The sequence below is a fragment of the Anastrepha obliqua genome, chromosome 1 (genome assembly GCF_027943255.1).
Source record: "Anastrepha obliqua isolate idAnaObli1 chromosome 1, idAnaObli1_1.0, whole genome shotgun sequence".
Lineage (NCBI taxonomy): Eukaryota > Metazoa > Arthropoda > Insecta > Diptera > Tephritidae > Anastrepha > Anastrepha obliqua.
In genome coordinates this window covers 131,423,246-131,474,002 of record NC_072892.1, presented here as the reverse complement: position 1 = coordinate 131,474,002, position 50,757 = coordinate 131,423,246, and the positions used below count along the sequence as shown (strand labels likewise).

The 50,757-nt window shown below is 36.1% G+C and overlaps 1 protein-coding gene and 1 non-coding gene across 2 annotated transcripts; one reads left to right on the top strand and one right to left on the bottom strand.

Annotated features, from left to right (window-relative positions):
• Positions 1 to 14,204: 14,204 nt before the first annotated feature.
• Positions 14,205 to 14,276, bottom strand: Trnac-gca (transfer RNA cysteine (anticodon GCA)). The gene has a single exon. It is a non-coding gene; the product is annotated as a tRNA-Cys (tRNA).
• Positions 14,277 to 24,707: 10,431 nt separating this feature from the next.
• LOC129236138 (carbonic anhydrase 2) lies at positions 24,708 to 50,484 on the top strand. The gene is made up of 7 exons (XM_054870358.1): positions 24,708 to 24,883; positions 24,973 to 25,085; positions 32,932 to 33,022; positions 34,345 to 34,616; positions 34,816 to 34,966; positions 49,634 to 49,713; positions 49,795 to 50,484. Exons 1-7 carry the CDS (start codon positions 24,802 to 24,804, stop codon positions 49,969 to 49,971), a joined length of 966 nt encoding a protein of 321 aa, XP_054726333.1. The 5' UTR covers positions 24,708 to 24,801; the 3' UTR covers positions 49,972 to 50,484.
• The last annotated feature ends 273 nt before the right edge of the window (positions 50,485 to 50,757 follow it).

The window sequence follows — 50,757 nt, the reverse complement described above, 5'->3', positions numbered from 1 at the left end:
AAAAACTGCAATTTTCAAATTGTTTTGTTAAGTAAAAGGAAAAACAGCAGAAAATGTGTTACGTAAAAATTTTGTTTTTTTTCATTAAATTTAAAGCCTTCTAACAAGAAGTGATTTTAGTTTTTTAGTTTGCATTTTATATAAAAATTTGTATTGTATAAACTCATTTTTTATATTACTTAAGTAATTTCGACAATTTTTTCATTTTAAAAGGAACGCAAAATAATCATAAAGCCTTAAAATCTTAAAATTTGAAAAGTGATCAAAAATACTTTAAGTAGAAAAACAAAGAAATTGAGTAGATGCGATTCCCTCGGAACAAAAAATATTTTTAATATTTCTGGAATAGTTACAATAACAAACTTAAAATTTAAATTTGAATTTTTTAAACTCCTCTAATATGAAGTAATTTTATTTTTTAAGTTTGCATTTTGAATAAAAAGCTTTTAACAGCTCATCTCTTATTTTGTTTATGTAATTTCGACACTTCTTCTTCATTTCAAAAGGAACGGAAAATAATCATTAAGCTTTAAAATTGAAAAAATAAATATAAAATTAAAAAAAAATTAGTCAATGAAATTCCTTGAGAACATAAAATATTTTAATATATCTGGATTAAAAAAATACAATTACCATTAAAACTTAAAATTTTAAATAGATTTTTTTTTTCATTAAGTTGTTATATACAGTTAGAAGGCCGTAAAAAAAGAATTATTTCTGAAAAAACTTTTAAATTTATTGATCTAAAAATTTGTACACATATTATGTTACCTTTTAACTGCATTTTTGGAGACTTTGTATTAGTAAAAATTTGTATTTGGAAAGGGGCTACAGCTGATCTCCGGGAGCTCCTCTCAGAAAAGACGTTTTGCGGTAACCACTATATTTCTGAACTGGATCCTCTGAAATTAAAAACCAAACAGATTTCGTTCAAGTAATGTTAAATCTACTAATTAATCGAAGGAATAAGGAAAATACATTTTTTTGACAAAATGGCAGTTTCTCGAAAAACAAATCGATTTTTGACCAAAATTTCCCCTTAAATTGTTTATAAAAAATATATATATGGGTGAGAAAAAATCTTCAATTAATTACTAAAAAATATATTTAAGAAGCTCGTGTTAAAATTTGGGACTAATCGGTTTAGCCGTTTTCGAGTAATGTTGGTCACCGACTTTGATAACACCAAATTTAAACTTAAATTACAAATTTTTTTCTACGTCCAAAACAAAACAAAAAACGGGAAAACAAAGAAAAGTACTTTTGAAAAAAGTTCCTTTTAAATAAAAGCAATTGAAAATTTTTTATAAATTCGTATAATGTTTCTGGACTTCCTAAAAAAAAAATGCCGAAAAAAATACTTTATTTTGAATTCGTATGGAGTAACAGATACTTTAATGTTTCTGAATTTTAAAACTAAAAATTTAAATTTTGAATACTTAAAATTTAACACTAAAAAATTGTTTTCAAAAATTCCTTCATCTTCGTACGTTTTAATGTTTCTGGATTTTGGAAATCAAAGTTTAAATTTAGAATGCCAAAATTTAAAATTTGAAAGCTTAAAATTTAAAACTATAAATTTTTCTTCAAAAATCCTTCATCTTCATGCAAAATAGCAGATATTTTAATGTATTTGGATTTTGAAAATAAAAATTTTAATTTTGAAAGCTTAAAATTTCAAAGTAAAAAATGTTCCTTCTTCGTACGAAATACTTTAACGTTTCTGAATTAAAAAAAAAGTAATAATTTTGAAAGCTTAAAATTAAGTATTTAAATTTGATTATTATTTTTATTTTTAATCAAAAATTCCTTTATCTTGAAAAAGTATTTTTTGACTCTAAAAATAAAAATCTAAAATAACTTTTACCATAAAAACAACTTTTGAGTCAGTAAAAATGTATTGTTTTCGAAATTCGTTGGGATGAGCAATGTATTTATATGTATTTATATGTATTTAAAAAAGTAAAAAAATTAATAAAAAAAACCTACTTTATAATGAAACTCATTAATACTTTAATTACAAAATGTAATTTTCTTGTAAAAAAACGCAATCATTTCTTATTAAAAATTTGATAAAAACATCGAAAAAATCGAAATGATCTCTGTAACATCGCTCATTAAGGGGTTACATGGGTTTCGTCGGGTAAAAAAGGCCTATTTTTTATATATTTTTTTCTATATAAAAAATTATTTATTTAACTCAAACTTTTTTCTGTCTTATAGATTATATTTAAGGAATAACTTCTAAAGTATTAAAAAAAAAAAAATTTAAATTCCTCCATTGTGAAGTAATTTCCGGTGACCCCTCGAAAAAAGGTGCGTCCGCGTTGTCAGCATAACTCCTGACAGGATCATCAAAAATGAAAAAAAAAACAAAAATAAGTGTTAAGTGTTAAGTTAGTTAAGACCATAAACTCGTGCTTGAACGAAGGAAAGAAAAAAAGTAAAAATTGGAATTTTGGCAGACATTTTTCCAAAAAAATGAAAATTTCGGTCAAATTTGCTTGAGTTATAATTGAAAAAAAAAAAAAATCCTTCGTCCAAGCAAGAGTAAATTATATCTCGAACACCTGTGCAAAATTTCATCAAGATCGGTTGAGTAGTTTTCGAGAACATTTGACAACCGACTTTTAAAACACGGTTCCGAGAAAAACGCGTTTAAAGTTTTGAGTAACAATAAAAGTGGCTTGGAGAGCACACATTGCAAAGGCTGTATCTCCGAAACTATTATTCGGATCGACTTGAAAATTTAGGATAATATTTTTGAGATGTTGTAGAAATTAATAAGCCTTAAAGTTTTATAATGAAGAATACAAAGAAAGCAAAACAAAAAAAAAAAAAGAATAAAAATAAATAAGAAATAATAAATAGTAAAATCCTGGATGGAAAACCATAAACCCACCTATTGTGGGTTTTAGGTAAAAATAAATACCAGAAATGAGTTCTTCGACCCTAAAAAACAGTTAGGTACTCAAAGTTAGTTAATTTTGCTCAAAGTTTCCTACATACAGGGTAATTCGACATCAGCAAAAGTAAATAAATATAATATTAGCTTGGGAAAAAAGAAATCAATTATTTTTGGTTAGCCGCAATGCATTTTTTTTGCTCCTTGTTCACTCCTCTCAGGAGCATAGGGCCTCGACAAGACTTGTCTTGCCTTGGTTTCGTTAATTTATTTGATTTCTGTCAGGGTAGGTGATTAGCCTGCCGCAAGGTATACCTAAATATAAAAAAATGTCATGCATTCTTAATATGCAGAAAAGCAAGATAAGAAAAAAATTATAAAAATTAATGGGGTATATCAACAACTTCAATCTTGCACTAAAATAAATAGTTTTATTTAAATTCCAAAAATGTAAAATAGAATAAAAAATGTCGAAAATTGTAAAAAAAAAATCAAAAATAAAAAAAGCTCAAATTCTTTTTTCGAATTTTTTTATAAGACAAGAAATATTTTCACAAAAAAAAATAAAGCTTTGAATCCCTATAACTCGTTAACTACTCAATATTTCCATTTTCAGCCGGTACAATAGTCCTATTTTGCGCTTAGGAACTTGGTTTATGACTTTTTTATGTATACCAGGGAGTTAGAATTTTTATCCGAATAAAAATTATTACCCATTATGGGGTTAAAGAATTTATGTGCGGTATCATTACCTTATTTAACGGCAAACTAAAACAGTTGTTTGACATTAAATGTATGCATGCAGGAAAATATTTGTACGTGCACGTGTAGGAGTATGTGCATATATCACATGGGCTGAAAAGTCCCAGGCCTAATAAAGAAAATATGTTTTTTTTTGTTCAAAATTAACTTTATTCATGAACGTAATTTCCATCAAGTACGACGTAAGCATTCCAGCGCCGCTCTAACATTCCAGTGTCACTTTTGTAGAACAATTTATCTTTTGCCTCAAAATATGCCTCAGTTTCAGCAAGCGAGCTCTACATTCGAACGAAATTTCTTAACGGCGAGCATTTTTTAAGGTCTGCGAACAGCCAGTCGTCGCTGGCAGCCAAATCTGGCGAATACGTTAGATGTGGGAGCTATTCGAAGTTTAATTCATGTAGTTTTGGCATTGTTTTGATTGACTTCACAGTAAGCAAACACGGCACCCACTTTGAACAGAACTTTCTCATACTCAAATGCTAATGCAATATAAAGCCAATAAGTTCTTTTGATACCTTTACGATGTCAGCTAACTCACGCAACTTCACTTTTCATTAATTCAAAACAATTTTTTGAATTTTGTGAATTTTTTTCATGTTTTCTGGTGTTACCACTTCATTTGGACGTCCACTGCCCATGGACGCTGTGCTTCATCGGTGTCTCTACGACCTGTGTTTGAAGTCAGCAAACCATCGTTTTATTGTTGTTTCTGATGAAGGGGAGTCTCCATAACGGTTTTCAAGCTATTGCTTCGCTTGAAAGGTATTTTTTCCCATCAAGAAGCAGTGTAAAATTAAAACATGAAATTCTTTCTGATCCATTGCTTTGAAAATTACAAAAGTAGCGTCATTCTTAGCACAATAACTCACCAACTAATGCGTAGACTATTATGAAATTTTAACAGCTGTCGTTTAAAGGTTAGTACTAACTGAAAAAAGGTGAGTGCAATAAAACTAGTGCCATCTATGTGTTGGGCCCGGGACTTTTCAGCCCATGTGCTATGTAAATTCTGCCTGCAAGTTATTTATTTACTTTTAAATAGCAAAGCAGTAAGGCTGAAAATTGTATTGGTTTGAAATGCATTAAAACATTTTTTTATAATCTTTTTATTATTAAAATTCTTTATTGATAGTTCAAACTGTGTAAACAAAGTAAGTACATTTTTCCGAAGTCAATAGCGACGTTTCAGAAATGTCTCATTTGACCGACATCTGTTGATTGAAGAAATCGACGCGAGCATTTTAATTAAGTTATTACGGTTTAAAAAGAAAGTCGATGCAACAAATATTTATAATAATTCTAATATTTTATTCAAAATATATTCGCTTTAATGATTTAAGATTTAAAAATAACTTGACAACTACATGCAACTATTGGCTTGAAAATAAGCTAATTAAAACAAGCATTTTGTAAAAATACCTGGGGTTTGGGCGGTGAGCTTATTTACTGTGGGTTTAAATAACCGATATTTATCTGACAATGAGCCACGAAATAATGCCCAACCTCACTATGGTATGAAGACTTCAACTCCTTTTATGTTTGCTTAATTCTAATTCTGGCGGCCGCCGTAGCCGAATGGGTTGGTGCGTGATTACCATTCGGAATTCACAGAGAGAACGTTGATTCGAATCTCAGTGAAACCAAAATTAATAAAAACATTTTTCTAATAGCGGTCGCCCCTCGGCAGGCAATGGCAAACCTCCGAGTGTATTTCTGCCATGAAAAAGCTCCTCATAAAAATATCTGCCGTTCGGAGTCGGCTTGAAACTGTAGGTCCCTCCATTTGTCGAACAACATCAAGACACACACCACAAATAGGAGGAGGAGCTCGGCCAAACACCCAATTATATATATATATAATTCTAATTACAATGTTGCTTACTAACTAAGTAGATTTGAGTAAGGGGGAGTTTTGTACTGATGATCGAAGGCATATAGAATTCTACTTTATTATAAGTTATAAAAAATCAACGGAATTTTTCTGAAAATTCGAACCTACACTTTGTTATAAATACTAAAATTTAATGAGCTATAAAACTGCATAGCAGGAATTCTTCTAGAAATTCAAATTAAAACACGTGGAGTTTTAATGAAAAAATAGTAGTAGCATCTTCACCAATTTCATCAATCAATTTTTTTAATGATACTAACGAGCAATTTTTATCAACATATATCTTAAAAGAAGGAAAAACTGAGGTTCCTCAATATTCATAAATTCATTATGAATGAATAGATATATAAGCACAGCTGTACAGCTGCTACTGGATGCCCTTCAGGTCTAAAACTGTTTTACGCTTGAGCCACCGACGATGAGTATTTGGTTGGAGCAAAGCCAATACTTCAGCGTTGACATGTGTACTTATATATTACGTTGTCTGTGAGCCATGGCATACTTTTCGACACGTCAGTGACGAGCAGCATACCAAGATCACGATGGAGGTCGAGATTTCTCATATAGTATGGAGCATTGACGATGTTGGCAACACTTTATTTGGGAATCGTTGGATAATAGTCATGCAAAATTCGTTTGAGCATCCCCATAGCTGAATGTCATAAGTCCAGACCGGATTAAGAATTTGGTTTTATGGTAGTAGTTTGTTGTTAGTTGACAGAATAGAGTGTTTACCAATAAGATAAAGAAGGTATTTCGTTTTTAATTCTAGCTCTTTACGCTTTTTCTTGACATGCATCTTCCAACGCAGCTTAGCATCAGGGGTTATTCCAAGATATTTTGCCTCGTTGACGTACGGTATATTTACGCTGCTTATATACATATACTGCCGTATACAATCTGCACTGATTTGAATTATTTAGTTTGATACGCCATTTTTGGGCCCATGTTGCAATAGAATTCACTGCTGATTGCAATTTCGTCGTTGTAGTCGCGATTAATCTCCAACTGCTAGGATAGCCGTGTCATCTGCAAAGGTTGCGGTAACGTGTTGCTTGTGGATCGGTAAGTCATGCGTATACAAGAGATATAGTAGAGGGCCAGGGATGCTTCCTTGGGCGGGGGTACCCGTGCTTTATGAATGAAGAATAGGCACTGTCAAGCCTGACACAAAAGTATGTGCCATCAAGGTAGGAAGAAAGGATTTCGCAATAATTCCTGGCCAAAATCAATTTTATTATAGTTTGTGGAGTAAGCCCGTATGCCAAACTTAGTCAAACGCCTGCGAGACGTCAAGGAACACCGCTGCGCAAACTTTATTTTCCTCTATTGTACAATCTCTGGTTCTAACAACCTCTTTTGTTTTCTATAATCGGCAACATTCGAGTCAGTAACAGTTTATTAAAACAATATTGTATTAAAAAAATTAAATTTACAAATTGGATTTATTTGGTTAAAACAAAAACAAAAAACAACTTATTAAAAAATATATTAGGTGCGCAAATAAGTTCTCGCTGTTTTTTTTTTGATGAAAATACAACTTTCTTCTGAAAAAATGGTTACAAGTCAATCATTGAAAGTACTGCGCATCGCTGGTTACTATTGCACTTTTCCCATTTTTCTGGTACCGTCGCGGTAAAACTGTTCATCTTTTGAGGCTATCCACGGATCAAGCCATTTTTTGATGTCTTCATATGAATGGAACTGCTGGTCAGCTAGACCATGTGCCATCGATCGGAACAGGTGATAATCGGACGGCGGAATATTTGGAGAATATAGCGGGTGGGGTAGGATTTCCAATTTCAGTGTTTCCAGGTAGGTTTTAACGGGTTTGGAAATGTGAGGCCGAGTGTTGTCATGCTGTAGAATTACTTTTTCATGCCTCTCCGCGAATTGCGACCGCTTCTCGCGCTGTGCTCAGCTCAATCGCATCGCTTGGCTTTAACAGTTCATAATAAATAACACCAACTTGGTTCCACCAAATTCATAGCATAACCTTCGTGGCGTAAGTATTCGGCCGAGGCGAAGACGCAGAAGCATGACCGGGCAGTCCTCATGACTTTCTTTTTCACAAGCGTTCACAAGCGAAAAAACAATCGTTCAACATCCCTTGGTTTTAACTCATAAAGAACCCAAGTCCTCTGTTTCTGAATCACTCCCAAAGCATTCAATCGCTTGGCAATGGATTGGCGGGTAACTCCTAATACTGAAGCAAGCTCTTCTTGCGTTTGACACGGATCCTCATCGAGCAATGCCTCCAATTCAGCGTCTTCGAAGGTTTTTGGCCTTCCTTCACGCGGACGGTCGTCAACATTAAAATCACCGTCTTTGAAGCGACGGAACCAATCTCGGCACGTTGTTTCACTTAAACTTTTTGTAGCTCTCGATGCGCTTTAGCCGGCGTTTTTTTTCGAAAGAAAGAGGAAAATCAACACTTCCCGCTAATGACGATTACTATAGTTTTCATCTTAAGTTTTCTCATACATTTTGGTTATAAAAATATGGTTCATTGTACAAACCTTATCAATAAAAGTTCTAAATTTGTACAAAATTCACAAAAATTTAACAAATTTCCAAAAATTGCTAGCAAAATGTTCAACTTTTTAATCAGAATCCTGGGTATGCAATTCAATTTTAGTACGAGTATAATAAGTTTGAAGTCGCTCAAAAATCGGTTTGGTTTTTGATAATTGTTTTTGTATCCAATGCTGAGAATTTTCTTCCATATAAAAGACTTTCTCCGCTTCCTTGTGCTTGATTAAATATTTTCTTACGATGTACGTTGGCTTTTATTTGAGTGGGTTCCCCACCGTTGGGTTACCGCTATTATAGGAACATTTTTCTGTCAATTCATGTGTCATTTTTACTTTGTCAACCGTACCCGGTTTCAGTCGCATGTTAATCACGCGCAAATTCACTTGGCTAGAATAATATTTTTTGATTAAAAAAAGGGCTAATTTTTCTGTTGCTGTATTTTTATCTTGACTTTTATTTGGACGTGTGTTAATTGGCCAGAGCTAATAATATACATCTACAAATACATCACAAATAAATAAATATTTACAAAATGTTTACTCTCTTAAATCACCGCAAACCTTTCAAAAATGCTAAAGATAGTATTTATGAGGGCATAAAGATGTCATAACATTGCAAAGTTTACAATTCATGCAGTTATCTTCGTTTGTGGCACAAACCCTGCTTATCAGTCAGGTGCTTTGCTGCTGCCGGGCATACAGTTGTGTATGAAAAAGTGGCAGTGTAGTAGAAGAAGTGGGAATATAAAAATAAATGGTTATTCATAACAACTACCCGTTGTTTATTCATTATATAAGTAAATTTAAAAACTAATTTTTATGAAAATAAGATAAGAAATTCAAAGAAAATCGCAATCGTATAAGAAGTCCTTGACAGGCACGACACGCGTATAATAAATCGTTTATCACTATTAGCAGTTCAATACGTCAGTTCTAGTTGTTCACAGTGAATTCGCACTTTGCTACTTCATTTAGGGAATCTTGAAGTTAAATCTTCGCACTCATTTAGTAATTGATATTTAATTAACAGCTCAGCACTGACTAAAAGCGTGACAATCCATTGACGGTTGGTGGTGCTATCTACTTATACATATATATATATATATATGTAATGGTGCTTTGTTGTTGATTTTTTGTTGTATTGCTGAAAATCGTGAATGGATTGTTACACTAAATATAATAATTTTTAGATTTAGCTTGGTGCCCTTTTTATAGCATTATGGGCATTAGGGCGGGACAATTTGTTTTTAAAAAATATAATCGACTTTCGGCGGCCGACGTATTCTACTGGCAATTTTGAACAAAAAAGTACAAGGAAGTATAGGTCTAAAATAGATTTCGAGCCCCCTTACTTTTAATTTTAGTTATTAATCCCCAAATTAGTATTTTTTGTTTTTTTCTTATTAAATTATTTTAGAAAAAAATGTTTGTATATGGTTTTTGGGTACGCGACATAACATTTTTGATGCTTATTTTGCTCAAAACCCTCCCCTGGGGAGCCTAAAATGGCAAAGTTTATTCAATTTGGCCACTTTTAAAGGAAAAAACCCTCTTTCGCCGGCTCTTAAATAAAAAGAAAACTATTTTTAGCAATTATTTTAAATTTTTTTAAACTGTAAATAAAATATAAACAAAAAATATAAAAGTATGATAATTGAAAGGGTTTTCCAATAAGAGGTGTTATTGGAGATCTTTTCCCGTGAAAGATCAATGGTTTCGTTGCTTGTGTGGCACGTAGCGCCGTCTTTTTGAAAATAAACGTTGTCCAGATCAATACCATCCAATTCCGGCCATAAAAAATTGTTAATCATCTCCCGATAGCGTAATCCATTCACCGTAACTGTTGCTCTAGATTCATTTTCGAAAAAGTAAGGCCCAATGACTCCGCCGGACCATAAACCGCAGCAAACAGTCACTCGTTGAGAATAGAGAGGCTTTTCAACAATAACTCATGGATTTTCTGAGCCCCAGATCCGACAATTTTTCTTGTTGACGAAGCCACCGAGGTGGAAATGGGCCTAATCACTCAAGATGATTTTCCGATGGAATTGCGGATCATTTTCACACATTTCAACGACCCAATCAGCAAAGACACGACGTTGTTCTTTGTTAACTGGACTTTATAAGCCTTAAGACCCAAATCTTTATGCAAAATACGGTGTAATGACGTTTATGGAATGCCTAATTCCAAAGAACGACGAGGAATGGACAAACCTGGGTTTTCTTCAACACTTTCGGCTGCAACAAGAATATTTTCGGCTGTTCTTGAGCGACGTACACGGGTTTTATACTTCATATCATTAACTTGTCTCAACAGCTCGAATTTTTTCACCAATTTCTGTATTGCGGTCCGACAAGGTGGTTCACGATGAACCTAAAATGTTTGAGTTTTACGAACCGTCTCTGCCAAACTTTCACCATTTTTATAGTAAATTTTAATAATTTCAGTGCGTTGTTTAAGCGTGTATCGTTCCATTTTTATTAATGGCGTAGTTTCTACTTGTCAAATATCAAAAAATGAGCGGTTCAAAAGTGACATCTACCGAAATAGCGGGCTATTCAAAATAACACTTGTTATTGGTAAACCTTAATAATAAAAAAGCTGTGGCATAAATAATTTTATTATCCGTAATTCATTGTATTTTTTTTTTAAATATAGAACAGGGTAGATTAGGTGAAGTGGCTCTCTTTCGACGCCTCTAGGCCAGTTAGATGCCCCTTGTGGTACTACCGCTACTATACTTTCCTTACTTGGTCCTCTCTAAACCATTGCGTGACCTATAAAAGCTAGATAGTTTGAGATTCGTAGTATCCGAACATCCGCAATCTTGTCCAGAAAAGCGAGACCTAGCAATCTCAACCGTCTTCTGCACAGAGTCATGCATCCGCAAAGACGGTGTACGACTGTCTCTTTCTCTTCTGCAGCCTGACAGCTTCTGCAATAGTCATTGGATGGTGGCCCTAATCTACTGGCATGCCTTTCTATTTGGGAGTGCCCAGATAAGACACTATTACGTTTCTTATATCATCGTCATCATCATCATCAGTTCCCGTCTCAGACTCTTCGACTTCCCTCTGAACTGTTCTCCTCCATAACATTTATGGGCGACCAACCTTGGGAGTGCCTTGTGGGCTCTAGTCCAGGGCTTGGCGACACATTTCACTTGTGTCTTTGCGAAGCGTTTGGACAATTTATTCCCCACTTTCTTAGCTTTATCAAGTCAGCTATCGGTTCAATTTTGCAGCTCTCGTACAGCTCGTCATTGCTTGTGGCATTGGGCCACCACATTTTCAATATCCTGCGCAGACATCCGTTTACGCAGCTTTGAATTTTGTTCACATTCCAGATGTTTGTCAGCCAGGTTTCTGAGTCATACAAATATTTTACTTGAAAATTTGTTTTTGTGCACAATGAAGATCTTAGATTTTTCCTACTTAATTTAAGTAGACACATAGTGCGACCCTAAAAGTGCAGGTATTTACATGCTAATGTCAGAAAGTGAAGGTAAATACATATGCAAAAATAAAATAAATATATGCAAAAAGAAAACAATAGAAGAACAATAAAAACCATGTACCCACATTTTCTTCCAAAGAAATTTGACAAAGCAATAAATTTTTTTTTTGGATATTAATATAATAACTAAAATTTAAAGTAATAAGCCCCGAAATCTATTTTACAGCTATGCTTCCATGAAACTTTTTGTTCAGAATTGCCGGTAGAATTCTTTAATCGCAGAAAAAACTATTGAAATAATTTCACCCGCCTTAATATACATTAAGGTTAGCCAATAATTTGTATGGAACGATTTTTCTTGACTTTGCACTTAGCAGACTCGGATTCTTCATTAAATGCTAAGAAAAAAAAATGTTAAAGAAGCTTATTTGATTAATTAGAAAATTGAGTTATGGCAATGTTGAAATCTCTAAGGAAGCCGTAGGCGACCAACCAACACTTGGAGACGTCAGGTGGAAGCAGAAGCTCAGAAGGCAGGCCATTCCTGGAGACAAATGAAATTTGCAACCTTAAAGAAATCAAATTATATGGTATGGTACTTGTTGAGGCGCTATGCTCCATCTAGGAACCACGAGAAAATGCTTGTGCTTATTGATAGAAATTAAAAAAAAAAATTCACCTCCTACAGTTTCCAGCCTACTCCGAGCGGCAGATATTTTTTATGAGAAGCTTTTTCATTGAAGAAATACACGCGGAGCTACCGCTAAGGGCGACCGCTATTAGAAACAACTTTTTCATTTTGCTGTTTCATGCACGGTGGTTCGAACCTACGCACTCTCTAATGGTAGCCACGCACCAACAATAGGGCTACGGCGACCGTCAAATTAAAAATAGCTTCTTTTAAAACTTGAAGGTTTCGAGATTGACATTAGAGCTATACTCCGGTCGACGTTTTTCTTAGAATCTAATGTAGAATTCGAATCTGTTAGAAATGATGTCGAAAAAAAAATGGGGCAATCCTAATGTACATATATACATATTACTGTCGCATACATACATTATTCATTTCCTCGAATAAGAAAGAAGTACGATTTACATTTATAATTTCTGTCCACTGACGTCTATTTATTTGCAAACTAATTTGAAGTAAGCCGATAATTGATTCAGAATAATTTTTACTATTCACATTTCGCTAGTCGGGAATGAGTTTTACTTACAAATTTATTTAATGACTTATTTGTAAATGAGGTAACCCCAGTGAGTGAATTGGTGTAAATTTGAGTGTCTTAAGGCACGTTCACATATGCAGTGATTAGCAAAAAATCCACAAAAATTAATCTACGCGTTCACATATGGCGGATTAGCTGCAAAAGTGTCAAGACTGCTTTGAAAGGTTTTCCTTCATAGAAATTGGCTTGAGGGAATATTTTAGTGTTAATTGTCATTAACGGTGTGAAGAAACAGCAAAGAGAAGTACAGAGACCGGCACACGAAGTGTAACCAATTAAAAATTTCATAAATTTCTGATAGTTTGGAAAATTACTTTTATTCAATTCACAGTAAAAAATGTGTGAAAATACTACAAAATTAAGAATCAATTTACTTTTGCTCGATATGACCTCCTTTTACCTTGACTATGGCCTTGAGACGGCCCAGAAACGATTCCCAAGTTGCCCGAATGTGACTCGCAGGCCCACCCGCGGACAATGGCTTTTCTCAGCGTCTTGAGTTGGTGAATCTTTCAATTCAGACCTTACTCTCCAAAAATTGCCCAAAGCGAATAATCCATCGGATTTGCGTCCGGTGAATTTGAGAGTCAGTGTTTGGACGTTATGAAGTTCGAAACTTTTTTTAGCCATTCTTGGTTCACTCGAGCTTTGCGAGACGGTGCCGAGTCCATTGTCTGCCACCGAAATGTTCGTCTGTACACGGCTTCAAAGCAACCTACAAAATACTTTCCCGATAATATTTCGCATTTAACTTGATGCAATGTTCGATAAAAACGATTGAAGAGCGCCCATCTGCGGTTACAGCGGCCCAAACCCAAACCGACCTCTTGCGGGTGCTGCCTCCTGGTGGCCAATTGATCTCAACTCAAATTCTCGTATGTACGGTCGGTCAAATAAATTCTATCGTTTTGGGAGTTAATTGCTCAATTTGAAAAAGTTTCTCGTCCAAAAACACAATGCTGGGAGAGCGAAGCAACTTCTTCGCTATCTTTGGTGTGAGATCACGCGCCTTTTGAATCTTGTAAGGCTTGACTTTGAGATCATTTTTCAGTAGGCGGTGGATGCTATGGACAGATATTTTCAGTTCTTTTGCCATTTGATTGGCACTTCGTCGAGGATTTCGCTCAAGTCGCTTCTTCACTTCTTGAACTATTTGACGTGCAGTTTTTTGATGACTACCACCAACGTGTTAAAGTAAAAATGCTTTTCTAAACTTGTAGATCATTTTCATATTTTTTTTTATTAAATAAGCTCTTACATTTTTCATTTAACACAATTGTTTCGTTAAAGTTCAATAGTTCCATTTTTACGCCTTGTCGCTGACTACTATTTTCCGAGAACATCTTAAAGCTTTCCTTTCTTTAATTTTAATATTTCGAATAAGTTTTAAAAACGTTTAAAAATCATCACCCACAAAAAGAGAAGGGGACACCCGGGTTTGAACCGGGGACCTCTCGATCTGCAGTCGAATGCTCTACCACTGAGCTATATCCCCAGTTGTTGTGTAACTACGCAAAAATACATATTTACTCGGCCAACGCGTGACGAACAGCAAACAACAACATAATCAATATTGCCAGCAACAAAACGCAGAGCAACAGAACGCGGGAGACGGCTGGCATTCATGAGTGAAAAAACAAGCAAAATAAGAAAACAAAAAAAACACAACACAGAAATGCTGGCAGTCTATAAAGAAGATATGAGCGAATAATGGTCGAGAACGCTGTTGTTGTTTTTACGCTTATTGCATTAAAAGTTGTTGGCAAATTAAGCATGGTGATGTACGCTTGTTGTTATTGTTGTGCGTAGGGCCATGATGCAAGCACTTCGATAGCCAGTGGTAGACGGTTCTTTAAGTCAAATCACGCGAACTTCTAGCCTTTAATACAGATATGAGCTCTCATGTGTATTTAAAGTTAAAAGAAAATCCCAAACGCCTTTGCTAATTTAATCGCCCACAGAGTTTCGCTTGCTGTCAGCTGTTAAAAATCAACAAATAAATAATTAAAAAAAAACTAAAAAAAAAATTATAAAAAAACTGAAAACTTCTAAAACATTGAACACTGAGCTAAAATAAGACAAAACGTTAAGCAAACATCAGCCGCGTAAGTAAATAACGCTTCATATCAATTGTCATTTGTATGGCTTACAAAGCATTGCCAGCTGATAAGACTTTGCCGATAGAATACTGAAAAAAGCAACAACTACCATTGTATTGTATTGTATTGTATAATACATAGAAACGCTTTAAAGTAAATACAAATTTTAGTTCAAGTAACTCCATTTGTACTGGGCAAATAAAATAAATATACACACACATGCACATATGTACATGTGGCGAAGTACTTACGTATATTAATGAGTAAGCGGTGATCGATGGTTGTAATCAATTTGCTTTAAATACATTGATAACTTATTATTTGTTGTATAAGCCCAGTGTGTATCTGTGGACAATATTGGTGTATTAATGGCCTAACACATCTTTTTTCGGCGGCTATAGATTATTTTATGTACATATAAAGCGTGATTGGATGTAACGGTTGTAATTGGGAACGCCAAAATGTAAATTCTATATGTACAGTGAAACCTTCCACAACAGTACACTCATGATTTTTACCCACGATTTCGATTTTTGACCGTTTATCAGGATTTGACCGCTATCCGGGTATGGAGTTGATGAAATGCACACTTTTTCTTTAAAGGGTTACATACGGCCAGCAGCGCCAAAAATACGCTAAAGGAAAACTGGTTTTAGAAGGGATAGCAATAGGAAAAAATATAAAAAAATGTATAAATTGTTTATTAGTACTTAAACTTTATAAAAAAATTTATTTTAATTTTTCTTTTCTTTCAAAAATTAGTATATAAAAAATCACGAGACCCAAAGTACAATGAAAAAACAATTGCTCCATGGTTTACTTCATTTCTCCTCGAAATGTTGATGGATCTGTAAAAAGTAAAAAGTTGTAGTTATAGTCTGTCGAGCCGGATTTTTGAATTTTGAAAAATTTTGCAATTTAAGTCATTTAAAAAAAGTTTGCGTTTTATGTCATAAATGTCACGCTTTAATTATGTTTATAAAATTTTTTAATAAAAATATCAAAACTCAAATCTATAAAAAAACACTTTCGAATATTAAAAAACGCATCAAAAAATATTAAAAGCTGTTTGAGTTATCATGCAGACCGTGTGTGAAAAAGTCGTTTCGAGATAAATGAGTTCAAAGTTTGAGGTACAGGAGCGTGCGGACCGCTCTCTACCCAGTTTATGGGCTGTAGAAGCTATAATATTGGGAATTTCCGCTGAAAATTTCACAGTATTTTCTTAAGATGGCACTTCGATAGCCACTTCGATAGCCAGTGGTAGACGGTTCTTTAAGTCAAATCACGCGAACTTCTAGCCTTTAATACAGATATGAGCTCTCATGTGTATTTAAAGTTAAAAGAAAATCCCAAACGCCTTTGCTAATTTAATCGCCCACAGAGTTTCGCTTGCTGTCAGCTGTTAAAAATCAACAAATAAATAATTAAAAAAAAACTAAAAAAAAAATTATAAAAAAACTGAAAACTTCTAAAACATTGAACACTGAGCTAAAATAAGACAAAACGTTAAGCAAACATCAGCCGCGTAAGTAAATAACGCTTCATATCAATTGTCATTTGTATGGCTTACAAAGCATTGCCAGCTGATAAGACTTTGCCGATAGAATACTGAAAAAAGCAACAACTACCATTGTATTGTATTGTATTGTATAATACATAGAAACGCTTTAAAGTAAATACAAATTTTAGTTCAAGTAACTCCATTTGTACTGGGCAAATAAAATAAATATACACACACATGCACATATGTACATGTGGCGAAGTACTTACGTATATTAATGAGTAAGCGGTGATCGATGGTTGTAATCAATTTGCTTTAAATACATTGATAACTTATTATTTGTTGTATAAGCCCAGTGTGTATCTGTGGACAATATTGGTGTATTAATGGCCTAACACATCTTTTTTCGGCGGCTATAGATTATTTTATGTACATATAAAGCGTGATTGGATGTAACGGTTGTAATTGGGAACGCCAAAATGTAAATTCTATATGTACAGTGAAACCTTCCACAACAGTACACTCATGATTTTTACCCACGATTTCGATTTTTGACCGTTTATCAGGATTTGACCGCTATCCGGGTATGGAGTTGATGAAATGCACACTTTTTCTTTAAAGGGTTACATACGGCCAGCAGCGCCAAAAATACGCTAAAGGAAAACTGGTTTTAGAAGGGATAGCAATAGGAAAAAATATAAAAAAATGTATAAATTGTTTATTAGTACTTAAACTTTATAAAAAAATTTATTTTAATTTTTCTTTTCTTTCAAAAATTAGTATATAAAAAATCACGAGACCCAAAGTACAATGAAAAAACAATTGCTCCATGGTTTACTTCATTTCTCCTCGAAATGTTGATGGATCTGTAAAAAGTAAAAAGTTGTAGTTATAGTCTGTCGAGCCGGATTTTTGAATTTTGAAAAATTTTGCAATTTAAGTCATTTAAAAAAAGTTTGCGTTTTATGTCATAAATGTCACGCTTTAATTATGTTTATAAAATTTTTTAATAAAAATATCAAAACTCAAATCTATAAAAAAACACTTTCGAATATTAAAAAACGCATCAAAAAATATTAAAAGCTGTTTGAGTTATCATGCAGACCGTGTGTGAAAAAGTCGTTTCGAGATAAATGAGTTCAAAGTTTGAGGTACAGGAGCGTGCGGACCGCTCTCTACCCAGTTTATGGGCTGTAGAAGCTATAATATTGGGAATTTCCGCTGAAAATTTCACAGTATTTTCTTAAGATGCCATATTTTCGAATTATCGATTTTTGAAAATTTTGGACGTATGTCATCCCTATTTTTTTATTGATTTTTTAAGGCACATTCTTTCAATTTATTCCAAGGCGAATCTATTAAATACTAGTAGATCAGCTGATTTGTTGTTATTTATTTATTTGCATTAGGATGTATGTATGTAAGTAGAAAATTAAATAACTGGCCCAATGCAGGCTGGGTGTGCTTGTTGTACTTGTTTTGCTTGGCTTTGAAAATTTGTATAGCCAAATGGGCGCTTTGAAAGCTGTCATAACAATCAGCTGATTCGTAAAGGGAAACAATTAATTAAACATAATACATTTTTGAATCATATAGTTAACTAGAAGCTGTGAAAAATACTACGAATTTTTCTCTTAATAGTAAAAGTTTATAAGTACATGATAAGACGTTAATCACGCCAACAAAAAAAGTTTTGGGTGCGTAAATTACATATGTTTGTATGTAGGTATTATATTTGTTTAGATCGACAAAAGCATGGCTACTTTCAGTTTTACGCGAGCTTGCAAGAGACGAGGAACAATTCAAGAATGACATACCCTATGATCAAAAAGTACCCGGAGTGTTTACTTTAAACGAACCGCGCACGTGAAAACCGGTCCATATTTTTTTCTTATGTTGGTAGGATTGTAAGACACACATCTGTCACTTTTTAGCGCCATCGGATCGTTTGAGAGATGGTGTACGTCGAAAACGGCCGGAAATGTGGGCAAACAATTCTTGGATTTTGCATGATGATAACGCGCTATCGCACCTAGCCCAAATTGTGCTAGATTATTTGGCCAAATACCGAGTAAATACCATCGTGCAAGCACAGGAGAATACCTGATATGGACCCGTGTGACTTCTTTTTTTTCCCCAAGTTGAAGTTACCACTTCGTGGAATTAGATTTCAGTCGATAGAGGAGATCAAAGAGAATGCGACGAAGGCGCTGAAGGTCATCCCTTCGTCGGCCTACCAGGGATGCATGGAGGACTGGGTTAAACGTTGGCACATGATTGTTGCTTCAGACGGGTCATATTTTGAAGGAGATAAAATAAATTTGCCTGAAATTTAACTCTTTTTTATTTTATTTAAACATTCCCAGTACTTTCTGGTCATAGGGTATACATCTGAAGTGGCTCAATAAAGAACTCGGGCACCCTAGTTATATTTTTTATTTTTTCGCACAGCATTCAGTCTTCTTGACATGGATTCGACCAGCTTATTTTATGTTAATCTATTTTCTCCCACTCTTCTTTAACAGCATCTTTTAGGTCTTTCTTGTTTCCAATAACAAAGTTTTTCAGTTAGTTTTCCAAATGAGCCCACAGATGTTCAATTAAATTGATGTCTGGAGATTGTGGAGGTGTTTCAGGTACATATATACTTTAGCGTAGTTGTACATAGACGGGCATCAATGCCTTATGCTTGGGAACGTTGCCTTGATAGTATTGCAAATTGTCCATAATCCCCATCTTTTCAGCACTTTGGAACAAATTTTCATTCATAATTGTTAGGTATAGTTTGTGGTCCATATGCCATTAATGAAGCACAAATTTCCAGTACCAGCAGCGGACGTACAACCCCAAACCATTACCGATCCACCACCATGTTTAACTGTCGGACGTAAGTTTTTTTCCACCAACTCTGTATTAGGTCTTCGCCACACATATGATTGCCCATCTGACCTAAATATGTTAACCTTGCTTGCATCTGTAAATAAAACGTGCTTTCAGAACTCGAAATCCTTATCTCCATGACGATTTGTGAATTTTATTCTCTTGTGTTGGTTATTCTCGTTGATGAAAGGTTTTTTTCGTGCAACTCTTCCATTGTAATTATTCTTTCGCCACACTTTACGTGTACTTTCGGAGTCGTTGTTAATATTAAGGTGTTGGGCGACTTCTATTGCGAGCTTAGAAGTGCTCAAATTTGGATTTTTCTTAATTTGTTTCCCTATCCACCGTTCATCTGAAAACAGTTTTCGTCGCCCCGATTTCTTCTTATTTTCCATGGATTTTGTTTCTTTGAAACGTTTTATCTCGTCGTATATAATCGAACGGGATCTTTCCACTATTTCTGCGATTTTCCGAATGGTTTTACGTTTTTCATGATGATTTATAATTAAATTCTGACTTCATTCTGAGCTTTGTCCACGCTGTCTACCCACGCTTATAATTTGGACTTTTATTCAACAAAACACGGCTGAAATTTTAATTTATTACATTTGGTTCTTTCTTTGCACTGTTCTAGCGCGAGCAAATTAATTGTGGGATTCCCCGTTTTAAAGTGCTAAACAATCGCAATAATGCCAGATGTCCGTCTTCGTTTTTTACACCAATTTTGCGAATGTTGCATGATAAATTTTGTATAACAAGGAGGTAATAGATTTGAAAATAATTACTTCTATTTTTAAAATCCTATTTGAATACCCCATAGAAAAATATAAAAATAAAAATATTTAACTTGTATTTCTTACAAAAAATTTGAATTTGAAGCTCCATGCTATCTACATAAATAAAAATCTCTAACAATCTGTCTAAAATTTTTAAAAGAAGGTAAGCCAAATGAAATTAAATGAAAGTCAGGAGGGTACAATTTCTAAAGTCAAAAGCGCTGCTAATAGATTATTGAGCTATTTGAAACTGCGCCGTACTTCAAGCGTTTCAGCCAAAGCTGGTCTCTTTACATACATTTTAGTATTGTTCTAGTCACTTTTGACAGTTATCGAAGCCAAGCAATCACAGTTAGCCTGCATTGGGCCTGCACCTTAACTCCAACTGCATATCGGCTGTTCAGTGTAGCTCGTCCTTTTCTTTTTATTTTCTACTTTATTTTGTCTTGACATTGCAAGAATGATAGAATACAAGCCAGGCGAATCTATTAAAGGTGGTATCAATGCGAATTGAGTACTGAAGGTGGCGCCATTAAAAAGCTGTTACTTTACTCTGACGTCAGCACGCTTCGCAATGCAAAACAAATGAACACATAAAAAAAGGTAGGAGAAATTGCATGTTTGTGAAAATTCAGCGCATGGCTTGGTAATACTGAGATTTATGAGATTAAAACTAAGCAAAGCGAATTCATTCTTTGTTTTCTACTTTGCCGTGAAAATCAAACGTGCAAAACGTTGTTGTTGGTCTAGCGTCACCACTTTTAATGAATTCGCCTTGATTTATTCCCTGCTCATTTTAAAAGGTATGATGGTACATATGTATGTATATATGTATTTATTTATGTGGTTTTTATGTACAACAATTCATATATGGCGGCCTGTCGCATTTTACCTCGATTTTAATAAAAAAAGTTCTAGAAGACACTCAACATTTTTGTCATATTAGAGTACAATAACGTCGTCGCTGGCACAAGTTTTACTGCAGCAAAGATCTAGTGATGTATCAGGATATGACTTAATTGTCCAATTATCGTGGCAGAAGCTTCGTTCAAGTATTCGGTTTCTGCATCAGATACTTCCTCATTAATCATTTCGTCAATGCCAAGATCAACGTCTTCAGTGTTAAGGACTTCATAAATTACTAAAAAGCGTCAGAATGCGAGCCTTGCTGATTTTCGTTCAATGTTTTCATTCTATATCGAAATTAGAGGTTTCGATCGGCGTTCATTTGAGCTAAAAGCCAGAAGTTTTTACAAATGCTTATGCATGTCCTCACATGTTTTTTATCAAACCCTGTTAGCGGAAGTATGTATGCACGGATGTACATGTGTATACTCTTAAGTATGTAGATTTCGGCTATTCGATTCAGTTATTCTACTCTCTTTTCACTCACTGCTCTACGCATCCGCTTATCAGAGTTTTTTTATTGTTCTTGTCCAGCAATATATGAATTTATGTTTGCTTGTTATCGATAGTTCCGCGTCGGCTTACGAAAAGCAATTAAAATACAATAAAAAAAGGCACTTGGCCCGCGACCATTAGATTTTCCAGTTATTGCAGTGAGATTTGTTCTAAAAATACAGCGTAAATCTAGTCTTTGACTTTTTTCCGATTATGGGAGGTGCCTGTTTGTGGAGTTGTCCACAAGTTGAGGTTTCACTGTATGATCATTTTGTACGAACCGGTATTTGCTTATAGATTTTCATTTTCATACGAAATGTTAAGCGTGGGAATTGATTTTTTTTTCGTCAAGCGTTTAAGTAGCGGTAGCCCTTTATAGTTTTCTTTAAAGGTCGGTAAGTTGTTTTTGCTTTCTTGTTGCCGCCTTGTGTAAAAAACAAGTAATTTTAGGACGCTTAAGTTATTATCAATACTTCACAGACTACCGGATTGAAACACAGTAAATTTTGGGGTTTCGAGATATGATTATTATAATTTCGGGATCCCGAGATTGATAATAATAAAACTAACTTAATACTTTTTAGGCTACCGGATTGATTTACAGAAATTTTTGGGGTTTCGAGATATGATTATTATATTTCGGGAGCCCGACATGCATTAATATAAATAAAGACCATTTACAGTATTTAATAAAAATGACATAGTTTGACCATATCGATCAAGTCCTTTTAGTTGAATAGTCTCATTCACACGGTGAAGCTGGGCCATATAGAGCTTTTTATTGACCGTGGCGTTCCCAGTCCCACCCAACCCATGTCATTATCTTCTTTGGATGAAGATCCGGCTTGACTCTCGGCTTTGGCGTATCTCCTGGGGCCACCCACTCCGGTAACCGCGTGTTGCTCGATGGCGGGAGACATGCTCAGAAGCAATTTTAGGGCGACTTTCTTTGTTTTTTTTTTCGTTGAGCTCGCGAGGTACCCAGGCTCCCAATTTTTCGGTAAATCGCATTGAATGAAGCTGCTAGAGAATTGTTTTATAATCGCAGTTCACTTTTTTTGCGACTAGTTTGGCGACCGTTCTCCTTCAAACGTGATTTGAGACGTCCTTCATCGAATTCAGTAGGCCTTCCGCTGTGGTACGTGTTATCTGCGTCTTAGTTGCCATTTTTGAACTTTGCATACCATTTTCGTGCTGTAGACTCGCCTATGACACCGTCTCCATACACGTCGTAAATGTCGATAAGCGCTGCTTCGGCAGCTTTCTGACCTCGATGAAAATCAAAGAAGTGCAGGTGTCGAAATGTGATTCTTGTCTGCGGGGTATTCCATTTCTAAACCTCACAACTAATAATAAATGAAATAACTCAAAAATACAATTAACATAGTTTTGTAGAGCAGAAAGAGTTCGATCGAATGAATACTTACCCTTTGCCAAACAGCCAACAAAGCGTTGTAAAAGAAAAGAAAATATAAAAACGATATGAACTTATTCCCCAACACAATACTTACCGAAAATGCGGTAGGTCTGCAAGCATACAAAAATTACAACGTTTGGTGTTGTTTTAGCTTGGAATACGCGAAATTTCGTATTAGAGATGTTGCAAAATAAGTACTTGACGAAAATGACTTTGAAAGATTTTGGATATTTCTTGTAAAATTAGAAAATCTGTTGTTTTCTTTGATCGCGCCCATGAATGAAACAAGGCTAATTCATTCTTTGTCATCAACTTTTCCAATACTTTGCAGTGATAATCAGACGTACAAAACATTGTTGTTGGTCTAGTGCCACCACCTTTAATGACTGCGCCTTGGTTTTGTTCTTTTATTAGTTGTGTGTTTTTTGTCTGAATACTTTAGTGCAGAAAAATGCTTCTTACGAAAATATTGAGCGTGATTTTGAAATTACTGTCGAAGCTATGTTGCTTAGATATCTAAAAATACGTGAAAAAGATTCAACCTATTTGCCTAAAACAAAAAAAAAAAAACAAAAAAGAACGAGGTGCGTTCAAAAAGTATCGCGAATTTTGAATTTTCGCAGAATTTTCGCAGAAAACGTATATTCGAATTTCGATTTTCCTGTATCAAATTTTGGGTAAAAACGAAATTAAGTGCGCGGATGCATTCCGAATATTGACTGTGTCATACGGAGAAGCTAATTTGGACCAAAGCAACGTTCATCGGTGGCACAAAATGTTCTCAGAAGGCCGAGAAGATGTGAACGACGAAAAGCGTGCCGGACGCCCGAGCACTTCAACAACAGATGAAAAAATTGATGAAGTGAAGAAAGAGGTATTGGCCAATCGTCGAATTACCGTTAGAGAAGTTGCTGAGGACCTAGACATATCGATTGGCTCGTGTCATTTGATTTTTTTTTCAATGATTTGGGCATGAGACGGGTCGCCGCAAAATTCGTACCAAAACTGCTCAATTTCGACCAAAAGCAGCATCGCATGAACATTGTTAATGAGATGTTGGACTCTGTCCGCGACGACCCAAATTTGCTCCAGAGGGTCATAACTGGTGACGAATCGTGGGTTGATGGTCAATCATCTCAATGGAAGCTGCCGCACGAACCAAGACCGCGAAAAGCGCGCCAAGTTCGGTCGAATGTAAAAGTTTTGCCTACCGTTTTCTTCGATTGCAGGGGCGTTGTGCATCATGAGTTCTTGCCACAGGGTAAAACGGTCAATAAGAAATATTACCTGCAAGTTATGCGCAATTTGCACGATATCGCCCCTGCTCACACATCGACTTTTTGGCCAAAAACAACACACTAAGGATGCCACAGCCGCCGTATTCCTCAGATCTGGCCCCCTGTGACTTTTTCTTGTTCCCGAAACTGAAGAGGCCCATGAAAGGACGTCGCTAAGCTACAATTGACGAGATAAAGACGGCATCGAAGGAGAAGCTGAACAAGATAAAAAAAATGATTTTTTGAAGCTTCGAAGAATGGAAAAAACGTTGCATAATACCTCATGGGGATTACTTTGAAGGAGGCAAACTAGACATTAATGAATAAATGAAAAATTTTTGAAAAAAAACACAAAATTCGCGATACTCTTTGAACACACCTCGTATAATAATTAAAAAAAAGTATAAATGTATACGTTATCACCCTTTTGTAGCCACGCCCTATGCATGATATATCAAATTTTTAGAACTTATTCACTCCACTGAGGACAGTCTCTGCACGTACAACACTGTCGAAAAAACGCCCCATTGAGCAATGAATCAGTCACGTCATATAAAAACTCAAAACGAAGACAAAAACCCATAAATTCCATAAACATATCACAACTTTTTTGTTAGTCAAAATTTTCCGTCTTTCAAAATTAAGATTCAATAAAAACAATTTCAAATGATTATACCAGCTTGGAGGTGGTTGCACTTCATTGTGCCTGTTGGACTTTTCGGTACCGCCGTTTGGGAGGCAAAGCGCTGTAAAGTTTTTCCTTTTCTTATTTTTCTTATCTTCATTTATGTATTCAAACTATGATTTTTAACAATCTTGTTTTTATTTTTCTTGCAGCAACTGCTGGCTCTCGGTTTGGCTACTCGGAACCGAATCAACGTCGATGGGCTCGGCATCATGGACATTGCGCCGGCAAAACGCAGTCACCAATCGCTTTACACTCGTCTAAAGTAAATACACACAATCCCATTGATAAAAATTATTTTTCCATGAAAGCCTTGCAAAATTTAGAGTTTAGTTCAAATATTGTAAATCTGTATTCGTCATATGAGTAGATTGTTGTGCGGGTGATTGTTTTGAATAAAATAAAATGAAAGATGCTTAAATATCAAATTTCAAATCCGAAATTATGGTACGGAGTAAAAATTCCATTGCTTAAATATTTTTAAGGCTGGTCGGTGAGGGAAAACAGTTGTTGTGAGACAGATATTAGCAAGGCGAATCTATTAAAGGTGGTGTTGGTAAATCAGCTGATTTGTTTTTTTTTTGCCTTTCGCTGTGTCCATGTGGCTGTCAGCACTGAATAAAACAAGGCGAATTAATTTTTTTTCTACATCGCCAATCCCTTGCCGTGGCAATCAAACGTACAAAAAATTGTTGTTGGTCTAGTGCCACCGCCTTCAATAGATTTCGCCTTGGATATTAGGGAATCAAGTTGCTATACTCGGTAGGCTTCCTAGTTTTGTAAGTTGATCCGTGAAATAGAACGATTTCGAACTGTAGGTGGGCTAATCTGTACGTCTGCAGAGTGGCACTTTTATTTTTGACTTCCACTTTATGATTGGTAACTTAATGAGACTTTAAAAAACCAGTATGCCTCTTTTTACTGGAGCAGTAATGGGGTAATGGATAATAATCCGACATAACGATTTCTGTAGAAGCTGTTGAAGCGAGAACCCCTCCTACGCGAACAACAACACTTCCTGTGGCTGGCAAGTAAAATAACGTAAGAGCGGGCCGTTTAACCAAACCTAATCAAAAATGTACATATTTTTAATCAACTTCCACTAAATCTATATAGGATAAGATCAAGGCTGCTCAGTAGTGCCCTTAACTTAATAAAATTCCGGTAAAACGACTTTTATCCTCATATTAAATTTTCTGACAGATGTGCGTTAATTGAGAAAATAATTATTCTACGGATTCTACCACCGGGACCCCGTGGTCTAGAGCTTGAAAATTTAGGGTATTTTCAGGAACTTGTTTTTGCAATAAACAAATGAAAAACGTTACAGCGCACGCTCGATAACGTGAACTAATTCAAACCAAGGCAGTTCACGTTAACAAAAGTGTTCACGTTTTGGAATGCCCAAAAAGACTAAGTAAATATATTTTTTCACATTAAAATTCACATTTTATTCTTGTTTTCGTTACATGTTAATTGAAAATTAAGTCATACGATGGTTTTATTTAAAAAATCAGTCGTATTTTTTGTATCTTCTGTTTTTCTAAAACTTGAAGCACAGCTTTCTCCCTTAACCGTCTTAGCACACTGATTTCATTTTGATCGACGTCTTCATGACCACCCATATTAACGCCTTGTTGAAAATTTCAATTCCTTCAGTCGGCTTAATTTTCTCCTCTTGTTGATGATCGTCATCTGCATTGCCCTCCTCAATATCTTCGTTCCATTCATGAATGACTGGTAACGTGAATTCAATCTGAAATTTTTAATAAAAAAAAGTTTTTTCAATAACCCACATATGTACATACATATCTTTGAGCATATCTGCAAACACGAACGCACCTCATGTTTTAAACTATGTACTAAGGAGGTCGACGGTGTTGCTCATCAAGGTGCGAAGTTCAGCTTCCCATTTTTCTTTTAAAACCGCCAACGGAACTGTTCCAGCACTAAGCTAATGGTGCTTCACCAACACGAAACCAAGCCGCATCCAAAAGATTTATACATATGTAGCTGTTTTTAAGTTAATTTTTTTCAACGACTCGAGCAAATCAGACTTTGTCGCTGCTATTGAAGCTAAAAGGCTGTTTCTGTAATGCAACTTAGTGATTTTTATTGCACTCTGATTCATCGGTTGAATGAGGGGAGTAACGTTTGGTAGTATAAACATTGCCGAAATTTGCCCATTCTCCGTTGTCAGTTCAGCTTCATTTGGGTGAGAAGGAGCGTTGTCGATTAGGAAGTAAGGCTTCCTCCTTTAAAAACGATGTAGCCTTAAAAAACAACCATTTAACCTTAAAAATCGGACAAAACTTAAAAGGAATATTCACCTGTGGAACAAATGACTCATGAAACCACTGCTTGAAAATAGCCGACGTCATCCAGGCGGATTTCGAGTTCTTATAGTCGGTGGTGCTCTGAAAGTTTTTAAAGCAGCGTGGATTCTTCGCCTTTCCAATTACCAAAAGCTTAGGCTTGTGGGATCTAGTGGCGTTTGAACAGCATAAAAACGTGATTCGCTGCTTTACCCCTGGGGCTCTCTTTTCCAAACTTGACGCGTACGTTTTCTCTGGCAAAATTCTCCAGAATAACCCCGACTCATCAGCATTATATAACTGATCGTTGCACCACTCCAATTCGGCCATTTTAGCTTTGAGGTTTTTTTTAAACGGATCCACTAGCTGAGGTTGCGAAGACAGTTTTTCGCCTGATATTTTAAAAAGACGAATACTGTACCTCTTCTTGAATCCTTGGAGCCATCCATCACTAGCGAAGAAGTTTGCTTCATTTTCTTTAAATTTTGCATGCAGTGTTTTGGCCTTTTCTTTCAACATTAGAGCACTTACTGGCCAGTTTTTATCTCGATAAACCAACGATAAAGAGCTCTCACCATTTTGGACAACTCTGAAGAACGCAGTGTTTTTCTATTTCGAGGTCCACAATACGTGTTGTTTACACATTTCAAAATCACTTGCTTTTTCGCTTTAATGTTACAAATTGTTGATTTAGCAACATTAAGAATTGGACCTGGGCGGTGTTGACTATTTTGGCTCTTCTATTTATCTGAAACACAAAAACCAAAAAAATTATTAATCTGTATGACTGAAGCAATTTTCCGTACCAGAATAACAAAAAAAACAAAAAAAATTGACAAAATGGCATGGTTTTTGACACTCTAATAATCGTTTTTTTTTGGTTTTTAAATCACCAAATGACGTAAAAATTTGTATACATTCATATTTTCACCCAATGAAGGCTATAGGCATGTTTTTATGATGGAACTCCCTTCCCACATCCCCCAGGACCCGCCACCACTCTCATTCGTCACTAATAATCGAATATTTGCTTAAATTTAATCTAAAAAATCTTAGTTTTTCCTATTACCCATTATTTATAGCACACTCTAGACTTAAGCTGTTCAACTATGACCCAAATGCAAAGTTCAAAAACGGTTTGAGATAGAAAATTAATAAAAATAATTGTGCTTGATATTTTTCTGATTGGTTGTTTTGATTTTATTCAACGAGGCATAGCAACAGATGCCGGGTATTGTAATATTATGGTTATTGATAAAACATTATTTTGTGGGATATTATTATTTGTAATTCTTTTATATACATATCCTAAATCCCTCAAAACTACTCCTACGCGAGCGGGGCTGTGGGTTCAAGCTAGTAATAATATAATACTATAGGGTTTTTCAGTAAGAGCGTTTCAACTTTTGAACTTTTTTGAATAAAACACAAACGGTTTGACTTTTTTAACTAATTTTTTTTTTATTATCGAGTTTGAACATATACATTTAAGTATGAAATTCGATTTCTTTTGCATGACCACCGCGTGCACGTTTTACGAAGTCCAATCGTTGAACCCAATTTTCGACCACTCTTTTGCATAAATCGGCCGAAATTCCAGCAATTTCGCGTTCAATATTGGCTCTGAGCTCACAAATCGTCGCCGGCTTGTTACTGTAGACCAATGACTTCACTAACCCCAAAACGGGACGGCTTGTTAAATGGACCGTAAAATGGCCGTAATGCTCTTAAAGTAGCAGCAACAGAACGATTATTTTCATCAAAAATTTGCACGATTTGCAATCGTTGCTCAAGTGTGTAGCGTTCCATGATGAAATGTATACTAATGAAGTTTACAAATGACAAGCGAAAAATAAAAAATATTGCGTCGTTCACCCTCCCTATTGGAAAAAAGTTGAAGCGCACCTATTGAACAACCCTATATTGAACAACCCTATAGTACGGGCAATAGCCATTGATGTTATGAACAGCAATTTAAAATTTCAGACGATTCGATTGAATAGTTTTTGAGAACACCAGGCCTCAAAAAGTCGTTTCCAGATAAATGAGGTTTAAGTTTGAGGTACAGGAGCGCGCCCAGCGCTCTCTACCTAGTTAATGGGCTGTAGAAGCTATAATATTGGGAATTTCCGTTTGAAAACTTCACAGTATATTCGTAAGATACTATAATTTCAAAATATCGGAAAAACAAAAAATTGATTTTATGAAATTTTTAGACCACGCGGTGCCCTTAAGTTCAGATTAAGAGCTTAATTAAGGGTTAAAAAAGGCATTAAAAATTAAATATATTCTTCTAAATATGTATTTAAAGCTTCATTTACAAATCATATGGAGACTGAATCATTTATACCTGTATGGCTATTTATATCTAAACTGCCCTAAACGGCATTTTCTGATTTTTTCTCAGAGGTTTTTTCGTGGCAGAAATACACTCGGCGGTTTGCCGTTGCTTGCCGAAGGGCGACCACTGTTAAAAAAAATGTCTCTATTATACGGAGTTTGATGCCCGGGTACTACCGAATGGTGGTCACGCACTATCCCATTCGGCTACGGCGGCCGCTGGGAAGGCTTTAGCTTTAACATCTAATTCACTCTCCTAAAAGCATTCAATAAAGGTCATTAGACTATATTATAAAAGTTTTCCACTATTCCAACTATTATACTATAGATTTCTGTAACAGTGTAGAGCCCCTTTTTAATAAACTCTTTAGCACAAAATTCCCCTTCCGCCTTATTGCTCTTAAAGAAGAGACCACTAACTACGAGAGAAGTATATATGATATATAAAATCGGATAGTCAGGCAGCTCTGAAATTATTAGAGTCAGTAAACTACTCGTCAAAAACGGTAGTTGAATGCCGCAAATTATGACGCTAAATATCGCAATATTTTAAAATCAAACAGTTCCGAGTCTGAGACCATAAAAATACAGAGGTTAAGTGCAAAATAGGAGCTTGCAAGGAAACTTACTACTCTAAATATTCACCCAGATAATGCACTAATACCGACTCCCTGAGCTAAGTGCAAACTATTAATAGATAGACACTCTATCAATGCTGCTAATGACCAGTTGGAGGCCATCACCTTTTTGCCCAATAAGCAGACAAACTTGAACAGAATGGAACCACGGCTGCACAAAATCGCTGCTGAATTTTAGGAGACAGGATACGAGAAGCACGATAGAGGTACTAACAGGGTATTGTCTAATTGGAAGGCATTCAAATAGCCTGGAGGTATCACTTAATCTCTTTTGTCGAAGCTGTCTGAAGCTTTGTCGAATATATTGAAGAAGAGGAAGGCGTGGAACACCTCCAGTGCATTTGCACTGGCTCTATACAGAGAAAGGCTTTCCACGCTCGGATTTGTCTTTCTTGACAGCATTGAAGGGGTCTCACTAATAAGGTTGCCGAAATTAGCAGAATTCATTAAATCCACAGGTTGGTCCAGAGATACGTCCGGAGAATAAAGAACGAGCTCCAGTTGTATCACAATGGGACTATTTAGTCCTAAGTGTGTCGGATGACAGCCACTCAACCTAACCTTACCTAATATGCTAAAAATGCAGTATTTCTTACAGAATATGAAAAAAAAAATCAACGATAATCAATTCAATCAAAAATAAATTGAACCCCTAATTTAATTATTTCATTCGAATGAAGAAAGTATAATATTTCTTACAGCTGAGAAAGAAAGAACATTACAGAATACTTAGAAACTATTCAAATAAATCATTTGAGAACATTTTCGAAACAGTATTTTCTGCAATAAAAATCTAGGTTAATAATATGGCCGTATTAAATTATCTCAAAGCTCTAGACATTGGAGCATTGGAAGCATATTTATTTGTAACTATCCCTAACCAGAAAATATCATAATTTCGTAAGCTTCGCTGAGGAATATGGAAATTAAATTTCACGCGTAGCGATGAGGAGTCAATCGGCGAGAAAGAAGTAAGAATTTAGACTAGAAGAGGAAGTGTTCAACGTTCCACCTTCTCCTCGTTCCTGCAAAAGTCATTTGAGGAAAACCCCATTCATTTCCCAAGTGTTCCCATTAGGCAGTGCCCGAGGATGGTACCAATCACCGCACTAATGGAAGGCCGGCCAAGATTGATGAATGATTTACTTCTGTGCTCACTCTCCTTCTAGGTTAAATACCTGACAAGTGAGCTCCGTGGTCTCTCTACTGTTGAACTGCGCGATATAGACACATCTGATACAGAGCTCGATAGAGGCTAAAGGGATGCCCACATACTGGAACCCAGACAACGTTCGTGATGCAGCGCTTAGCCAACTTTTCACAAACAACTCTACATTTAATTGCTATATTTGTAGATATTTTAGGGCAGCTTGACTGCCATAGTAGATAAGGATGGGTTGTGCTGTAGCTGACAGGCCTCCTTTATAGCTATCAACTCAGCTTGAAAGGCGTTACGGTAGGCAGATAGCCATAGACTGAGGTTCAGCTACTGAGAGAATGCCACTTCTAAGCTTAGTATAGTCTGCGTCAGAAAAAAGGAACCGCGATTGTTCATGAAGTATCAAAATATATATTTAAACTTAAACTGAAAGTATGTACAAAACTACGGGCCGCAATTACCCAATAAGCCGTGTAGTCTTCATCGTTGTCGAGTATAGCCGGGCATCTTCTCGGCATTCTTTGAACCAGCTTTTCTGCGTAGCTCGTCGACAAACAGGACTAGATGCGTTTTCATAGTTCCCCACGCATTTTCAATGGGATTGGCGTCTGGGAACTGGAAAGGCCAGTCCAATACTGTAACGCCATTTTCTTGAAGAAATATATCTTGAAGTTACAAGAAAAGAACCGGTTCTTTTCTTCGGACACAGACTGTATTTGGTTTTGAAACGTCAGTGCAGATAACCACTAACTCTGGGTAAAGGTTAATTTTCGTTATCTCATCCACATCTTTTTGGCATTCGTGTGGAAAATTATTTTCAAATTATATTTGTAGAGCAATATAATCTAGGTCTCTGGCTCTTGAACTGTTTCCGGAAGTGTTTCGAGAAATTTTCGAGTGCCGAAAAATTAATTCTTTCCAGATTAGGTATGCATTTAGAGCCATTGCGTTACATCTAACCCGGAATTTGCCATAGATAACCATGGCGAGGAGATCTAATAGAGTCTCATGAGCCTTGGTTGGAGTAGAAGGTAGCGCTCCGGTGATAAGCATGGATGTTCTTTGTACTCTTGGATACCATATCTTCCAATCCTGGTCCCCGAACAGTGACTCCGCAAAAGAGTACAGACTTCACAACCGCAGTGTATAGCCAGGGTTCTATACGCAGTTTTAAGTCCCATAGCAGTTTTGCCCGCATATAGGGCAGTTACCGCTTTTTCTGACCTGGCTTCAAATGGTTTGTGGACAAAGAATGAATTGTTAGATCAAAACACAATTTTCTGTATGTTCAAATGAAAATTTGAATATTAAAATGACGGATAAATTTTGGTTCCTGCACTGTTTAATGGGTGTAGTAGCGTTGAATACTTCTCAACCCGCCTGTGTGTTAAGCTGCACACCTTTCTTGGAGCCTAGACATTTTTTTGAAATAAATTCATCCGGAAATGGAAAATTTTAATAATTATCTCTTAGTAACTTTGTATGTAGTCACGATATCCTTAATTAGTTAAGAGCTGATGAAATCACGAACTTCGACACTTAAATCATTCAATTATTAAATAGAGAAATTTTCATTTCAATCTGTTTTGTATGAGTTCCTGTTTTTATGTACATTTAAATTTGTTTGCTTATTTGAAATTTTATCAAATCATTTTCTAGGCTATCCCATTGAATATGCCAGCGATTGATATGATTGGCTATCATAATTTGCTGCCAAATCCACTGCTTATGGTCAACAATGGGCATACTGGTGAGTAGAAATCGGACGAAGTAAGTTCAGAAGAGCTAATTCGAATTTAATATTTATTTTTAAGAATATTACGAACCAGGTATATACCTATGAAATGAGACTTTCAGCTATTAGTCCATAGATGTCGCTAGGAGTATTTTTAAACCTTCCCAAATGTCTTGTCTGTCATCTGTCAACAATATTCAGTTCATTGTTTGTTACGTTTCTTACATCAATGCATTTTTGTCGCTCTTAAAAAATGTCGAATTTCGTGCCTTCAAACTACGATTTGCGGATATCGTTGAGAACCGAAAAACCACTTGTGAAATGCTGCTCTTCTGGTTCAAAAGGAAGTCTTCGAATCGTTACGGGTGATGAAAAATGGGTGTATTTCTTCAATCCCAAGCGTAAACGATCGTATGGTCCGCCCGGCCAGAAGCCAAAAATAATGGCCAAACCAAATCGCTTCGGCCGCAAAGCAATGCTATGTGTTTTCTGCGATCAGCGAGGTATGATTTGGTACGAGCTATTAAAACCAGGTGAAACAGTTGACGGTGCACGCTACCAACGACAATTGGCCGATTTGAACAGCGCTATACACCGAAAACGCCCAGAATATGCCGATCGGCGTCACAAAGTAATTTTTCTTGATGACAATGCACCGCCACATCGAACAAGAGCGACCCGGGAATTGGTGGAGACGGACGATTGGGAACCGCTGGTGCATGCAGCTTACTCACCAGACTTGGCGCCTTCCGATTATCATTTGTTTGCATCGGTGGACCATGCACTTTCCGAGCAGCGCTTCAATTCTCAGGAAAAAGCCAAAAAATGGCTCGATGATTGGTTTGCGGCCAAAGACGGCCAATTTTTTTGGCGCGGCATCCACAAATTACCTGAGAGATGGGAAAAATGTGTCGCTAGCGATGGCTATTATTTTGAAGATTAAATTTGTAACCATTTTTTGTTAATAAACATTTGAAATTGAAAAAAAGTCTCATTTCATAGGTATACTAATTTATGTACTACATATTAATATTTGTCTTTTAAAAGTACTAAAACTATTTCGATAAACACTTGTTTCTTATATTAGATTTTCGTATACGACATACAGGCACAGAATTAATATTCGTACGCTAACAATTTGTGAAGAATGTAAATTTAATAAATATTTGCCAAATATAGAAACATCATTTTGAAGAGCTTTTGTTCACAGCCTTCCTATGGAATACATAAAGAAGAGGCAATTTCAAACAATTCAATTACAATACACCATTTTTCCATGTTTGTCTATTTTCACCCATTGGACTTATCCTGCTATGTATTATTCTATTTTCCCTCAGTTGCCATCAATATACCCAAGCTGAGTGAAGAGGAGAAGGAGAGTGGCGATTTTATGCCGTACGTACGTGGCGGTAAGCTGCCAGGAGATTTCGAAGTGGAGAGTGTCCATTTTCACTGGGGCGATAAGAACAATCGTGGCGCTGAGCATGTGATCAACGACATCCGTTATACGATGGAAATGCATATTGTGCATCGCAACAAGAAATATGCGACACTTGCCGATGCGCTGGAATTCACTGACGGCGCTGCTGTATTGGGATTCTTTTTCAATGTAAGTTGATTGTATGCAACGAGTGGATTGAATGGATGCTATTGCAAAGGATGTGAAATATTGAATGATTACTAGTGAGACTATTATGATTTTAATGGTTATTTGATTGCTATATTGTTTGACTGCTTAGTTTGTTTTTTTCTAAATTCACTTCCCGTTGCGCATTTTGATTGTCAGCGTTTTTCCCCCTCTTTTCTAGTTGGATGAAGATGAAGGTGCGGGTTTGACAACAATATGCCGGCATTTGAATCTAATACCGGATGCGAATGATGCGGTCAATTTAACAGTTACCTTCTCACTATCCGCGCTGATTGCTAATGTAGATTTGGATAAATTCTATACATACAAAGGTGAGTGTGCATTTCACATATTTCTTCTTTTCACCTATTCTTATAATGTGCACTTAAGGCAGACTGGGAAAGCTTTCAAAGGTGTAATCACTTTGTAAATTATCATTACATAAAAATTTAATACTTTTTTATGGTTTTTTAAAAACTATTTCCCTCTGTTCATGTAGCAGCTTCATCAAAAAGTGTCCTCAAATTCAAAATACAAGTTTATCCTTCAGAAGTGATATTACCGCCTTCATAGTACTTCCTAGGCACGCCCAAAGGATGGGTGTGCAAGCACATGACTTCTGTAGAGGTTGTCTTGATGAGGAAGAGCAAGAGACAAACTTGCACCTTCTGTGCCATTGTCCTGCTCTTCAGACGTAGATTTGCCTAGGCAGACAATTTTTTAACGAATTGGAAGTCCTCAGCTTCAACTGCTTCAACCTAACCTAAGTGCTGGATCAAGCGCTGGCATAAGCGCGTTACAGTTGAAGGGGAGTACTTAACCCTTCAGCTGCAACGCGTTTATGCCAGCGCTTGATCCAGTTCTCGAAACATGTCCGAAGCTCTCTTTTCGGTATAATCATCAGAGTGTCTTCGATTTTTCCATTACTCTTTTCGTCTGTCCCCATAATGACTTTTTGACTCTATGATACAGAAAAAAATCACAGGGAGCCATATTAAGTAAATTCGATGGCTATTGGATAGTACTCGCTTCGTTTTTGCTCAAAGATTCACGGATTAGGATGGCACTGTGCGACGCTGCCTTATCGTGGAGCAAAATCCACGAGTTATTTTCCCACAAAACCTTTATTTTTTAGCGAATTGCTTCACGTAAACGCCTCATAACGTCCAAATAATAGTCTTTAATAGTTAATAAGTCTGACCTTCTGGTAAAAAATTGTGGTGTACAATACTGCTCCACCAAAATGGTGCGTTTCACTCTCTTGTTTGACTGAAAACGACCTGTTTTATTTTTTGGTCTTTATTCTCCCCGTCTCTCTCGCTTGATGCCTGGGTTGCGTGTCGAACTCATAAGCCCACGTCTTGGCTCCAGTAATGATGCGTTAGATGAATGTTGGGTCGGATTTAACATTCGAAATCATGTCTTTGGTGATAGCAGCGTTGTCCTTTTTTTGGATGACATTTATTGACAGATATTGACATCATCACCTTAACAACCGCGCTATTAGTTCTGCCTTCTCCAAACTGGATAAAGAGGCAAAACGAATGGGCCTGGTGGCGAACGAGGACAGAACGAAGTACCTCCTGTCATCAAACAAACAGTCGGTGCACTCGCGTATCGGCACCCACGTCACTGTTGACAGTTATGATTTCGAGGTTGTAAAAGTCTTCGTTTATTTAGGAACCAGCATTAACACCGATAAAAATGTCAGCCTTGAAATCCAACGCAGAATCTCTCTTGCCAACAAGTGCTACTTTGGGCTAAGTAGGCAATTGAGTAGTAAAGTTCTCTCTCGACGAACAAAACTAACACTCTACAAGACTCTCATAATGCCCGTCCTAACCTATGGCGTAGAAGCGATGACAACATCCGATGAAACAACGCTTGGAATGTTTGAGAGAAAGATTCTGCGTAAGATTTTTGGACCTTTGCACGTTGGCAACGGCGAATATCGTAGGCTATGGAACGATGAGCTGTATGAGCTTTACGACGACATAGACAAATTGTCACAGGACTAACTATCTCTATCTTTCTCTGATACTTTTCTCCTTCCCTCCTTGGAGGAGCCACCAAATCTCCTGGTGCTCCTTGGCTCGACCTTTTCAAATTTCAATTTTTCAATTTCAAGGGTTTTCCAATAACATGTGTTATTGGTGAATGGATTGCGCTATCGAGAGATGATTAACGATTTTTTATGGCCGGAATTGGATGGTATTGATCTGGACAACGTTTATTTTCAACAAGACGGCGCTACGTGCCACACAAGCAACGAAACCATTGATCTTTTACGGGAAAAGTTTCCGGACCGTGTTATCTCTCGAAGAAGTGATCACAATTGGCCACCGAGATCTTGTGATGTAACACCTTGAGACTTTTTTCTTTGGGGCCCGTAATTACATTGAGTCACATCACATGGATGGGTATCCATGTATTGGCGGTATTTATTTAGGGTATACACCTCAACCAGCGTTCCCTCTTTATACTAAATAAAACAACTTTGCTATCCTCAAATAACAGAATATCGCCCAGTGCGCAAGACCAGACTGTAGGCAGTTAAAGGCTGGCCTAAGAGGTAAAAGGTGTAAAAAGGACTTTTTATTTATTCCCTCATTGCTCGTTTGGAAGGGAATTTAGAGTTGTTGCTTACTTTTCTATTCATTACTTAGGCGGTAAACGGGAGTACACAAAATAACTTGCTTATACACAGAAATATACGAAGCAATGCGATGTAATCGGTTACCCGCCAGGGAGTACTCGAAGGACAACTTCAAGCTCGATGGGGCGTAAGCTTAAACGAATTATTTTATTTTGGCATGTAATGGCCTTATAATATGATTTTACGTGGAAAGTGACAGATATAATTCCATTGCTCGCATAATTAGTCACGTCGCAAACCTCTGAGAGCAGACTAAGCGTGCGCCGATCTTGAATTGCATCATTAGCTGATTATCTTGAATTTATTATCATTGTGCGATTAAGATGAACTTCAGTGCAGAAAATTAATACAAGTACATTCGGCTGAAATGCTAAGAGCTCACCTATTGCGTACCTACATACATACATACATACATACATACATACATACATACATACATACATACATATACACATACATACATAAGTACAAGTACGTGCATAAGTAGGTATAAAAATGCTTGTAAGATTGCTCGCAGGGATTAAAGAAAATAAGAATAGGTAAATTGTTTGTGTGTGAGTCAATGGATATTGTGTTCGAGTAGCGCTGTGCCTCCACATGTGCACTGCTGTATGTACGCGTATGTACGAGTATGTGCAGTCGACTCGAAGGACTCTTAAAATATTACGAATTATCGAGTCTTTGAAATATTAAATGGTTCGAAATGTTCGAGTGAAAATCAATCAAACTTCGAATCATCAAGTGTTTTTATTTAACTGCTAATATTTTACATATTCATAATGTGAATTAAGTAATCTTTGAAAGGGAACTCATTTATACGGGTTTGCTGCGAAACACTTTGCTGCTGCTCAGACTTTTCAATAATATTTTTAAGGAGAAAAAGTGCCTGGTATAACTTCTACTCAAATATGAACGAGACGTTATCAATAAAACGGTCCGCGGATGACATATGGAAAACTATTAAATTTTTTGTTTTTTTAGTAGGACTGTTATAAGCTTACATGGCAAATTTCAGCGTGATATGTCACATAGTTTGTTTTCTGTGCTACTGTAAACAAGTCAAACTCGAGTGTGTTCTTCGAATTCTCTTTTATGACTTCAATTGTCTCAAAATGTTTTCCACGGAGCGGCAACTTGAGTTTGGGAAACAGGAAAAAGTCACATGGAGCCATATCAGGCGAATACGGTGCTTGCGGAACGATACTAACATTATTTTTGTTCAAAAATTCGCGAACAAGACGTGATGTGTGAGCTGGTGCATTATCGTGATGCAAGAACCATGACTTGTTGTCCCACAATTCCTTCCTTTTATGACGAATGCTCTCGCGCAAACGCTTTAAAACGTCTAAATAATATTCAGCGTTAACCGATTTTGCGATTTGTGCGATTTTCAAGCACAATTTCCTTTAATTTTCCGATGTTTTCGTCGTTTACTGATGTTGCTGGACGACGTTCATGAGGCAAGTTTTCAACCGATGTACGGCCCTCTTTGAACGATTTGTACCACTGGAAAACACGTGCACGCGATAGAGCAGAGTCCCCATAAGTTGTCTGCAACATTTTTAAGGCGTCTGAAGCCGAAATTTTGTTGAAATAAGAAAATTTTAAACAAATTCTTTGTTCAACTTGAATTTCCATCGTTAAATTCGAAGAACACACTCGAGCTTGACTTGTTTACAGTAGCACAGAAAACAAAGTATGTGACATATCACGCTGAAATTTGCCATGTAAGCTTATAACAGTCCTACCAAAAAACGAAAAATTTATTTTTGCCATATGTCATCCGCGGACCGTTTTATTGATAACGTCTCGTTCATATTTGAGTAGAAGATACTGTTTCATCAGTTATCGAATGAGGCTTTTGCTACCATGTATCGTCTTCATCTTTTTCGTTGCTCTTTTCATTCGTATCTGTCGTAGATAAAATTTCGTCATCGGCTAGTGATCCTGAGACAGCAACATCTTCATTCTCTTGAACATAGTCAGAAAAACTCACATCGCTGATGTCAACTACTGGTACCATTGATGGTTCTTGATCATCCATAATTATTACTGATTATTACTGTTTTCCCCCATGACACTTTTCATCTTTAAAAGTAAGCGTCTTGTCCAGTAAGCATTTGAAAAATAGGCCAGTTGCATTAGTGTTGAAAATGTCTCGGGCATCATAGTTTTCAATCAGTGTCTTCACTTTACCATGCCAAACTGAGCAAACAGCATCATTAACAGTTCCTTCTCCACACACTTTTTTAAACACGACTCCATTCCTCTTTTTGAAATTTCTAAGCCACCTTGTAAGTCACTTCTCGCAAAGTTTTGTATGTTTAGAGTAGACGCGAACTCCTTTTTTTTCTTTTAACAAAGTTTCGCTATATAGATACTTTTTGTCCTCTACCCTGTCTAAGCCAACTGACCAGGCTTTCTTCCAGACGAGGAAATTCACCTTTACCAGGTGATTTTTTCGTTCGAATTACAGAGTGCATAAAAATGTATGGACATAATTCGAAATATAAAGAGATTTTGTAGGGAATTAATGAGAAGTTCCAAATATCGCAGGTTTGAATTAACGAGAGTCGACTGTATTGTGTATACGATACATACGTAGCAAATAGTACTCCGAATGCACAAAAAAACATCCAATCAAGAATAATATTTTTATTATTTCTTCTTAAGGTTACAACAATACTCAATGCTAATGAACATATTTTTAGGTACGTAGTATCTACATATATAAAGTTGCATGCGATTATCTACATACATACATATTTAGGTATGCTTTTTTAAGTATGTGTGCACGTAAATATATTATTCCGAAAATTGGCTATCATTCAATGAAATGTTCGTAGTAGGCAGACGTTGACGTATTAACAATGTTGTCTGCATGTATATTATCTTCATTAAATTAATTTACGTATTTACGTGTAACTTATTGAGCTCAAGCATTGATAAAATGTTCAACTTGTAACTGTGCCCAAAGGCTTTTTTATGGCAAGAAAAAAAATATTACACATTAAAATAAGGCTAAGTGAGGCAGTCATTGCGAAGGCAGACACAGACTTAAGGTAGTATTAACTTTTCTACAAACATATTTACATGTGTGCGCAAATGTAGAAATGATAATAATGTAACGCAAATAATAGTAATATGCATAATATGGCGCTTCTAGCTTTGAAACTTAGCAGTTTGTTTAACTTCTCATTGCCTGCATTACATTTAATAAAAATAGTGACCCCGTGCAAGCTGTTTGTGCCGGTGACATTATATTTAACTACTTACCTGTAATTAAAGGTGTTCACCAAGGCTCTATTCGGTTCGCTATTTTTTGTGTTACATATAAATGGTTTACAAAGTTTGTTTAAATATTGTGACATTCATGTACATACCTATACGCGGATGATGTCCAATTATATTATATGTCAGCTGCCCTTTTGTATCTGCCATTATTTGTTTTAATAATCTCAACACTGACTTAGATCACGTCAGCAAATGGGCCTGTGACAATGGGTTACTTTTAAATGCATGTAAATCTCAGAGTTTCGTTATTTACAAGAAGGCTTTCAACTCGAAAACTACAGAAGGGGCTTGTGAAGAGGTAGTTAGTGTCGTGCGGAGTATCTTCACATGCCGGACATATGTTAGATATTTCGGGGTCAATTCTGGATAAGTAAGAGTTTCACCTGCTACAGTATCCAGAACGTAATTGTGCCAGTGTTACGCGTGTCTCACGGGGAAGCTGGAGCTCTTCAACTGCAATAGGTGGTGTTTGGTCTCCGATTACGGCATTCACAGGGCGGGAGCTTAAGAAGGTGGTGACGGTCTTCCGGAGAATGTCGTTTATTGACTGTCTAATTTCTGTCAGTTTTGTCCTGGATCTCGTCGGCATAGTTTAAAAGGTGTCTTCTGACGCACCTAGGAGGCGGCTCTGGCTCAAGTAGGTGTCTGCAAGGGTGAAACATGCGCTAGCACCCCAGCAGGAGCTGCTTGGGGAGCAGTTTATTGTGATCTTTTACAGGGAGCATTTGTGCCCCGTTGAAAAGTTGTTGAATAGGGGACATCAGGAGGCAACCGGTCACTGTCCGAATGGCAGTATTGTGGGAAGTCTGTAGCTTTATGCACTGCGTGTCACTAGTTCCAGGTGACCAGACAGGCGCAGCATAATTTAGAACCGGCCGATCAATTGCCTTAAATGTCGATAGCAACAGTTCTTTGTCTTTGCGCCAAGTGTTGCCGGCAAGTGACTTGGGGAAGTTGCTGCGATTTTGGACCTTAGTGGCAATTGCGGTTGTATGCGCGGAGAAGGAGAGCAAACTGTCAAAGGTCACACCCAAGATTTTGGAACTGTTTACCGTCGGAATTGGTCTGTCATTGACTTTTACCCTGAGGGACAGTTTGACCTCCTTTGTCCAGGTGGTTTTAGCGGAATGATCTGCTTCACAAGGTTGTTGTTGTAGCAGCATAAACAATCCCCATACATATACTGGGAATGCTGCTGGAGTGACAGTCCTTGGCCTGATATAAATCCGGGTCGTTCCGGTTATGTAGAACCGACTGCCGTGGGAACGTGCTTCACAAGGTCATTAACTCTAGTGAGTCCAATTATCTTGCCGAACGAATTCACTTGACTAGATCGTCCCGATAACTTAGCTTGCTTAGTGAAAACAGTTGTCTTGTATCTGAATGCCAGTTCTTCGTTTTTGCTGTTTGTCTTTGGAGCGAACTACATTACAGCACGTATATACAAAAAGAAGACCTACAGTCACTCACACCTTATTTGATACAGAGTATGCAAATATTTTATTTATTTGGTTTTATTTCATTTCTCAACATGAAATACAAAAAAGTGTCGTTTCCAAAAAAAAAAAAAACAAAGAAACCAAACAATAAACATGTAGAGAATTCACGCCGTAACTTAAATGATACAGTTAAAATAACCTCTATTCCCGACGCAAATTTCAACAAATGGAATTGTATTTTTTACTATGCGAGAGTTCGTAGAGAGAGTTTCGCATTAAGGAATATTAAATTTTATGTACGCTTGTGGCCGTTTTATGTACCACGGCACCGCTTTGATAGAAAAGCATGAATTAGCTTTGGGGCATTTCAAAAAATGAATGCCGCATAGTAAAATAGCTGAAATTGTAAATTCAAGGATTTGGGTAAGACTTGCCATTTAGATACTGTTTGGAGAGTACTGAGAGAAGCTAATTTAAGTACCAGAATAGCCCGTAATGAACCTTTCGTAAGTCCAAGGAATAGAAGTAAGAGATTTTGCTTGCGTGATCATCTAAATAAGAACCCAGGGTTTTGGAGGACAGTACTTTTTGCAGACGGGGTAAAAATAAACTTATTTGAACCAGATGGTAGATAGGCAGTGGCGACGACATAGTTTGGGCATGCATGTCTTCAAAGGGAAGAAACAATTAAAATAGCTAGAAAATTACAAAATGAAGATAACTTTTGCTTTTATCAATATAAAACCCTAAGCGCAAGTCCCAAGTAATACCAACATATGAAATGAAATGAAATATAGAACACTTTCCAAAAAATCGTATCTGTATCAAGTAAGGTATGAGTGACTGTATGTTAATCCATGCAAGAATTTTTATACTGCCTGTGCCATATCATCGCTAACGCAATAGATTGTTTTGATTGGGACTCTCAACTTTTTAGGCTGCCCTCAGAAAGTATTTGACACTTAATAATGAGTATATAAATTAAATCAAAATTCATTTAAATAAAACTTCACTTTTTCAATAAAAAAGGATTAAGTCTGTTTACGTAGAAACATCAAGCGAAGGATGTTCCGTCTCAGGCTCATTCCAGCAATGTAAAACTTCGATAGGCGTCGGAAGTGTATCACGAGATTACTTCGTCCTCTTTCGATCTGGCCCGATCTCGAAATCTGTTGCCGAAAAGTGATAAACCCAAACTTTTTCACCTGACTTCAATAAAGTGCCGCAAGATTTTATCCAATTTGGTTTTTCATTTGTCTCTTTGAGACATAAGCAAACGCCCTCTTTGGCCTACTTTTTTGGCACAACAAAAACAGTATTGCCTGCTAAACTCTTTAGTAAAAGTTTTCATTTTTATGCTTTCCAATATTTTTTCTTTAGAATTTGCCCTGAAATAAAAATTGACTTTTCCAAGAGGACATCACGGGCTTATTAAGTAGCTCTAGGTGGCTGACACAGGGTGATACATCTTGCATCACCTTTAATTATTGCTTCATGGATTTGTTCAATGTGGAAAATTTAGATATAGAGTTTTTAAAGTGAAATATAGTTTTTATATTTTTTTTTTGTAATTTTTTAGAATAAAATATACTTAAGAAATAAAATTGGAATTTTTGTTGAATAATAGTTTTGATTTTTTGTTAAAAAATTTTGGCAAACAATTTTTTTTTTTGCTTTTGTAAAATATCCCCCTTAAACATTGTTGTTTTTTTGAGCCATTAATAGCTGAGACTATGCTTGGTAGTCGCTGCAAGTTTCATAGTGGCGTAAAATTCATCCTATTGTTTTTGAATACCAACAAAAAAATATGATTTTGAGTGATGGAAATCATTATTTTAAGCTTTACGCAGTGGAGCTTTTATCTGTTTGTTCTTGTTGTAGCAGTACCTTTGCCCTGTCAGTGTAGCGTAATCACCGGTCGTCTTCGTCTAGCTCATCTAACGGTAGGCCCAGGAAACTAGCTGTTTCGACGGGTTGGGTCCAGAGGGAGAGTGGTGCTAGATGAGTGGGTTTAATAGGGCATGTGAAAAAGTGGTTAGTGTCGTGCGGAGTGCCTTCACATGCTGGACATATATTTAGTATGTCGGGGTCGATTCTGGGTAAGTAGGAGTTTAACCTGCTACAATATCCAAACCGTAATTGTGCCAAGGTTACGCGGGACTCTCGGGGAAGTTGGAGCTCTTCGTCTGCGATTGGTGGTGGTTGGACTGCAATAACGGCATTCGGAAGTCGGGTGCTTAAGAAGGTGGCCTGTCTGTACACTGTCCGATCCAGTAACTGTTTGTTTGTTTTGTCTGAGATCTCGTCCGCGTAGTTGAGGAAATGCCTCCTGATGTGGCTGGGAGGTGGCTAAGGCTCGAGCAGGTGTCTGCACGGGTGAGGCCTGCGGTAACACCCTAGCAGAAACTGCTTACTGAGCAATTTGTTATGCTTATCTCTTTGTATACTGCAGCTGCCTAATTCACAAGTGTCAAATATGATTGACGTGCAATGCCATTTGCAATAATTATAAATCTTAATTTTGTGTAAAAATGTTGGACACCTTTTCTTAAATCCTTCGGGTCTGGGCTTTTTTCGCTCTGTTCAAGGATCCGTTTTACAAGGTTATATACATAAATTGTTCGAAAATTAAATGTTGGGAAGCTACCTGAAAGCTCAAGTCGTTAGCAATTATAGAAATATGTTAAATTCACGTCCAAAATCGAAAAAGTCTGGCCAGACCCGGCTGCCCAACGGAGGGAGACTCTATACCAAAATTTTCATTATTGAATAAATCTGCGAAATATTCTTTTTTCCATCATTATTTCAGTTTTTTTTTCTAATTTTTTCAGTTTACTTTTTATTATACTCGAGCCAACAATAAACCAATTTTCAGAAAAAGCGACGACAATGTACAAAATATTATACTTGGATCACTTGATATGGAATTGCTGCTTTGTTCGTTTGTTTTTACATAATAAATAAAATTGTTTCAGAATGAATAACTTGCGATATCTCTAAAGCCATTAGTTTTCGAATCCTTGTTCAAAGGACTTATTTGCTTCTTTTGGTTCGTATCATCATCATCATCATCATCATGCATAGAAATACAGTGCTTCCTCTTTACTATAACCTCCTTAAATATTTTGCATTCTTTCGCGAACACTCTGTATATGTGCAAACATACGTAAAAATGTGGACATACATACATAAATATTCTATATATGCATACATACATATGTTTTCTTATACATAAATTAAAGTTATTTGAGAGCCAAACATCGATGGTAACTATCCCACGCGAATGCCAAGGCAAGCACATATCATACTTCCATAAATACATACACACACACATACATACATACAAACATGCATACATACATTCTGTATGCATACATACACACTGCCAATTACTGTGCGTACTAGCGTAGAATTAACAAAATCGATGGCATGAAATAGAATTCAATATGCAAACAATATCACCGCAATAATATTTGAACAGGCGACAGGAGAAGGCACGGGTACACACACATCCCCATGTACATCCATGCGCTTGCCCGATCAAAATCAGATGTAGTTATTTATGTAAATAGAAATGTAGATGTAAAGATATACATACATGCGCTGACAGGTGGACAAGTGCCAAACATGGTAACGAATGAATACAAATTGGTCACCAAAACTGTGGCTACACACCAAAAAATGTGGGAATGGCTGCAAAATAATTTGGAGATTTTATTACCCTGGCTAATGTGCTGGCTTTATGGTCGGCGACAATGTTGCTACATGCATACGGAATAATATGATTTAATTTTTAGTTAATGAGCTAAATTTGCTTCACAAATAAATTCCTAAATAAGTATGTGCACATATCGCCCGTTTGCCGGAAGAATGACATAACCTAAAAATAAGTAAATAAGTATGTGGCCATTTTAACCGGTTGGCATTTGAAGTGTTATTTTTGTTGTTTTACAGTTTACTTTGAAGACCTTAAAATAATTCTTCAGTGTATTATAGCGGCCTAACATTTTTCCCTAATTTTCTCTCTTGCTCTGTTAGGGTTTACTCTTGTTTTATGATAGGTTGAGAACTCTCCTTACTTTTATATTTCTCGCGTGCCTTTTGTAGTAGTTATCTTTCTCATTTTATTAGCTTAGCTAAAGCCGTTACTGAGATTACAAATAAGCTGAGCATTTGCCTATTTTAATTTCAGTCGGTTTTATTGCACGTGATTGCGATAAATAGCAGAAGTTCTTGAATATTGTTTTTTTTTTATTTAGAAGTATAGTTTTATTCTAAAGTGGCAAGCCGTTTCAAAAAACAGAAATAATATAAACGAAAACTCTTCTGCTGATGACAATAGTAATGTACTTAGGTAATGAAGGTGCACTCTCAGACACTTCAAAGAGTATAGTCGAAAACGAATTTTTGTCTTCTTACATATCGGCAGTAATATGGAAAATATTTCCAAATAGAAGAAGGCGGAGGAGGAGCAATTAGGTTACCATCACATTCTGATGATTGTGATACAGAAGTAGAAACAGCTATTGATGGAACGATGTGGGAACTGAAAAAACATGAATACCGAGGAAAACCACAAAGAAGTATAACTTTCAAAGGGCTTAGGTCCTACAGCATTTGTAAAAATAAATGTAATTGAAAAGTTAGCAGCGCTTTTTCTACAAATTTTATAAATTATTTTAGGGAATGCACAGAAATTAAAGTTTCTAGTGCTATAGGGTGTTTTTTTAGAGGTTAGGTTTTCAAGATGAAATAAAACGTATATAATTTAATGTTATGGCCAAGAATTTAGCTTTATTATAAAGATAAGGGTTTGCCATTATGTTTTTAAAATGATTTCGGGCAAGTGGCCGCCGCGGCTGGCTCGAATAAATTCCAGCCGAGAGACCCAATTTTCGACCACTTTTTGCAGCAATTGGGGCCGTATGTCAGCAATAGCGCGCCGAATATTCTCTTCCAAGACGTCAATCGTCTCGGGCTTATCTGCGTAGACAAGCGACTTCACATAGCCCCACAAGAAATAGTCCAGCGGTGTTATATCGCACGATCTTGGAGGCCACCCCACAGGTCCACGGCGCGAGATAATGCGCTCACCAAAAGTTTCCTTCAATAAATCGATTGTTGCGTTGGCTGTATGGCATGTAGCGCCGTCTTGTTGGAACCAAAGGTCGTCCACATCAACATCGTCCAATTCAGGCACGAAAAAGTCATTAATCATGGCTTTATAGCGCTCTCCATTGACTGTAACATTATGGCCGGCTTCATTTTTAAAGAAATATGGACCAATGATTCCCTCTGCCCATAGAGCACACCAAACAGTGACTTTTTGAGGATGTAACGGCGTCTCAGCAATGGCTTGTGGATTATGTTCACTCCAAATGCGACAATTTTGCTTATTGACATACCCATTCAACCAAAAGTGAGCTTCATGGCTGAACAAAATTTTCTTGTGAAAATCGGGATCGGTGGCCATCTCGTTTTGGGCCCATTCACCGAACGTGTGACGCGCTTGATCAGGTGTAAGTCTATTTATTATGAAATGACAAACCAAACTGAGCATAAATCAACTGACAGCTGTCAAAAAGACCATCTACGAAAAAAGTAGTGCCAACTTGAAAACCTAACCTCTAAAAAAAACACCCTTTATTAAAGAAAAGATCAATTAGTAAGGAAGCAAATTAAGAAACGTGAAGAAGAAATGTGAGAACATAACTAGGGGAGGTAAGCAGAGAATAAGTAACGAAGGGTGTGTTGTTGGGAGCGGGAACATGACTATGTGACTATGTATATGAAAAACGACCGAATTCAAAGACTGATGAGTGAAAAAATCGCCCTGATCTCTTTTTTTAAAGATTGCCAAAATTGCTATATGCCAAGATGAAATATTACTTTTGATGAACAATCATTTCTCACTAAAGCCAGGTGCAATTTATGCCGTATAAACTGAGTAATTTTGGAATTAAATTTTCGATCGCAACGGATTTGGCCAATAATAATATTATAAATGTGTTTCCATACTTAGGCAAAAATGATAGATAAATCGAATATCTTTGGATAAAACTAATTGAGCGATTTATTTGTTTGGGTATAAATGTGGCAACTAAAAATTTTTTTACAAACAAATCATTCGCCTCAAAACTTTTGGGAACAATACGACTTTCATTAAAAAAAGAGGATTACCGAAAATTAGCAAAATAGAGAATAGAAAATGACTGAATTTTCAAGTTTAGTTTACAAATCTAGTATTTGCACACTAACGGTGTAGAAAGCTAAGTCAAATAAGGAAGCTCTTTTGCTTAGCTCTAAATTGAATAAACTCTTAAAAAAGCTTGCTGAAACCATTTCACAGTCTATAAAAAATAATGAATAACTAAATAAAAAATAAAAAATAAAATTGAACAAACCCGAAAAAAGCTTCTTGAAAGCATTTAATTTTACAACTACACGTAATTTGGTGCAGATCTCAGATCTCGTATCTCGGAGATGGTCTTTACAAGTATTTTTTAATATCCTCGATATGGCAGAAAATAATTCTTGAATTCTAAAAGGAATTTTTATTTCAATTAGCAAAAGAACTTTCTACTGAATATCAAGATTCTTGATGAAGAATGAACTACTGATGGCAGATATAACTGAGAAATCTACAGGAAAATGCGATCAAATTAGATTTCGCAACGAAAATAAAACCACACGTACATATCTGTGTTGGTTACAAAAAATATTATGTTTGTGGAAAATGTGCATTAAAAAAAGTTCAGTTTGCATAAATTGTACTGATAAAAGAAAAATTAAATTACTATTAGTTAAATTTGATATAAAGGCTGGTTAAATTTCAAGGGCCGATGTTGAATGTGAACCACACCTAAACGTCAACGACACCGTTGGACTTCTTTCTTTGGAGTTATTTGAAAGAAAAGGTGTACGTCGATAAGCCAGCAATAATTCAAGAGCTAAAGGATGAGATAATTCGGCACATTAACGGCATAGAACCTCATCGAAAATTTGGACCATCGGATGGAGGTGTGCCGCCGAGGCTGCGGCGGCTATTTGGCTGATATTTTATTCTACACATAATTGAGCCATACCAATATTATCATAATAAAGATAAATGGTAAACATTTAAAAAAAAAATTGTATTTTATTCTAAAGTAACACCGGCCCTTGAAATTTAACCACCCTTTACAATATGTAAAAATTCTGTAAATATAAAATAAAAAATTAATTACTAGATTCTAAAAAATCCAGTAAATCCAACTAATAAATATTCATAAAAATATCTGCCGTTCGGAGTCTGCTTAAAATTGTAGGCCCCTCCATTTGTGAGACAAATAGGAGGAGGAGCTCGTTCAAACAGCTAACAGAAGTATACGCGCCAATTATTTATGTATATATTATAGTTTCAAATATTTTACTTCAAAAGGCGTCTACCGATTGGTAGATAGAAATATATTAATGCTTGGCATGTCTAGTGTTAAAGCTACTTTTCTGGGATTTTTTGTTTGTTTTTTTATTTATTGAGTTATGGCGTTCTGCTAGCAAACGAGCGATTTACAAACGCTAAATTTACACTGCAATTAATTCACATCTTTGTTTGCTTGCTTTAATTACAGGTTCACTTACAACGCCACCCTGCTCGGAGGCCATTACATGGGTGCTCTATCCCGATCCCATACCCATTTCTCCCAAACAGGTATTTATACAAGTGGAACTCAATTTAACGATGCTTTGAACCTGTTTTTAACGAATTTTTTCTTGTTTCTTACACCCGCAGATTGCCCGCTTCCGTCAGCTGCAAGATACGCAGGATGGCGCGCTGGTTGATAATTTCCGTCAATTGCAGCCGATTGGTAACCGTCGCATTTTTATGCGCAACGGTAATACGAGACATACGCATGTGGAAGCTTTGAAGAAGGAGCTGGACTATAAGAAATGGGATTGGTATAATTGATTTTGCAGCTAGAATTGAATTGGATATTCTCACAATGCTTGTACTCGTGCAATAACAAGCGGCCATTTGCTTTTGCAATCGATTCTTAGTTAAATGAATTTTTAATTTATTATTTAATATGCTTACATATGTACTTAAGTAATTGCATTGTTGTAATTCTAGTGCGCTTGGCATGTAAATTTACTTTTTGTGTACTCTCTCCTAACGGACACCACTATTAAGCGGACACCTCGCATATGCGGACGCTTTTTTCCTGTACTTACCACAAATTTTTTTCTCTTGAGCGGAGAAGCTTTTTTCACTCCCATAGCGTATTACTAACGTTTTTTTACATTTTTCTCATAAGCGGACACTTTTTTCAGTCGTTTAGGTGTCCGCTTAAAAGAGAGTATACTTGATATATGAATGTATGCACGCATTTCAGTTGCTGGATGTGAAGCTATATAATTTACTTATATTATGCATGTCTGTATTTATGTACAAGTTTGTAAAATAAATTAATTCAACATTAAAGTATAAGGATTCTTTGCTTTCAAATATAATGTAACATTTCAAATACCATATCGATCATTAGCTTGTCCGTCAATAAGGACAATATTAATATTGTGCTCAACTATCCAATTTCCAAAGTTTTTTATTTCAGTAAAATGTCGTGTATATGTGCCTTTGATGGCAAACATTTAATAAATGGAAAATTTTAAAGAATTTTTAAAAATATTTTTTTTCAGAATCTATTTTATAAAATAAATTTTTGCTCAGCCTTCCAATTTTTTTATAAAATAAATT

What these genes read in the sequence shown, in the direction of transcription:
- LOC129236138 (XM_054870358.1), top strand. Translation starts at nt 24,802, where the DNA reads ATGATTATACCAGCTTGGAGGTGGTTGCACTTCATTGTGCCTGTTGGA. An exon ending in TAAATTCTATACATACAAAG is followed by an intron (nt 34,967 to 49,633) that starts GTGAGTGTGCAT and finishes CTTTAATTACAG; the next exon opens with GTTCACTTACAACGCCACCC. An exon ending in TACCCATTTCTCCCAAACAG is followed by an intron (nt 49,714 to 49,794) that starts GTATTTATACAA and finishes TTACACCCGCAG; the next exon opens with ATTGCCCGCTTCCGTCAGCT.